Source organism: Phocoena sinus, chromosome 9 (assembly GCF_008692025.1).
Source record: "Phocoena sinus isolate mPhoSin1 chromosome 9, mPhoSin1.pri, whole genome shotgun sequence".
In the NCBI taxonomy this organism is placed as follows: domain Eukaryota; kingdom Metazoa; phylum Chordata; class Mammalia; order Artiodactyla; family Phocoenidae; genus Phocoena; species Phocoena sinus.
In genome coordinates, this window is record NC_045771.1 from 105,331,059 (window position 1) to 105,403,147 (window position 72,089).

A 72,089-nucleotide genomic window follows, 5' to 3' on the forward strand; every position below is an offset into this window, starting at 1 on the left:
TCCTAGGTCCCTTTGTCTGAGGCTTTGGGTAGAGGTCCCCTTCAGAGCCTCTGCTGAGGTGTCTACATGGGGATGACGAGCAGGGGGAACCCTGAAGACATTTTCTGACAGAGTATTCGCTACCCTTTCACTTCTAGACCTTCCCCCTTTCTCCCTCAGCCCCTGGGTCCATAGAACTGTAGGAGACTTTTGTTTGGGGTTTTCTCAGCAGTGAGATGACCTGTGTCTGTGCTGATCTACCTGACCCTCCTCGGGGGAAAGTGGAACAGGGGATGTCAGCCCTTTGTGGGTTTGGTCTCTTCTTACACCATGGCCGTGACTGCAGGCTCGTTTACCAGTTCTGTCAGGGCTTGCTGCCTTGTGTGGCTGCCCTGACATCGGGCAGCTCAGCTGTCTCTGCGGGAGACTGAGCTCCTGACCTTCATGGACCAAATGCAGAGGCACAGGGGCCGGTCACTGGCAGACTGTCCAGGAAGTTATGTGGAGGCCACGGATCGTGCTGCGTGTCTCGTATTTACGTGGTGATTTGTGGACTGTTGAGCTATAGCCACATTTGGACTTCCCACAATTACTCATACTTAATATACTGTGATCCTTAATATGCTTTGAATGTAGCTGAAATGAAAATTGTGTCACTGAAGGGACAAGTATTTTTTAAATTACAGTGAATGAATTTGTGTATGTCAAGACTATACAAGGCAAGGAGTGCCTTTCACCATAATTTGTTTTATGTTAACACTAAGCGCATGGAAGATAATCAGTGCAATCCTGCTCTCTCCCTTCCCCCGATCACAGGGCACGCCCTGCCCTTAGGCTGCCTGCCTGGGGGGCCATGTGACAGCCCTTGAGCAAGGCTGTCCCCAATTCAGGGCAGAGCCCTAAACAGGCCTTCACAGTCAGCTCTGTTTGCAATATCTCTCCACTCTCATGTCCAGGCATCAGTTTTAACTAGTTTGGCCCAGCTCCAAACTGCTGACTCTCAGATCCAGGTCCCTTGAGGTGCGACGCTGTCCTGCAATACCCAGCCAAACACCTGGGTGAGCTGAAACTTGGGTGAAGAGCTGTCCCCCCTCACCTGCCACTCTCGCCTTTCGTCATCCGTCTCTGCGCTGAGGTTCTGTGGATTGATTGAGTGAGCTGAGTAATTGATCCATTTACTCATGCTTTCATTTTGAAATATTTATTAAGTACCTAATGTGTGTCTGCCATGTGCTAAAGCAGACTTTGGGAAGCTTCTCTGTCTTCCCCAGACTGTTGTGAAGGGAAGCGCTGGGCACAGATCCTGGCACTGCAGACTCCCTGACCCACATCTGCCTATAGGGACCTCCATTCTTACATTCCTCTGTGAGGTCCATTTAAGATTCCTAGGGCTTGCTGTGTTTGAGGTGAGCAGAACTGACCACAAACCTTGAATATGAAGGAGATATTTAAAAATTGCAACTGAAATCATCGTTGATGTCTCACCCTGGAGAGCATGTGAAACATGTTCTTCCTGTGTTCTGAGCAGACAAGGACACCCTTCTCTTTCTCCTGATCCTCCTGGGCCCCCTGCCCTCCATGTGAATCAGTCTCCGAGGCCAGGGAGGCACAGATCATTTGCTCCAATTAAGGCAAACAGAGTGTGGGCTGTGCGGGAAACCTGAGAGCCTTGAAAGGGATCCTTCTGAGAGTTCCTCAGGGCAGCCTGCCCAGAATCTGGGGGACATCTTCGCAGGAGGCCTGGATGGATGCCACCCTCTAAGGGGGTGGCCACTCCAGCACTGCAGTTTGGGAGAAATGAGCCTGCACCTCCTCCGCTCATGACCACCTCACAAGTCCTTTCAGAAGCCAAAGCGAGTCTGCATGAGTCCCCTGGAGTTTCCTGAAGGTGGACTACAAGGGCTGTGTGTGAACCTGCCCAGAGCCCTGAATGGGAACATGTCTGACACACGGAGAGAACCCAGAGCCCCTTGTTTGGGAAAAAGACAGATTCCTTCCCTGGTGCCTTGGAATCTTCTCCCTAGACTTTCAAGTTGTTCAACAAGCAAGACAAACACTTTGTCCAGAAAAACCTTGGTGTCAGGAAAAGAGGGATGACGGGGGAGATGGTACAGGCTCTTCACAATGTCAGAACAGAAGGAAACAAAGAAAACATTTATCTTGGTGTCTCCATTTTAGAGATGAGCAAATTGTGGGCATAGAAATTCTGTGCATCCAAGAAACCAGCACAGGGCCTGGAACAGCATCACACGAGGTTAACCACAGACACTTTTTGTCACTGATGTTTGTTTGCTGACAGCCTCCTATAGAGGTGAATTATGTAGGAGGCAAAGTTAAAATCTGGTGCTTGAAACCAAGTGCGGGGACCCTGTGCTACAAACGCCTAGAGAGGTTTCTTTCCTGCAAACAGATGCACAGTTTAACTCTTGGAGAAAGGATCAGAAAGGATGGATTATGTGTCATTTCATAAACTTACTTACCAGGGAATTTTCCTCCAAAGCCTCCCATTCTGGAAAAACTCGAAGTGAAGTCTCAGGGCTCAGACATTGACCTGCACCCTGACTCAATGTGTACTGGTTGCCCATTGCTTTGCTTCTAAGACAAATGCCTTTACTCTTTAGCTCTTGTTTTTCCTTTTCTTTCTTTTATATCTTTTTGGTAAAATGAACATAAAATAACTAATTCTGAGTTGTTTTTGAAGAGAATTTATTTTTTTATGGAGCAGGTTCTTATTATTTATCCATTTTATACATATTAGTGTATACATGTCAATCCCAATCTCCCAGTTCATCACACCACTCCCCCCACCCCCCCACTGCTTTCCCCCCTTGGTGTCCATACGTTTGTTCTCTACATCTGTGTCTCTATTTCTGCCTTGCAAATCAGTTCATCTGTATCATTTTTCTAGGTTCCATATATATATGTTAATATACGATATTTGTTTTTCTATTTCTGACTTACTTCACTCTGTATGACAGTCTCTAGATACATCCACGCCTCTACAAATGACCTAATTTTGTTCTTTTTCATGGCTGAGCAATATTCCATTGTATATATGTACCATATCTTCTTTTTTTTTAACATCTTTATTGGAGTATAATTGCTTTACAATGGTGTGTTAATTTCTGCTTCACAACAAAGTGAATCAGCTATACACATACATACATCTCCATATCTCCTCCCTCCTGCATCTCCCTCTCTCCCACCCTCCCTATCCCACCCCCTAGGTGGTCCCAAAGCACCAAGCTGATCACCCTGTGTTATGTGGCTGTTTCCAACTAGCTATCTATTTTACGTTTGGTAGTGTATATATGTCCATGCCACTCTCTCACTTTGTCCCAGCTTACCCTTCCCTGTCCCCGTATCCTCAAGTCCATTCTCTAGTAGGTCTGCATCTTTATTCCCATCTTGCCAATAGGTTCCTCTGATCATTTATTTTTCTTTTTTCTTTTTCTTTAGATTCCAGATATATGTGTTAGTATACGGTATTTGTTTTTCTCTTTGTGACTTACTTCACTCTGTATGACAGTCTCTATGGCCATCCACTTAACTACAAATAACTCAGTTTTGTTTCTTTTTATGGCTGAGTAATATTCTATTGTACACATGTGTCACATCTTCTTTATCCATCCATCAGTTGATGGGCATTTAGGTTGCTTCCATGTCCTGGCTATTGTAAAAAGTGCTGCAATGAACATTGTGGTACATGACATTTTTTGAATTATGGTTTTCTCAGGGTATATGCCCAGTAGTGTCAATGCTGGGTTGTATGGTAGTTCAATTTGTAGTTTTTAAGGAACCTCCATACTACTCTCCATAGTGGCTTTATCAATTTACACTCCCACCAACACTGCAAGAGGTTTCCCTTTTCTCCATACCCTCTCCAGCATTTATTGTTAGTAGATGTTTTGATGATGGCCATTCTGACTGGTGTGAAATGATATCTCATTTTAGTTTTGATCTGCATTTCTCTAATGATTAATGATGTTGAGCAGTCTTTCATGTGTTTGTTGGCAAGCTGTATATCTTCTTTGGAGAAATGTCTATTTATGTCTTTGGCCCAATTTTGGATTAGGTTGTTTGTTTTGTTGATATTGAGTTGTGTGAGCTGCTTGTAAAATTTGGAGGTTAATCCTTTGTCAGTTGCTTCATTTGCAAATATTTTCTCCCATTCTGAGGGTTGTCTTTTGGTCTTGTTTATGGTTTCCTTTGCTTTGCAAAAGCTTTCAAGTTTCATTAGGTCCCATTTATTTATTTTTGTTTTTATTTCCATTTCTCTAGGAGGTGGGTCAAAAAGGATCTTGCTGTGATTTACGTCATAGAGGGTTCTACCTATGTTTTCCTCTAAGAGTTTTCTAGTGTCTGGCCTTACATTTAGGTCTTTAATCCATTTTGAGTTTATTTTTCTGTATGGTGTTAGGGAGTGTTCTAATTTCATTCTTTTACATGTAGCTGTCCAGTTTTCCCAGCACCACTTATTGAAGAGGTTGTCTTTTCTCCACTGTATATTCTTGCCTCCTTTATCAAAGATAAGGTGACCATATGTGCGTGGGTTTATCTCTGGGCTTTCTATCCTGTTCCATTGATCTATATTTTTGTTTTTGTGCCAGTACTATACTGTCTTGATTACAATAGCTTTGTAGTTTAGTCTGAAGTCAGGGAGCCTGATTCCTCCAGCTCCATTTTTCTTTCTCAAGATTGCTTTGACTATTCAAGGTGTTTTGAGTTTCCATACAAATTGTGAAATATTTTGCTCTAGTTCTGTGATAAATGTCATTGATAGTTTGACAGGGATTGCATTGAATCTGTAGATTGCTCTGGGTAGTATAATCATTTTCACAATGTTGATTCTTCCAATCCAAGAACATGGTATATCACTCTATTTGTTTGTATCATCGCTAATTTCTTTCATCAGTGTCTTATAGTTTTCTGCATACAGGTCCTTTGTCTCCTTAGGTAGGTTTATTCCTAGATTTTTTATTCTTTTGGTTGCAATGGTAAATGCAAGTGTTTTATTAATTTCACTTTCAGAATTTTCATCATTAGTGTATAGGAATGCAAGAGATTTCTGTGCATTAATTTTGTATCCTGCAACTTTACCAAGTTCATTGATTAGCTCTAGAAGTTTTCTGGTGGCATATTTAGGATTCTCTATGTATAGTATCATGTCATCTGCAAACAGTGACAGCTTTACTTCTTCTTTTCTGATTTGGATTCCTTTTGTTTCTCTTTCTTCTCTGATTGCTGTGGCTAAAACTTCCAAAACTATGTTGAATAATATTGGTGAGAGTGGGCAGTGTTGTCTTGTTCCTGATCTTAGTGGAAGTGGTTTCAGTTTTTCACCATTAAGGATGATGTTGGCTGTGGGTTTGTCATATATGGCCTCTATTATGTTTGGAAAGTTCCCTCTATGCCTACTTTCGGGAGGGTTTTTGTCATAAATGGGTGTTGAATTTTGTTGAAAGCTTTCTCTGCATCTATTGAGATGATCATATGGTTTTCTCCTTCAGTTTGTTAATATGGTGTATCACGTTGATTGATTTGCATCTACTGAAGAATCCTTGGATTCCTGGGATAAACCCCACTTGATCATAGTGTATGATCCTTTTAATGTGCTGTTGGATTTTGTTTGATAGTATTTTGTTGAAGATTTTTGCATCAATGTTCATCAATAATGTAGTTTTCTTTCTTTTTGTCATCTTTGTCTGGTTGTGGTATCAGAGTGACGGTTTTCTCATAGAATGAGTTTGGGAGTGTTCCTCTCTCTGCTATATTTTGGAAGAGTTTGAGAAGGATAGGTTTTAGCTCTTCTCTAAATGTTTGATAGAATTCACCTGTGAAGCCCCCTGGTCCTGGGCTTTTGTTTGTTGGAAGATTTTTTTTTTTTTTTGTAGTACTTGGGCCTCTCACTGTTGTGGCCTCTCCTGTTGTGGAGCACAGGCTCCAGTGCACAGGCTCAGTGGCCATGGCTCACAGGCCCAGCCACTCTGCAGCATGTGGGATCTTCCCAGACCAGGCAATGAACCTGAGTCCCCTGCATCGGCAGGCGGACTCTCAACCACTGTGCCACCAAGTTGAGATTGGAAGATTTTTAATCACAGTTTCAATTTCAGTGCTTGTGATTGGTCTGTTCATATTTTCTATTTCCTCTTGGTTTAGTCTCAGAAGGTTGTGCATTTCTAAGAATTTGTCCATTTCTCCAGGTTGTCCATTTTATTGGCATAGAGTTGCTTGTAGTAATCTCTCATGACCTTTTGTATTTCTTCCGTGTCAGTTGTTACTTCTCCTTTTTCGTTTCTAATTCTATTGATTTGAGTCTTCTCCCTTTTGTTCTTGATGATTCTGGCTAATGGTTTATCAATTTTATCTTCTCAAAGAACCAGCTTTTAGTTTTATTGATCATGCTATCATTTCCTTCATTTCTTTTTCATTTATTTCTGATCTGATCTTTATGATTTCTTTCCTTCTGCTAACTTTATGTTTTTTTTGTTCTTGTTTCTCTAATTATTTTAGGTGTAAGGTTAGGTTGTTTATTTGAGAAGTTTCTTGTTTCTTAAGGTAGGTTTTTATAGCTCTAAACTTCCCTCTTAGAACTGATTTTGTTGCATTTCATAGGTTTGGGTCATTGTGTTTTCGTTGTCATTTGTTTCTAGGCATTTTTTTATTTCCTCTTTGATTTCTTCAGTGATCTCTTGGTTATTATGTAGTGTGTTGTTTAGCCTCCATGTGTTTGTATTTCTTACATATATATATTCCTGTGATTGATATCTAGTCTCATATCATTGTGGTCAGAAAAGATACTTGATACGATTTCAATTTTCTTAAATTTACCAAGGCTTGATATGTGATCCAAGATATGATCTATCCCGGAGAATGATCAATGAACACTTGAGAAGAATGTGTATTTTATTTTCTCTGGATGGAATGTCCTATAACTATCAATTAAGTCCATCTTTTTTAATGTATCATTTAAAGCTTGTGTTTTCTTATTTATTTTCATTTTGGATGATCTGTTCATTGGTGAAAGTGGGGTGTTAAAGTCCCCTACTGTGATTGTGTTACTGTCGATTTTCCATCTTATGGCTGTAGTATTTGCTTTATGTATTGAGGTGCTCCTTGTTGGGTGCATAAGTATTTACAATTGTTATAACTTCTTGGATTGATCCCATCATCATTAGGTAGTGTCCTTCTTTGTCTCTTGTAATAGACTTTGTTTTTAAGTCTATCTTGTCTGATATGAGAATTGCTACTCCAGCTTTCTTTTGATTTCCATTTGCATGGAATATCTTTTTCCATCCCCTCACTTTCAGTCTGTATATGATCCTAGGTCTGAAGTGAGTCTCTTGCAGACAGCATACATAAGGGTCTTGCTTTTGGATCCATTCAGCCAGACTATATCTTTAGGTTGGAGCATTTAATCCATTTACATTTAAGGTAATTATCAATATGTACGATCCTATTACCATTTTCCTAATTGTTTTGTGTTTATTATTGTAGGTCATTTCCTTTTCTTGTGTTTCCTGCCTAGAGAAGTTCCTTTAGCATTTGTTGTAAAGCTGTTTTGGTGGTGCTGAATTCTCTTAGCCTTTGCTTGTCTGTAAAGCTTTTACTTTCTCTGTCAAATGTGAATGAGATCCTAGCTGAGTAGAATAATCTTGGTTCTAGGTTTTTCTCTTTCATCACTTTAAATATGTCCTGCCAGTCCCTTCTGGCTTGCAGAGTTTCTGCTGAGAGATCAACTGTTAACCTTATGGGGATCCTCCTATGTGTTACTTGTTGTTTTTCCCTTGCTGCTTTTAATATTTGTTCTTTGTATTTAATTTTTGATAGTTTGATTAATATGTGTCTTGGCATTTTTCTCCTTGGATTTATCCTGTATGGGACTCTCTGTGCTTCCTGGACTTGATTAACTATTTCTCTCCCATATTAGGGAAGTTTTCAACTATAATCTCTTCAAATATTTTCTCAGTCCCTTCCTTTTTCTCTTCCTCTTCTGGGATGCCTATAATTTGAATGTTGGTGTGTTTAATGTTGTCCCAGAAGTCTCTGAGACTGTCTTCAATTCTTTTAATTCTTTTTTCTTTATTCTGCTCTGCAATAATTATTTCCACTATTTTATCGTCCAGGTCACTTATCTGTTCTTCTGTCTCAGTTATTCTCCCACTGATCCCTTCTAGAGAATTTTTAATTTCATTTATTGTGTTGTTCATCTTTGTTTACTCTTTAGTTCTTCTAAGTCCTTGTTAAATGTTTCTTGTATTTTCTCCATTCTATTTCCAAGATTTTGGATCATCTTTACTATTATTATTCTGATTTCTTTTTCAGGTAGACTGCCTATTTCCTCTTCATTTATTAGGTCTGGTGGGTTTTTATCTTGCTCCTTCATCTGCTGTGTGTTTCTCTGTCTTCTCATTTTGCTTAACTTACTGTGTATGGGGTCTCCTTTTCGCAGGCTGCAGGTTTGTAGCTTCCATTGATTTTGGTGTCTGCCCCCAGTGGCCAAGGTTGGTTCAGGGGGTTGTGTCGGCTTCCTGGTGAGGGGACTAGTGCCTGTGTTCTGGTGGATGAGGCTGGATCTTGTCTTTCTGGTGGGCAGGTCCATGACTGGTAGTGTGTTTTGGGGTGTCTGTGGCCTTATGATTTTAGGCAGCATCTGTGCTAATGGATAGGGTTGTGTTCCTGTCTTGTTAGTTTTTTGGCATAGGATGTCCAGCACTGTAGCTTGCTGGTCATTGAGTGGGGCTGGGTCTTGGTGTTGAGAGGGAGATTTCTGGGAGATTTTCACCGTTTGATATTACATGGAGCTGGGAGGTCTCTTGTGTACCAGTGTCCTGAACTTGGCTCTCCCACATCAGTGGCCCAACTCTGATGCCTGGCTGGAGCACCAAGAGCCTGTCCTCCACATGGCTCAGAATAAGAGGGAGAAAAGAAAGAAAGAAAGAAGATGAAATAAAATAAAAAATTTAAAAAAATTTAAGAAAAAAATTTTTAAGTAATAAAAAATAAAGACAGAACCCTAGGACAAATGGTAAAAGCAAAGCTATACAGACAAAATCACATACAGAAGCATACACATACACACTCACAAAAAGAGGAAAATGGAAAAAAAAAAAATATCGTTGCTCCCAAAGTCCACCTCCTCAATTTGGGATGATTTGTTGTCTATTCAGGTATTCCACAGATGCAGGGTACATCACGTTGATTGTGGAGATTTAATCCACTGCTCCTGAGGCTGCTGGGAGAGATTTCCCTTTCTCTTCTTTGTTTCCACAGCGCCTTGGTCTCAGCTTTGGATTTGGACCCACCTCTGCATGTAGGTCGCCTGAGGGCATCTGTCCTTCACTCAGACAGGACGGAGTTAAAGGAGTGGCTCATTCGGTGGCTCTGGCTCATTCAGGCTGGCAGAGGGAGGGGTAAGGTGTGTGGGGCAAGACTGTGGGAGCAGAGGTCGGTGTGACATTGCACCAGCCTGTGCCGCACCATGCATTCTCCCGGGGAAGTTGTCCCTGGATCACTGGACACTGGCAGTGGTGGGCTGCACAGGCTCCCGGGAGGGGAGATGTGGAGAGTGACATGTGCTTGCATACAGTCTTCTTGGTGGCGGCAGCAGCAGCCTTAGTGTCTCATGCCCGTCTCTGGGGTCTGCACTGTTAGCTGCGGCTCACGCCCATCTCTGGAGTTCCTTTAAGCAGTGCTGTTAATCCCCTCTCCTCACGCACTAGGAAAAAAAGGGGCAAGAAAAAGTCTCTTGTCTCTTCAGCAGCTCCAGACATTTTCCCGGACTCCCTCCCAGCTTGCTGTGGTGCACTAGTCCCCTTCAGGCTGTGATCACGCAGCCAACACCAGTCCTCTCCCTGGGATCCGAGCTCTGAAGCCTCAGCCTCAGCTATCACCCCCCGCCCATCCCGGTGGGTGAGCAGACAAGCCTCTCGGGCTGGTGAGTGTTGGTCGGCACTGATCCTCTGTGTGGGAATCTCTCTGCTTTGCCCTCCGCACCCCTGTGGCTGCGCTTTCCTCCGCGGCTCCAAAGCTCCCTCCTCCGCCACCTGCAGTCTTCGCCCATGAAGGGGCTTCCTAGTGCGTGGAAAGCTTTCCTCCTTCACGGCTCCCTCCCACTGGTTCAGGTCTATCCCTATTCTTTTGTCTCTGTTTTTTCTTTTTTCTTTTGCCCTACCCAGGTATGTGGGGAGATTCTTGCATTTTGGGAGGTCTGAGGTCGTCTGCCAGCATTCAGTAGGTGTTCTGTAGCAGTTGTTCCACATGTAGATGTATTTCTGGTGTATCTGTGGGGAGGAAGGAGATCTCTGCATCTTACTCTTGCGCCATCTTGAAGCTCTTCCTGTACCGTATCTTCTTTAACCATTTGTCTGTTGATGGGCATTTAGGTTGCTTCCATGACCTGGTTATTGTAAATAGAGCTGCAATGAACACTGTGGTACATGATTCTTTTTGAATTATGGTTCTCTCTGGGTATATGCCCAGTAGTGGCATTGCTGGGTCATATGGTAATTCTATTATTAGTTTTTTAAGGAACCTCCATACTGTTCTCCATAGTGACTGCACCAATTTACATTCCCAAAAACAGTGCAAGAGGGTTCCCTTTTCTCCCCACCCTTTCCAGCATTTGTTGTTTGTAGATTTTCTGATGACACCCATTCTAAGTGGTGTGAGGTGATACCTCATTGTAGTTTTGATTTGCGTTTCTCTAATAATTAGTGATGTTGAGCAGCTTTTCATGTGTTTATTGGCCATCTGTATGTCTTCTTTGGAGAAATGTCTCTTTAGCTCTTCTGCCCATTTTTTAATTGGGTTGTTTGTTTTTTTAGTATTGAGTTGCATGAGCTGTTTATATATTTTGGAGATTAATCCTTTGTCCGTTGATTTGTTGAGTTGTTTGCAAATATATTCTCCCATTCTCTGGGTTATCTTTTCGTCTTGTTTATGGTTTTATTTGCTATTCAAAAGCTTTTAAGTTTCATTAGGTCCCATTTTTTCCCCCCATTATTCTAATAGGTGGGTCAAAAAAGATCTTACTGTGATTTATGTCAAAGAGTGTTCTTCCTATGTTTTCCTCTAAGAGTTTTATACTGTCCAGTTTTACATTTCAGTCTCTAATCCATTTTGAGATTATTTTTGTAGATGGTGTTAGGGTGTGTTCTAATTTCATTCTTTTACATGTAGCTGTCCAGTTTTCCCCAGCACCACTTATTGAAGAGACTGTCTTTTCTCCATTGTATATCTTTGACTAATTTGTCATAGATTAGTTGACCATAGGTGTGTGAGTTTATCTCTGGGCTTTCTATCTTGTTCCATTCATCTATATTTCTGGTTTTGTGCCAGTACCATACTGTCTTGATTACTGTAGCTTTGTAGTATATTCTGAAATCAGGGAGTCTGATTCCTCCAGCTCTGTTTTCTTTTCCCTCAAGACTGCTTTGGCTATTCATGGTCTTTTGTGTCGCTACACAAATTTTAAGGTTTTTTGTTCTAGTTCTGTAAAAAATGACATTGGTAACTTTATAGGGATTGCATTGAATCTGTAGATTGCTTTGGGTATTATAGTCATTTTCATAATATTCCTTCTTCCATTCCAGGAACATGGTATTTCTGTCCATCTGTTTGTATCATCTTTAATATATTTCATCAGTGTCTTATAGTTTTCTACATACAGGTCTTCTGTCTTCCTAGGTAGTTTTATTCTAGGTATTTTATTCTTTTTGTTGCAGTGGTAAATGGGAGTGTTTCCCTAATTTCTCTTTCAGATTTTTCATCATTAGTGTATAGGAATGCAAGATATTTCTGTGCCTTAATTTTGTATCCTCCAACTTTACCAAATTCATTGATTAGCTCTAGTAGTTTTCTGATGGCATCTTTAGGATTATCTATGTATAGTATCATGTCATCTGCAAACAGTGACAGTTTTACTTCTTCCTTTCCAATCTGTATTCCTTTTATTTTTTCTTTTCTGATTGCTGTGGCTAGGACGTCTAAAACTATGTTGCATAAGAGTGGTGAGAGTGGACATCCTTGTCTTGTTCCTGATCTTAGAGGAAATGCTTTCAGTTTTTCACTGTTGAGGATGATGTATGCTGTGCATTTGTTGTATAAGGCTTTTTATTATATTCAGGTAGGTTCCCTCTATGCCCACTTTTTGGAGAGTTTTTATCATAAATTGGTGTTGAATTTTGTCAGAAGCTTTTTCTGCATCTATTGAGATGATCATATGGTTTTTATTCTTCAGTTTGTTGATATGGTGTATCACATTAATTGATTTGCGTGTATTGAAGAATCCTTGCATCCCTGGGATAAATCCCATTTGATCATGATGTATGATCCTTTTAATGTGTTGTTGGGTTCTGTTTGCTAGTATTTTCTTGAGGATTTTTGCATCTATCTTCATCAGTGATATTGATCTGTAATTTTCTATTTTTTAGTATCTCTGTCTGGTTTTGGTATCAGGGTGACAGTGGCCTCATGGAATGAGTTTGGGAGTGTTCTTTCCCCTGCAGTTTTTTGGAAGAGTTTGAGAAGGATGGGCTCTTCTCTAAATGTTTGATAGAATTTACCTGTGAAGACATCTGGTCCTGGACTTTTGTTTTTTGGAAGATTTTTAATCACAGTTTCAATTTTATTACTTGTGATTGGTCTGTTTATATTTTCTATTTTTTCCTATTTTAGTGTTAGAAGGTTATAACTTTCCAAGAATTTGTCCATTTCTTCTAGGTTGCCCACTTTATTGGCATAGAGTTGCTTGTAGTAGTCTCTTAGGATGCTTTGTATTTCTGTGGTGTCTGTTGTAACTTCTTCTTTTTCATTTCTAATTTTATTGATTTGAGTCCTCTCTCTCTTTTTCTTGATGAGTCTGACTAATGTTTTATCAATTTTGTTTATCTTCTCAAATAACCAGCTTTTAGTTTTATTGATCTTTGTTATTGTTTTCTTTGTTTCTATTTCATTTATTTCTGCTCTGATTTTTATGATTTCTTTCCTTCTACTAACTTTGGGTTTTGTTTGTTCTTCTTTCTCTAGTTCCTTTGGGTGTAAGTTTAGATTGTTTATTTGATAGTTTTCTTTTTTTCTTGAGGTTGGCTTGTATTGCTCTAAACTTCCCTCTTAGAACTGCTTTTGCTGCATCCCATAGGTTTTTGATCATTGTATTTTCGTTGTCATTGTCTGTAGGTATATTTTGATTTCCTCTTTGATTTCTTCAGTGATCTCTTGGTTATTTAGTAACGTATTGTTGAGCCTCCATGTGTTTGTATTTTTTACGTTTTTTTCCCTGTAATTGATTTGTAGTCTCATAGCATTGTGGTCAGAAAAGTTGCTTGATATGATTTCACTTTTGTTAAATTTACTGAAGCTTGATTTTTGACCCAAGATTTGATCTATCCTGGAGAATGTTCCATGTGCACTTAAGAAGAAAGTATAATCTGCTGTTTTTGGATGGAATATCCTATAAATATCAATTACATCTATCTGATCTATTGTGTCATTTAAAGCTTGTGTTTCCTTATTAATTTTCATTTTGGATGAGCTGACCATTGGTGTAAGTGAGGTGTTAAAGTCCCCCACTCTTATTGTGTTACTGTCGATTTCCTCTTTTATATCTGTTAGCAGGTGCCTTATGTACTGTGGTGTTCCTATGTTTGGTGCATATATATTTATAATTGTTACATCTTTTTCATGGATTGGTACCTTGATTGTTATTTTAGTGTCCTTCCTTGTCTCTTGTAACATTCTTTATTTTAAAGTCTACTTTATCTGATAGGAATTTCCTATTCCAACCTTCTTTTGATTTGCATTTGCATGGAATATTTTTTCCATTCCCTCACTTTCAGTCTGTATGTGTTCCTAGGTCTGAAGTGGGTCTCTTGTAGACAGCATATATACACATCTTGTTTTTATATACGTTAAGTGACCCTGTGTCTTTTGGTTGGAGCATTTAATCCATTTATGTTTAAGGTAATTATCAATATGTATATTCCTATTACCAGTTTCTTAATTGTTTTGGGGTTGTTTTTGTAGGTCCTTTGCTTCTCTTGTGTTTCCCACTTAGAGAAGTTCCTTTAGCATTTGTTGTAAAGCTGGTGTGGTGGTGCTGAATTCTCTTAGCTTTTGCTTGTCTGTAAAGCTTTTGATTTCTCCCTCAAAGCTGAATGAGATCCTTGCTGGGTAGAGTAATTTTGGTCGTAGATACTTTCCTTTCATCACTTTAAACATGTCATGCCACTCTCTTCTGGCTTGTAGAGTTTCTGCTGAGAAATCAGCTGTTAACCTTATGGGAGTTCCCTTGTATGTTATTTGTCCCTTGCTGCTTTCAATAATTTTTCATTGTCTTTAATTTTTGCCAATTTGATTACTATGTGTCTCGGCATGTTTCTCCTTGGGTTTATTCTGTATGGGACTCTCTGCGCTTCCTGGACTTGGGGGGCTATTTCCTTTCCCATGTTAGGGATGTTTTCAACTATAATCTCTTCAAGTATTTTCTGGGGTCCTTCCTCTCTCTGTTCTCCTTCTGGGACCCCTATAATGTGAATGTCATTGAGTTTAATGTTTTCCCAGAGGTCTCTTATGCTGTCTTCATTTCTTTTCATTCTTTTTTCTTTATTCTGTTCCACAGCAGTGAATTCCACTATTCTGTCTTCCAGATCACTTATCCGTTCTTCTGCCTCAGTTATTCTGCTATTGATTCCTTCTAGTGTATTTTTCATTTCAGTTATTGTATTGTTCATTTCTGTTTGTTTGTTCTTTAATTCTTCTAGGTCTTTGTTAAACGTTTCTTGTATCTTCTCAGTCTTTGCCTCCATTCTTTTTCTGAGGTCCTGGATCATCTTCACTATCATTATTCTGAATTCTTTTTCTGGAAGGTTGCCTATCTCTACTTCATTTAGTTGTTTATCTGGGGTTTTATCTTTTTCCTTCATCTGGTACATAGCCCTCTGCCTTTTCATCTTGTCTATCTTTCTGTGAATGTGGTTTTTGTTCCACAGGCTGCAGGATTGTTGTTCTTCTTGCTTCTGCTGTCTGCCCTTTGCTGGATGAGGCTATCTTGAGAATTAATTTTTAAAAAGTTTTTTAAAAAGGGTCAAAAGCAATTCAACGGAGGAAGGTTAGTTCTTCCAACAAATCGTGCTGAAAGAAAAACAAAACAGTGAATCTAGACAAAGAGCTTATATTTCTCACAAAAACTAACTTAACATAGAGCATAGATCTAAATGTAAGATGAAAACTATAAAACTCCCAGAAGGCAACAGAGGAAAATTCCAGGAGATATTAGATTTGGAGATGACTTCTTACAAATAACACTAAAAGCATGATCAATGAAATAAGAATTGGTAAGTTTGACTTCATTAATATTAAAACATCTGTTCTGTGAAAGACACTGTTAAAAGAATGCAAATACAAGCCACAGGATGGGAGAAAATATTTTCAAAACACCTATCTGATGGAGGACTGGTATCCAAAATATATTTTAAAAGCCTTAAACCTCAACAGTAAAAAAATAACAACAACAACAAAAATTAATAAAAGGGAAAAGTTTGAAAAGACACCTCACAAAGAGGATACACAGATGGCAAATGCACATATGAAAAGATATTCCACATCATTTGTTATCAGGGAAATGCAAATTAGAACAACAGTGAGATTCCACTATACACCTGTCAGAATGGCCAAAATCCAGATCACTGACATCACCAAATGCTGCTGAGAATGTGGAGCAATGGGAACTCTCATTCACTGCTGGAGGTGATAAAAAATGGTGCAGCTACTTTGGAAGACAGTTTGCAGTTTCTCACAAAATTAAACTTACTATTTTCATAAGATCCAACAATCTCTGTCTATGGTATTTACCCAAAGGAACTGAAAACTATGCGCACAAAAGAAACTGCACACAGATGTTTGTAGCAGTTTTATTCATAACTGCCAAAACTTGGAAACAACCACAATGTCCTTCAGCAGAAGACAGATAGATAAACTATGGTCCATCCAGACAATGGAATATTATTTAGTGCTATAAAGAAATGAGCTATCAAGCCACAGAAATACACAATGAGGAGCATTAAATGCATATTATTAAGGGGAAGAAGCAATCTGAAAGGTTACATATTTTATGATTCTAATAACATGACATCTGCAAAAAGCAAAACTATGAAGATAATAAAAATATTAGTGGTTACCAGGAGTTGGGGGAGGGATAAACATGCAGATCACAGAGGAGTTTTTAGGGCAGTAAAACTATTCTGTAAGATACTGTAATTGTGGATACATGTTATTATCCATTTGTCAAAACTCATAGAAAGTGTGAGCTCTAATGTAAACTATGGACTCTAGTTAATGTTATTGACTCACCACTTGTAGCAAATGCACCACAGGAATGTAAGATGTCACTGGGAGAAACTGTGCATGAGGGGTGAGTGTGAGGTATAGGCAAACTCTCTGGACATTCTGTACTTTCCCCTAAATTTTTCTGCAAACTTAAACCTGCCTTAAAAAATAAATTTTATTCACTAAAACCCAAAAGAAAACAAAACAGTGTGTAATGCGTCTCGTATGTTGGCAGGTGTCCAATAACATGGCTCCTTTAGATGAATAAAGTGACGCCCTCGCCAACGTCTGATGCTCTCACCTGGCACAGGTGAGTTCTCTATGTGCTGTCCCCCACCTGCTTGGCTGGGTGCAGCTCTGCCTCAGGGACTCCTAGGAGAGCCTTACACCAAAAAGAGAGAGACAGAAAGGTGTCAGCCACTTGTAGGGACTCCTGAAGTGTGGAAGGTATCCGAGCTGCAGGCACCACACAGTTGCATGTGACTCATCTAGTGACAACTGGCCAGTTTGCCTTTTCTGATTTCTCAGGTGCACACGTTCTGTCTACACTGGGAACTTTACTATTCAGCTTTCCATTATGAAAAGGTGCTTTAAGCCCCGGCTCACAGGGCTATATCACTTTGACTCGTATCACTGGTTTCTGTCTAATAAAAATGGTGCTGATAAAGGTGACAGATTCTGCTTTCATCTGAAATGTAGTTTTGTCACCCAGCAGAGGGAAAGATAAGGACATCATTAAAGGCAGCAAGGAGGATCCAGCTTCAGTGTGGCACACTAAGCACACACTCCAACTGCTCCTCCCTCCAAGAGCCTGGAGAAAAGACCCAAGAAAAAATGTGATGTTAAAGCACCCTTGGCAGTGCTATGGAACAGAAAATGGTACCATCCCTGGGCTATACGTTTTGCGAATTTCTGTCGTTTTTGATTCTGTTGGGAGCTGGTATGAGATCTGGTTGCCAGATCAGGTTCCCACTAACCAGAGTTTCAGGGTGTCAAGATCTGGGGATAATTTGAGAGACGAAGACAATCTCGAGGCTCAGATAAAGCTAAGAGCAGTCTGGGACATGGAGACGGGCTCCCCATGCCCCCCTTCCTTTTTCAGACATGCAACCCTGCATGAGAACAGTGGATGGGGTCTCGAGGCCAGAGACACAGTGGGAGGGGGAGTCCTGAAGCACCTCCGGGCAGTCCCTAGAATGTTGTGTGTCTATAAGACATTCTCCAAGAGCTAGGCCTCGAGACTCTGGGCTTCTTCGCTTTGTGTCACACTTTAGCTGGGCGATAGGAGCATCCTGCTATGGACACAGTTGCCAAGGAGACTGGACTGGACAACCCGCTCCTTTCTCTTCCTTTCTCAGGGGTCTTCATGCCCAAAGGGTTGAATGGATCACAGGCCAGCTGCTTTAACATATCACTCCCTGGTGGGATGTGTGGATGGAAAAACTGTCCAGGGCTGAGATCTCAGAATAAGCCAACAAGGCTGCCTGCTAACCCACCCTGGAAACGTGAGGTTTGGACCAGCTTCTCTGATGGTGGCCAGAAAATCCCTCAAAATCAGGGCACCAGGAGTGGGCCTCACGTGGTCAGTTAAGAATACAGAGATGGATACTGTGATGGACTGAATTGAGTCCCCCCTAAATTCAATTAAATGTTGAATCCCTAACTCACAATGAGGTGGTATTTGGAGCTGAGGTCTTTGGGGGTTAATCAGGTTTAGATGAAGTCATGAGAGTGAGACCCTCATAATGGGCTTAGTGTCTTTATGTGAGGGGCACTAAAGACTCCAGAGAGTTTCCTCATTCTCTCTCTCTCTCTCTCTGTTTCACAAGGACACAGCAGGAAGGTGGCTCTCAGCATCCCAGGAAGAGAGCTCTCACCAGGGAACCAAACTGTGTGGCACCTTGATCTTGGACTCTGGCCTCCAGAACTACATGCAATGAATTCCTACTGCTTCCTCCACCCAGTCTGTGGTGTTTTGTAGCCCACAGACTAACACAGGGATGAGTTGGCAGCCCGGAGCAGCTCTCACACCCATATTTCACTTTCTTGCTAAATGCTGTGGGGTTAGAGGCATGAACCGGACAGCCATACATGGAGGATCCCCCTCCTGGCCAACTTCAGGTCAGTGGTTGGAAAATCAGCTCAAAGGCTGAATTATCTAAACAGCTCTACCTCCAAGGCAATGCAATGCCTTCCCTGCATCCCAGGAGGAACAGCCCCTTCTCCCTTTCCCTATATTCCCGAGAGTCACCAGCTGGGGCTGGACACCTGGGCTCAGAGATCAGTGACCAGGGAGCAGTGCTAGGTCTCTGAATGGCATTCACACCCTGCACACAGAGGTGGTGCTGGCCTTCTGGAGCCACTTAATGGGCAGAAGGTTGCATGCACCGATGGGGGGCTCTGAGGCCAGAGGATGTGCAGGGGGGACCCAATGGTGGCCACCAGCAGGGGACTCTGACCAAGCCATACCTCATCATGCATTCACCTAGAAAGGGAATCTGTCATCCCTGGAGGAGAATCAGCATCTCAACAGAAGCAGGTCAGGCTCACCAGATGGAAAGATTTCACCCAGGAAATAGAAAAGAATGTAGAAAATTGTTACCTTTGGTGAGATTCAGAGAAGATGGCATCTAAATAACAATAGGTAGTTATAAGGAAAGAATAAACTAGAAAATTGGTAAATGTCATGTTGGTGGAGATGATGTATTGTGAAAATTTCCAACAGGCATGTCCCCTATCTGGGCAATGCATCACCAAATGCTGGTCAGTTAAAACTAATTTATTATAAGAGTCAACCTGGCTCCCTATGTATAAATGGGGTGGTAAGATTGGGAATGGTTGCAGTCAACAAACATTTACCTGTGGAAGGCTTCGTCTGTGTCAGTAATTAGCTGTATACATTTACTTACATTGCCTTATTTATACTTTAAAACAACTCCATGATGTAAATATTACTACTTGAATTTTGTCAGTTAGAACATAAAGGCATGACAAATGAACTTATTTACAAAACAGAAACAGACTTGTAGACATAGAAAACAAACGTATGGTTACCAAAGGGAAAAGGGGATGGAGGGATAAATTAAGAGTTTGGGATTAACGGATATACACCACTACATATAAAAGAGATAAGCAACAAAGTCCTACTGTATAGAACAGGGAACTATATTCAATATTTTCTAATAACCTATAAAGGAAAAGAATCTGAAAAAGAACTGAATCACTTTGCTGTACACCTGAAACTAACACAACATTGTAAATCAACTATCCTTCAATTAAAAAAAAAAGAGCAAAAACAACAACAAAAGAACATAAAGGCACAAGACTTTTCCCTCTCTAACTTTCCCAAAGCCTCAAACCTTCAAACATTGAGGAAGAAAAGTTTTGGATACTGGCCTTGATTCTATTCCAACATGTGGATACAGCCTTGAGTGGAACATGGGATTTCTTTGCTCCAAATTCTTACCTGGGAACATAGTCTGAAACTCCCTGCCAGGTATTTCTTATCTCACAGGTAAGACTAAGCATCCACATTCACAGAGGATGGTTTAATATTCCCTATACCTGTTCCTCCAGCTGCTCCCAGATGACGTTTGGCTTCAGTCAGAGAAGCAGAGGACTCATGAGATGTATGACCCTCTGTCAAACTGCACCGTCCTACCTGCAGGTTTGCTTGCATCATACGATGGCCTTGCAGCTCATGTAAGTAAGGAACTGCCTGGAACTTGCTGCTGTTTTCACAGCTGCAGTATTGTTGAGGATGTTGTTTACTACCGCATATAGGTGCCGTGTAGGAGCTGCAAGCAGACAGGTGGAGGTCAGGGTCTAGAAGTCAGCGGTATGCAGAGAGATGGGGAAGCATGGAGACCTGGGGGAAGTGGCAGTGGGGGGAGGTGGGGCCATGACCCTAAAGAAAGGTGGTCATTGGAGAGAAATCCAGGGATGCAATCAGTCATGGAGGGAACTAGAAAGGCTTGGGCCCTGCAATTGGTGCAAGATTGAAGTGGTAAAAAATGCATGGGTTTTTAAATCTGAAAGCCTGAGTTCAACCCCAGTGCCTTGAATTTTCTGAGCTTCAGCTTTTGTCTATCACAAGGGGATAAAATTCCAACACACAGGATTGTCTTGAGGATTAAATAAGATGATGCAGGGGAGACACCTCGGATGATGATTGGTACATAGCTAGAGCTCAAAAACAAGGTGAAAACTACAAGCACCACCACCTAGAATTCTGTACTGGAGCAGAAACTCTCAAAGTACACCTGCTTTCACAGATTCTCCTGAAGTTATTTTCTCTTGGCATATGGGGATGTATAGAGCCTGACATGCATAGCAGGGTCAGAAGGCGGTTCCAGCTGGGGAGAAATGGGCTGTAGGACCAGCACTTACACACCTTCCCCTAGTGCTTCATTCTCCCTGCCATCCCCGTACATGGGTTCAATTTGGAACAACAGGTGTAGAGCCCCATCTTTTAGATAGCAAAGCAGGCAAGTCCCCTGAGAAACATCTGTGCCTAATAAAATACTGCCCTGGAAACAAACAAACAAAAAGAAAAAAGTATTTGGAGATATGAGGTATCTCCTGATGACAGTAACATTTCATTGGGGTTCTTTTATTTAGTAAATTTCTTCCTCTGCTTGGATTCTTGCTACCATTTTTGCTTTACCTAAATCTTCTCCTTTCACAAGCCAGGATCTGGAAAGAGACATTCTTTTAAATAATTGAACTCCTCTGCTGTGGCATTGTTTCCATTTATTGCTTTGGAAATGTGACTCTACTAATTCTCCTCCAAAATAAAAATAATTAGTTGGTACGATTTTCTTTAATTATGAGAGCTCTGGTTTTAGAAAGAGATCATACACTAAAGAACATTGTGTTTGAGGAGTGAGAGTGAATTTTAATAGTCTTATTCCTTTGTGTCCCCAAGGAAGGAAGGAAGGAGATTTTAGTTTAATATTTGCCTGCTCTGTAGTAAGAAGTGTGTAGGTAATTTCACACATATGATCTCAATTTTGGGTCACAGTCCCTCTGAAGCAGTTATTATTGTTTCCATTCTCTAGATGAGGAAACAGGTTCACAAAAGCCAAAATATTAGGATGTGGAGGAACTAGGGTTTGAAGACCAATCTGTCTGATTTACAAACATGTTCGTTTCTACTTAGAGCTGTCAAAACCAAATGAAAACAAGGTCTTGTGATGTTATGAAAATTCTAATTCAAACACATCTCTGTGAAGCATGTGTTAATTGTGGGGCTCTATGGGGTTTGCAAAAAGTGAAAACTTGACTCTCTGCCTTCCGGATACTGTTTTTATTGATTGCATTCATTTTCATGTGTTCAGCAGAATACTGGGCCCAATGATAGGTTTTATGAAACTCCATAATCACTTTGGAGATCTGAGATGCTGGGGTTTGAGTTTCCTATCTTCTTAGATGTTGGGATGAGAGGGATGAGGGCCAGGGGCCGAGCAGAGTGGAGGAGGGACAGTCTCCCATGGGAGAGCTTGCCCACCCCGACTACATTGTATGTAAGAAAGGAGGTCTGCATATATGTATATACATATATGTACGTATATATGGAAGGTCCACTCTGTTTGTGAGATGCCCAGAGGCTTTCAAAAGCAAAGTAGGGGCCCCATCAAAATTTTGTGTGGGGAGGATCAAAATTCAACTTTGGGGAAAACTGGCTGAATATAGACCATAATAATTATTCCTTCTCATTGCATATCAAGAGACAAATCCCCCAGATCCTTTGTTGCTAACTTGCTCCTTTTTGCATAGAGGGTCAGAGAGGTTCTTTACCTTCAAACTCAAGGGTTTTAACTCAGAACTCTTGCTGGTGCCTTCCACTGTGCCAAGTGCTTTGTCCTTGGAGACCTGTCTGGTCTGAAGCGCTTTGTCCTTGGAGACCTGTCTGGTCTCAGACACAGAGCTGAGGGTGTTAAGACAGAAACCCAAGCCCAGCCCTCCTGAAGACTCCTGGAGTGGTTGTTCATGGCAGCGTGATTGATGTTCTGGGTAACTTCTCTGTCCAGGGAGGGATGAGCAAGGGAGGAGGACAGCGGGTGTTTGAGTCACGCTTGCTGCCCGGGACCATGATGTGAGGTCCTTCTCCCACACGTCAAGTTGCTGACTGCTGGGAGTGCAAAGAAGAGACACTGAATGGGTGCAAAGAAAACACACAAAGATCCAGCACGCTGGGAGCTGAAGGTGTGCCCGTGGAGGGCAGCCGGGCCTTGGGCCTGCCCCAGGGACCCAGAGCCCTTGTCATTGGAAGCAGGATTAACTCAAGAGCCATTTCTGACTCAGGCCCTGGGCAAGGGGACTTGCCAGTGATGGGTACATCAGGCCCTTCACTGAGATGGCCTGAGACTACTGGTAAGTTTTGGAAAAATTTCATTAAGCCCAAGGAAGGGTTTGATGTTGGAATACCTGGAGGAGGTGAACTCTGGTGTCTCTTCCGTCCCTCCTGGAGAAGGCTGGAGTTCTCTGGGATGGATTTCTCTGCCACCAGCCCTCCATCTGTCTCACTGGTCCTCGGTCATCTTCCCAACTCCTATTCTCTCTCCCTGACTCTTTCCTCTGACTCTGGGTTTTCTGCATTTTTCCGGCTGTCCCATCTGTCTCCCTCCTGCTGCCAGCCGCTTCCTTGCCTCTGGACCGATTCCCATTTCCCCTCTCTCGTGACCTCAGACAGGCCTGCAATTCGGATTAGAAGAGTTTGAGTTTTTAGGGTTTTTTTCTTTTAAATTCTGGTGAGGAAACAAGCATGCACATATGCAGAACTGAGTTATTTCCTGCAAACTTGTGCGATTAGAAAACAGCTGCAAGGCTGATACCAGGATTTGTAATAACCACACGCATTTGGAGGGACATAGAGATGTCATTCTGATGTGAGTCCTGAGCGCCAGGCTGGATGTCCAAGTGCTGATTATAGTCCTACCACCTCCTGGGGACAGCTGAGGGCATTTAACCACTCTCTCTTCTGGCGGCTCTTCTTGGGAGTGAGGGGAGGCCGTGGTTCCCCTCCAGTGGTGTGTTGGGCGAGGCGTGATTTCACTCTTCTTTTTAGGGGGCCTGTATTTATTTCAGCCACTGTGTCTGATGTATCGCTTTCCCCGAACCCTCTTAACTCTGCCCTCAGGTCATTGGACAAAGAGAGGGTCAAAACACTGGTTCCTGCTGTGTTTATCTGTGCCTTTGTTGGAGATGCTGATTAAATGCCTCTGAGTCTTTCCTCCTCTAACCCTACCAGGCATCAAAAATGGATGAACTCCAAGGTCACCATGTGACTTGGGAATATCACTTTGTGGGTCACTGGTCTTCATCTTTTCAGTTAAAGAGACTGAGACCTCAATCTGCAGGCCTCTAACAAGTTCTCAACCACAAAGCACAAAGGGTTTTCCCACAATTAAGCTTGGATTCTGAGTCTCTTATCTTGACTCCTAATCTGGAAGCACGTGGCTGCTTCTTCCTGTCTCTGTTGCCCGCAGCTCCAGGACACCTGGGCACCACTGGGGCTGCCGGGCTCCCTGCCCCTTTGTTTTAGCTTCAGTGTGTGTGATCTGAGGCCATTCCATCCACACACACTCCCAGTCTTATACTCAGTACCAATGACACTCTTTCTTCCCCTAAAACTAATTTCATTCCTATTCCCCTACTCAAGGAAGCTGCAAGCTCTCCCAACAACTAAAATCTCACTTAATTCAGGATGCAGGTGTTAAGGTGTAGAGTTCCTACTCGCTGATGTTAAAAGCAGTGGGGTCCATGGAGGTCAAGGAGCTCTATAACATAACAAGTTGAATCTTACCCAGTTTGTGTCAGGGGAGAAAAAAAAAAAACAGAATGAAAAGAGAAACCCATTATTATGGACTGAATTTCATCTCTTCATAATTCTTATGTTGAAGCCCTAACTTCTAAAGGGGGTGTATTTGGAGATTGGGGTTTTAAATAGATAATTAAGGTTAAATTAGGTCATAAGGGTAGGATTCTGATCCAATAGGACTGGTGTCCTCATAGGAAGAGGAGGTGACCAGAGTGTCCACACTGAGAAAAGGCCAGGTGAGGACACAGTGAGAAGGTGACTGTCCGAGGGATTTCGGAGGGTAACTGGTACAGAGACAACACTGAGGATGGAGAGGACAGTGGCTGGATGAGCCCTCACTCCTCGTCCAAAGTCTCCTCCTTCATCCTCAAGTTCTCAGCTGCAACCGCAGGACTCACCCCATCGCTATGGGGCAAATGTAACTTCTGTCCCAGCACATCCTCTCACATCTGGGTGGGGGATGAACGGTGATACTTACTATCTCAAAGTAGGGAAAGAAGTCTTTCCTCTGGGTAAATGAGACAAGGCAGGGAACCACTCAGCACCTTGAACAGTGGAGCAAAGGGCGACCCTTGTGCTTTAGTCAACACTGCTGCATTTGACACTTGGTCCCTGTTTTTCCTGGACTGCTCTTTATCTCACCTCTTACGTAAAGAAAATGAAATTAAATTGAAAGAGAAGGAGAAAAGAGAAGATAATTAAAGAAAAGGGAGCACAGGACCCCTTGGTGTTTTCCAGAACAGCCGGCACAGTTGGGGGCAGCAGGTCTGAACAGGGCTTTGCTCTGCGGTCAGCCTCTGCTCAGGAGCCTCTGGGAAGATGCAGTTACTTCACAGGTAGTTTGTGGGTGGTGATGGGTGACGGTGCGGGGGAAAGGCAGCCACAGGAGACCTGCTTCTACCAACCTCCCCAAGTCTCTTCTCTGAATTCCATTAAACAAGTCTCAAAAGTATCTCTGAAAGTCAGCAAATTCTTTGCCTGTTTCACTTGAGTCCTAGATCCAATAACGTCTGAAACTGATTAAAACACCCCAAAGACGTGAAGGGGCTCTGCTCTCCTCTGGGGAAATGGGAAACGGCACAGGTGACTTCTCCAGAGTCCACTGCAAGCACTGGGACCCTGCACTTTCTTTGAAAGCACCCAGAGCAGGGTCATTTTCTGCAGGTGTAGGAGATCTTGCCCAAATCAAAGGCAGGAGGCCTGACATTTTACAAATGCATCGAATCACTCTATAACATTCTGTGAACTTCTTTTTTGCATTTTCTGATTGGCTAGTTACAGTTCCTAAATTAACCACCCAAGAGCTAGGCTCCCCATTCCTGAGTTGCTGAAGGCATTCAATCTCATTATGTCTAATTATAACAACATAAAGTCCGTCTGTGAATGAGATTAATCATATAGAATGTATCAAAGTCATGTCCAAGGACTGCAGAGCATATTAATTTGCTTCCATGAGTTTTAACTTGGCAGTTCCTGTTAACATTAATGGGATTATTAAGTTAAATTCAGTGCCATGAAGAAAGAACAGTCATCAAACAGACACAAACAATTCATATGAGAAAAAAGTTTCCATAATAATACCCATTAAATGTATATATTAGACTAGAATTGCCATGAAGAGAAATCTTGTTATTCAAGAACTTGCTCATAAGTCTAAATCTATGCAGGGCCATTGCTGGTCACATAAGCCATGTGATTGTGACAAAGTGAGCCTATAGCCTTTGTTGGTGATTATTACTGTGAGGAAGACACTTTCTGTTCCCAGGACAGATCACTAACAATAACAGCTGTTATTCCTATATTATCAAAATGAAACCTTTGTTTTCAGAAGATGAAACTCCAAGCAGGATGCTACTACAATAGGTGCAATTTGTGTGCAAGCTATATTATTTCTAGACAAATCAGCCACTGACAAAAATTGTCTTGGCAATCCATCAGTAAGAATTATTTGTGCAGTTAGGAGCAAAATATAAAAATAACTTCTAATAATATACTCTTCCCTGAGTGCCTACCTTATAATATTTTTCAAAACATAATTGGAACTGCAGAATGAGGGTCCAGAGGATTTGAAATGTCTCTCTCATTTGCATGAGCTCTTTCTCTGTTAGGTTGCTAAGGTTGCCATCACCCAACACCACAGATTGGTTGGCTTAAATAACAGAAATTTATTTTCTCATGATTCTGAAAGCCAGAAGCCCAAGATCAAGGTGAGGGCAGATTTTATCTCTCCCGAGGCTTTTCTCCTCGTCTTGCAGACAGTAGCCTTTTTGCTGTGTCCTTACCTGGTCTTTCCTCTACGCCTGCCCATCCTTGGCCCCTTTGTGTGTCCAGTCTCTTCTTATAAGGGCACCGATCAGATTGGATTAGGACCTCATTTCAACTTAATCACCTCTTTAAAGGGCCTGTCTTCAAATACAGACAATATTCTGAGGTAGTGGGAGTTAGGACTTCAACTTGTTAATTTGGGGAGCACACAATTCAGCCCAGAACTCTATCATTCATCTGTATATCTATCCATGTATTTATTAATCAATCATCTATCTCTCTATCTATTCAGTTTTTAAACCTAACATTTAAAAAGTTGGGCTGCTATAAAATTGAGAAGATTTGAAAATATAAAATGAACATATATATGTATTTGTATTGAGGTTCTGAGTTTTCACTGTGACCCTTCCTCCTTCTAGGAGTGGTCCCTTCCCATCTGTCATAGGGAGTCATCAGTTTCTGCTTCAGGAGATTATTGTATTCACTAATTTAATGCATGTGAAAACACCTAGTTCTAATTAGGCATTCATCAATACTTTCTACATCTTTTACTTTTGTATCTGCTATTCCTCTAGATTAAAACAAATGGGAAAAAAATCCCTCAGTTTTCAAATACAAGTTTAAATGTACATTGTGTGGGCAAATTTTCCAGATGAACGCTAACATGAGACAAACAATTTGAACTCTGCTAGGTCCTACTTGGCCTATTTCTCTTAAGTAAAACTTTAAATCATCTTGAACTAACAATTTTTTCCTTCTAAAACAAAAATAGATTTATAATATATAATATTAAAATGATATATATTCATTTCAAAATTTAAAAATTTTACCAAAATATAAGAAATAGAGGGGCTTCCCTGGTGGTGCAGTGGTTGAGAGTCCGCCTGCCGATGCAGGGGACACGGGTTCGTGCCCCGGTCCGGGAAGATCCCACATGCCGCGGAGCGGCTGGGCCCGTGAGCCATGGCCGCTGAGCCTACGCGTCCAGAGCCTGTGCTCCGCAACGGGAGAGGCCACAACAGTGAGAGGCCCGCATACCGAAAAAAAAAAAAAAGAAATAGAGAAATCTACCATAAATTCTATAACACAAAATTAACAACTGTTAGCATTCTTGAGAATCTCTCTCATTTTATTTATTTGTGCACATGTAAAAACCACACATTTCCAATAAATGGAATCATTCAGTCATATTAGATTATCTAATGATTTTAAATGTTTTAGGTTATTTTACTAGTAGAGTTGTTATAATGGATGCTCTTCATGAGTTCCGGGATAGATATCCTGCACTGGTGTTACTTTTAAAGAGAAACACACACAAGTTTACTCAAATAATAAAACATTCAGTAATAAACATTTTTTAAGCATTAGTATACTTTAGGAGCCGAAGATAAAAGAAGCATGAACCGGACTTGGTGCCATGGGGTCAGAGGAGGTGATAGCTCTGAACTGGGAGCTGGCTTTCATAAACTGGATGGGATCCCTGGCAAAGAGCGTGAACCCCAGTGTTGCTGGAGTGAAAATGCCATGGCTGGGGTTAAGCCTGCAGACATGGCCAGGATCTGGCCAGGATGGTAAAGGATGCCCACACCGCACAGTTAGGAGGTTGGTGTCATGTGAGGGGGCAGCTCAGACAGGTCAGAGAGATTGAATCAAGGCACATTTCCTTTGAGATGAAAGAAAGGAGAAATTCAGGGATGGCTCACAGGTTTCCAGTAGTGGGGCCTGAGAATATCAGCAGGGCCATCACTGAGATGAAAACGCAGAGAACTTTTGGAACGTGCAGACACTTCTGCTGTCACCCAGAACGGAAGCTGAGAGAGAGATGCATGTTATCATCACAAAGACACCGGCCCACTGGAGAAAGAGGCTGGGGAAAAGATGTATCATTTATTGTTGGAAACTGGACATCTTAGATAAAATATCACAGCAATCTGAGTACTGCTTGCTATTATGTGTTTGATGTTTACCGGCTGAGTTACTCTTGTGAAATTAATTTCCCCCGTGGTGGGAACCCTCTATTGCTGTTTCCCAGGAGGCTTGCCTTTGGGCTTATACACAGTCACTTGGGATGGCAGTGGATTTAGCAGGTTCACTCTGTCTTTTTCCATGACTCCCTGTCTTCTAGGGTGGCATTTCCACCTTATGCGTGAGCCAGAGTGAGGGTGACTGGAATCCCAGGAGTCTCAGTGCTACCTGCCCAGGGTAGATCGTCAGCCCACAAGTGGGAGTCAGGTGGGAGAATGCATTTCTGATTTCTCAGCTGCAGTTACCCAGAACGTGGCCTTTGCAACAAGTAGCTGGGAGACAGGAATGTGGATGTCCTGCTCCTCCTGGAAAGATGTCTTAGCCCTTGACTTGTAGCTGGAAACAGGAGCCAGCATTTCCCATCTGCACTCTTCTACAGGGGCCCCTCTTTTGCTCTGAGCCCAGAGGGCAAGGGAGGTCATGGTTTAAATGCAAGACTCACTGTTCTTATCGAGTTCTAGGAGATTTTCTCAAATACTTGTTTCATCAATCATTGTGTGGCCTCAGGGCCACTTCTAGAAACATTAAATGATTATACACTTTAAAATACTTTTCACAAGTTTTACTGGAGATTTGGTCTGCCAAAATCCTAATGTTATCATTCTGGAAGTGTAACTCACCTTCCCTCCTTTGAAAAAAAATTTGTCCCTATTTTCCCTAACTTTGCCAAAGATTGCCTTAACTGTTTTTGTCTTCACTTCACCTGCATTTGATGTGGTTGAGTCTTCCCTGGACATGAGGGTCTTTGGATTGAGATGGCCATCAGACCTTTCTATCACCAGGTGGATTTGGTTCATTTAGCTGCTGGGTTTGTTATCTATTGCTAGATACCAAAGTATCACAGACTTGGTGGCTGAAATCAACATATATATTTTTTTGTTTTTGTTGCTGTAAATATATATTTTTTTATATCTTTCTTGGAATATAATTGCTTTACAATGTTGTGTTAGTTTCGGCTGTATAACAAAGTGAATCAGCTATACATATACATATATCGCCATATCCCCTCCCTCTTGCATGTCCCTCCCACCCTCCCTATCCCACCCCTCTAGGTGGTCACAAAGCACCAAGCTGATCTCCCTGTGCTATGCAGCTGCTTCCCACTAGCTGTCTGTTTTACATTTGGTAGTGTATATATGTCCATGTCACTCTCTCACTTTGTCCCAGCTTACCCTGCCCCCTCTCTGTTTCCTCAAGTCCATTTTCTACGTTTGTGTCTTTATTCCTGTCCTGTCCCTAGGTACTTCAGAACCATTTTTTTTTTTTTTTTTAGATTCCATATATATATGTTAGCATACGGTATTTATTTTTCTCTTTCTGACTTACTTCACTCTGTATAACAGACTACAGGTCCATCCAGCTCACCACAAATAACTCAATTTCATTTCTTTTTATGTCTGGGTAATGTTCCATTGTATATATGTGCCACATATTCTTTATCCATTCATCTGTCGATGGACATTTAGGTTGCTTCCATGCCCTGGCTATTGGAAATAGTGCTGCAGTGAACATTGTGGTATATGACTCTTTGAATTATGGTTTTCTCAGGGTATATGCCCAGTAGTGGGATTATTGGATGGTATGGTAGTTCTATTTTTGCTCTTTAAGGAACCTCCATAGTGTCTGTATCAATTTACATTCCCACCAACAGTGCAAGAGGGTTCACTTTTCTCCACACCTTCTCCAACATTTATTGTTTGTAGAATTTTTGATGATGCCTATTCAGACTGGTGTGAGGTTATACCTCATTGTAGTTTTGATTTGCATTTCTCTAATGATTAGTGTTATTGAGCATCCTTTCATGTGTTTGTTGGCAATCTGTATATCTTCTTTGGAGAAATGTCTAGGTTTTGTGAGGTTTTCCATCCATTATTGGATTGTGTTGTTTGTTTTTTTGATATTGAGCTGCATGAACTGCTTGTATATTTTGGAGATTAATCCTTTGTCAGTTGCTTTGCTTGCAAATCTTTCTCCCATTGGGAGGACTGTCTTTTCATCTTGTTTATGGTTTCCTTAGCTGTGCAAAAGCATTTAAGTTTAATTAGTTGCCATTTGTTTATTTTTGTTTTTATTTCCATTCCTCTAGGAGGTGGGTCAAAAAGGATCTTGCTGTGATTTATGTCATAGAGTGTTCTGCCTATGTTTTCCTTTAAGAGTTTTACAGTATCTGACCTTACATTTAGGTCTTTAATCCATTTTGAGTTTATTTTTTTCTATGGTGTTAGGAAGTGTTCTAATTTCATTCTTTTATGTGTAGCTATCTAGTTTTCCCAGCACCACTTACTGAAGAGGCTGTCTTTTCTCCATTGTTATTCTTGCCTCATTTATCAAAAATAAGGTGACCATAGGTTCAAGGGTTTATCTCTGGGTTTTCTATCCTGTTCCATTGATCTATATCTCTGTTTTTGTGCCAGTACCATACTGTCTTGATTACTGTAGCTTTGTAGTATAGTCTGAAGTCAGGGAGCCTGATTCCTCCAACTCTGTTTTTCTTTCTCAAGATTGCTTTGGCTATTCAGGACATTTTGTGTTTCCATACAAATCATAAAATTTTTTGTTAGTTCCATGAAAAATGCCATTGGTAGTTTGATAGGGATTGCATTGAATCTGTAGACTGCTTTGGGTAGTATAGTCATTTTCACAATGTTGATTCTTCCAATCCAAGAACATGGTATATCTCTCCATCTGTTTGTATCGTCTTTCATTTCTTTCATCAGTGTCTTATATTTTTCTGCATACAGGTATTTGTCTTTTGTCTCCTTAGGTAGGTTTATTCCTGGGTATTTTATTCTTTTTGTTGCAGTGGTAAATGGGAATGTTTCCTTAATTTCTCTTTCACATTTTTTGTCATTAGTGTATAGGAATGCAAGAGATTTCTGTGCATTAATTTTGTATCCTGCTATTTTACCAAATTCATTGATTGGCTCTAGTAGGTTTCTGGTAGCATCTTTACAATTCTCTATATATAGTATCATGTCATCTGCAAACAGTGACAATTTTACTTCTTCTTTTCCAATTTATAGTCCCATTATTTGTTTCCTTCTCTGATTTCTGTGGCTAAAACTTCCAAAATTATGTTGAATAATAGTGGTGAGAGTGGGCACCCTTGTCTTATTCCTGATCTTAGAGGAAATGGTTTAAGTTTTTCACCTTTGAGAATGATGTTGGCTGTGTGTTTGTCATATATGGCCTTTATTATGTTGAGGTAGGTTCCCTCTATGCCCACTTTCTGGAGAGTTTTTATCATAATTGGGTGTTGAATTTTGTTGAAAGCTTTTTCTGCATCTATTAAGATTATCATATGTTTTATTTCCTTTAATTTGTTAATATGGTGTATCACATTGATTGATTTGCATATACTGAAGAATCCTTGGATTCCTGGGATAAACCCTGCTTGATCATGGCATGTGATTCTTTTAATGTGCTGTTGGATTCTGTTTGCAAGTATTTTATGAATTTTTTTGCATCTATGTTCATCAGTGATATTGGTGTGTAGTTTTCTTTCTTTGTGACATCTTTGTCTGGTTTTGGTATCAGGGTGATCGTGGCCTTGTACAATGAGTTTGGGAGTGTTCCTTCCTCTGCTATGTTTTGGAAGAGTTTGAGAAGGATGGGTGTTAGCTCTTCTCTAAATGTTTGATAGCATTCACCTTTGAAGCCATCTGGTCCTGGGCTTAAAAATTTTCTTGTTGGAAGATATTTAACCACAGTTTCAATTTCAGTGCTTGTGACAGGCCTGTTCATATTTTCTATTTCTCCTGGTTCAGTCTTGGGAGGTTGTACTTTTCTTAGGGTTTGTCCATTTCTTCCAGATTGTCCATTTTATTGGCGTATAGTGTCTTGTAGTAGTCTCTCATGAACCTTTTTTTTTTTTTTTTGCAGTGTCAGTTGTTTCTTCTCCCTTTTCATTTCTAATTCTGTTGATTTGAGTCTTCTCCTTTTTTTTCCTGATGAGTGGCTAATGGTTTATCAATTTTGTTTATCATCTTGAAGAACCAGCCTTTAGGTTTATTGATCCTTGTAATTGTTTCCTTCATTTCTTTTTTATTTATTTCTGATCTGATCTTTATGATTTCTTTCCTTCTGCTAACTTTGGGGTTATTTTGTTCTTGTTTCTCTAATCACTTTAGGTGTAAGGTTAGGTTGTTTATTTGAGATTGCTGGATTGTATGCTGTAAACTTCCCTCTTAAAACTGTTTTTGCTGTCCCATAGGTTTTGGTTTGTCATGTTTTCATTGTCATTTGTTTCTAGGTATTTTTTTAATTTTCTCTTTGATTTCTTCAGTGATCTCTTGGTTATTTAGTAGAATATTGTTTAGCCCCCATGTGTTTTCATTTTTTTACAGCTTTTTTTCGATAATTGATATCTAATCTCATAGCATTGTGATCAGAAAAGATACTTGATACAATTTCAATTTTCTTAAATTTACTGAGGTTTGATTTGTGTCCCAAGGCATGATCTATCCTGGAGAATGTCCCATGTGCACTTGAGAAGAAAGTGTATTCTGTTGTTTTTGGATGGAATGTCCTATAATTATCAATTAAGTCCATCCTATTTAAAGTATCATTTAAAGTTTGTGCTTCCTTATTTATTTTCATTTTGGATGATCTGTCTATTGGTGTAAGTGGGGTGTTAAAGTCCCTTATTATTACTGTGTTACTGTTGATTTCCCCTTTTATGGCTATTAGCATTTGCCTTATGTATTGAGGTGCTCCTATGTTGGGTGCATAAATATTTACAATTGTTATATCTTCTTCTTGGTTTGATCCCTTGATCATTATGTAGTGTCCTTCTTTGTCTGTTGTAATAGTCTTTATTTTAAAGTCTATTTTACCTGATATGAGTATTGCTACTCCAGCTTTCTTTTGATTTCCATTTGCATGGAAAATCTTGTAGACAGCATATATATAGGTCTTGTTTTTGTATCCATTCAGCCAGTCTGTGTCTTTTAGTTGGAGCATTTAATCCATTTACATTTAAGGTAATTATCAATATGTAACTTCCTGTTACCATTTTCTTATTGTTTTGGGTTTGTTTTTTGTAGGTCTTTCCCTTCTCTTGTGTTTCCTTCCTAGAGATGTTCCCTTAGCATTTGTTGTAAAGTTGGTTTGGTGATGCTGAATTCTCTCAGCTTTTGCTTGTCTGTAAAGGTTTTATTTTCTCCATCGAATCTGAATGAGACCTTGCTGGGTAGAGTAATCTTGGTTGTAGGATTTTCCCTTTCATCATTTTAAATATGTCCCACCACTCCCTTCTGGCTTACAGAGTTTCTGCTGAAAGATCAGCTGTTAACATTATGGGGATTCCCTTGTATGTTATTTGTTGCTTTTCCCTTGTTGCTTTTAATATTTTTTATTTGTATTTAATTTTTGATAGTTTGATGAATATGTGTCTTGACGTGTTTCTCCTTGCATTTATCCAGCATGGGACTCTCTGCACTTCCTGGACTTGATTAACTATTTCCTTTCCCATATTAGGGAAGTTTTCAATTAAAATCTCTTCAAACATTTTCTCAGTCCCTTTCTTTTTCTCTTCTTCTTCTGAGACCCCTAAAATTCAAATCTTTGTGCGTTTAATGTTGTCCCAGAGGTCTCTGAGTCTGTCCTCAATTCTTTTCATTCTTTTTCTTTATTTTGCTCCATGGTAGTTATTTCCACTATTTTATCTTCCAGGTCACTTATCCGTTCTTCTGCCTCAGTTATTCTGCTATTGATTCCTTCTAGGGAATTTTTAATTTCATTTATTGTGTTGTTCATCATTTGTTCGTTCTTTTTTCTTTTAGGTCCTTGTTAAACATTTCTTGCATTTTCTCCATTCTATTTCTGAGATTTTGGGTCATATTCACTATCATTATTCTGAATTCTTTTTCAGGGATACTGCCTATTTCCTCTTCATTTGTTTGGTCTAGTGGGTTTTTACCTTGCTCCTTCATCTGCTGCACATTTATCCATCTTCTCATTTTGCTTAACTTACTGTGTTTGGGTTTTGATTTTTGCAGGGATTTGTGCCTGTGTTCTTCTGGTGGATGATGCTGGATCTTGTCTTTCTTGTGGGCAAGACTGCGTCTTGTGGTGTGTTTTGGGGTGTCTGTGAACTTAGTTTGATTTTAGGCAGCCTATCTTTTAATGGTGGGGTTGTGTTCCTGTCTTCCTAGTTGTTTGGCATTGGGTGTCCAGCACTGGAGCCTGCTGGTCCTTGGGTGGAGCTGGGTCTTAGTTTTGAGGCAGAAATCTCTGAGAGAGCTTTCACTGATTAATATTCTATGAGACCAGGAGGTCTCTGGTGGTCCAATGTCCTGGACTCGGCTTTCCCACCTTGAAGGCTCAGGCCCGACACCTGGCTGGTGCACCAAGACCTTGCCAGCCACACAACATGGAAGAAGAGGAAGAAAAAAAAAAGAAAACCAAACAAAAATAACTTTTAAAAAGAACATATAGAACCCCAAAACAAATGGTGATAGCAAAACTAAACAGACAAAATTACATAAAGAAACACACACACTCACAAAAAGAGAAAAGAAAGAAAAAGAAAAGGAAGAGAGCAACCAAATCAATAAACAAACCCATTAATGAAAACAAACACTAAAAACTGAACTAAGATAAAGAAAACCTAAAACAAATTAAAAGCCAAAAGCAAACCCCAAATCCACAGTTTTCCCCAAAGTCCACTGCCTCAACTTTGGGAACATTCATTGTCTATTCAGGTATTCCACAGAGGCAGGGTTTACCTAGCCAGTTATGGGTATTTAATCCACTGCTTCTAAGGCTGCTGGGAGAGATTTCCCTTTCTCTTTGTTTGCACAGCTCCTGGGCCTACCTTTGGTTTTGGCCCCACCTCTGTGTGTAGGTCACCTGAGGGTGTCAGTTCCCCACCCAGACAGGAGGGGGTTAAAGCAGTGGCTGATTAGAGGACTCTTGCTCACTCAGGCTAGGGAGAGGGAGGGGTACAGTAGTCATAATTGGGATGCCAGGAGTGCCTGCAGTGACAGAGGCTGGCATGTAGATGCAACAGCCTGAGGTGTGCTGTGTGTTCTCTCAGGGAATTTGGCCCTGGATCACGGGACCCTGGCAGTGGTGAGCTGCACAGGCTCCTGGGAGGGTGTGAGTTGTGACCTGCCTTTGCATGCAGGAACCTTGGTGGCAGCAGCAGCAGTGGTAGTGGTCCATGTCCACCTCTGGGGTCCGAGATGATAGCCGTGGCTTGCGCCTGTCTCTAGAGCTTGCTTAGGTGGTGCTCTGCCATCTGTGGGCACATGGAGCAGGAAGCCCCTTTCCTCACGCACTCTGAAGCAATGGTCTCTTGCCTTTTCAGAAGGTCCAGACTTTTTCCCAGACTCCCCCCAGCTAGCTGTGGTGCACTAGCCCCCTTCAGGCTGTGTTCACCCAACCAGCTCCAGTCCACTCCCTGGGATTTGATCTCCAAAGCTGAAGCCTCAGCTCTCAGCCCTCACCCACCCTGGTGGGTGAGCAGAAAAGACTCTCAGGCTGGTGAGTGCTGGTCACCACTGATCCTCTGTGTGGGAATCTCTCTGCTTTGCCCTCTGCACCCCTGTTGCTGTGCTCTCTTCCGTGGCTCTAAAGCTTCCCTCCCACCATCCCCCGTCTCAGCCAGCGAAGGGGCTTCCTAGTGTGTGGAAATTTTTCCTCTGTCACAGCTCCCTTTCAGAGGTGCAGGTCCTAACCTTATTCTTTTGTCTGTGTTTTTCTTTTGCCCTACCCAGGTATGTGGGGAGTTTCTTGCCTTTTGGGAAGTCTGAGATCTTCTGCCAGCATTCAGTAGGTGTTCTGTAAGAGTTGTTCCACATGTAGCTGTAGTGTTGATGTATTTGTGGGGAGGAAGGTGATCTCCACATCTGCCTCCTCTGCCATATTGAAGGTCTCCTGATTTTTTGACTTCTTTATGATGGTGTGAAAGTGAGACAGGCTGGTACCTGGGATCCTTTGCTGAACTTCTCACGCTTGGACAAATGTCTCCTCCAGCAACAGAATATAAAGAAACTATAAAGGACTAAAAATAAGTGCATGCATAGGCAGTTAGGACAAATTCTAAGCACCAAGACAGAGAAGACCAAAAACCCTGCTGCCACTTCTGAGGTGCCAGGGGAAAAAGCAGGGTACATACTGCGTATGATCCCTGCACATGGCACCACCCAACATACATTTATTATTGCATGGTTCCTGAGTGTCAGGTCCATGAATGATGTAGCTGGATCCTTTGCTTAATTAATTATCCCTCACAAAACTGAAAGCAACATGTTGGTCAGGGCTATGGTTTCATCTCAGAGTTCAGCTGTGAAGGATCCACTTCTGAGCTCATGTAGAGTTGACCCTTAACAGTTCCTTGTCAGTTGTAAGCCTAAGGCTTGAGTTTCTGGTTGGCCATTGGCTGGTCCATCCTCTGTTCCTTCTTATGTGGGCCCCTCCATTGGGAATCTTTACAAAATGCTTTTTTCAATTTATTGAGATGACCAAAAAAAAAAAAAAAAATCGAGACTTACATGGTTAGTGTTGATAATATTAGCTGATTTTTTAAAATGTCAAATCCATATACAGTTCTGGAACACATCTGATTTGATCATGATACATCTTCGTTTTTATACATTGTTCTGTTCGGTTTAATATCAGGTAGAGAATTTTGCATCCATCAGTGATATTGACCTTTCTCGAGCTGTACTTTGATTATCCTATTTACCTGCCCTGATTTCCAACTTAGACTTCTAAAAGTAAGTCCAGTGCAGATAAATGTAAATTACTAAAAAGTACTCATGACTTTTATTAATTTGAGTGATGTATAGACATGAGAGGAGTATTTTAGTATTTTAATGCACTGCTTGCATTAAACAAGCAGTGAGGATGCTGGCATAAGTGCAAGCATATTTCTTGAACTAGTGAATATAATTTGAATTCTGACTTTCTTGGTCTGGGAAAGGCCTGAACAAAATTGCTACCCTTTTATTAAAATCATCATTGATCTCTGCTGCTATAGGAGAAGCTTGGATGGCCTTTCTTACTAATAGTCATGCTAAAGGAGTTAGCTAATTCACCCATCTATATTTTAAGTGCACTGCAGAGAGATACACAAGACAGTTAAGCTACCAGCAGGATAAAATAGCCTCCTACTAGTAAGGAGGAAATTGGGTATTATCTTTCATCCCACATTTGTTATACTGTTAATGTTTTCCCCCAATTAACAGTCAATCTTTCAGATCAATTTTTTCTTTCTAGGAAAAATTGTACAGTCTCAAAGCCACAAAGCTATAAGTATTCAGAAGTCAACTGGTTAAATCTTTCATTTATTCACTCATTCACTTGTTTCTTCCTATGTCCACTGAGCACCTAAGACATCATGGGATGTGGACAACAGTTGAGTATGTACATGTGCATTCAACCTCCCTCTTTTCACTGTGGTACTTCATTCTTGCCTTCAGCTCTGATCAGTGCCTGCTTCCTAAGTAGCTCTTGTTTAGTCTCTTCAGGGAGTCAAGCTTATGCTGTATTTTTTTTTTACCTTTTTATTTTATGTTGGAGTATAGCTGATTAACAATGCTGTAATAGCTTCAGGTGCACAGCAAAGCGACTCAGCCATACATATACAGGTATCTATTCTCCCCCAAACTCCCCTCCCATCCAGGCTGCCACACAACATCGAGGAGAGTTCCATGTGCTATACAGTAGGTCCTTGTTTGTTATCTATTTTAAATAGAGCAGTGTGTTTTTATTCTCTAGGTCAGGGTTGCTGTGTTCATGCTTATAGTGTAGAGTGTATCTGAGTATCTAACTGTTCCTTAGATAGACTTTCCAGCCATCCTCCTGTGTTCATCCACATCATTGTCCATCAGAGGACTTGGGCCTCCCACTTCCCATGTCATCCCAGCATCCTGGGGAGTCATCAGTGCCCTTGTACTTGTTCACCCAGTACCACCACATCTCAAGGACCAGCCATCCCCAAACTCATCTTTCAACATCCTCTGCTTCTCTCACACCTTGTCCTGCATCCGTCTGTTTTTTATCTTCTCTTTTATAACATCTCTAATTGTGGCCCTCTCTCAAAATCTCTTTGTTCTTTCCACAGGATCTTATATTTCTTAGTGATTATTTCATCATCTTTTGTATGCGTAAAATCTAAAAAGTTTACAAAGCAGAGCCTTCCCTTCAATTTCCATTACCACCATTGATGATCTTTAAGCAGGAGAGAGAACTGATTTAATCTGCATTTTAAAATACTTCTCCAGGTGGTATGTAGAATGTATGGGAGCTGGAGTGAAAGTATAGCAGTGTGGAATCAGTTAGGGGACAATTATAATATTCCAGGCAAGACAAGGAGCTGGCTTCTCCTTTTTTGGAAATATTTGAGGTTTGAAAGGAAGTTTAGAAAATTTTTGGTTTCGGCTCCAACATGTAAAGATCTTGGAAATAGTCATTCTTGTCCTTATAAGAAGGAAAAGCTAATCAAATTGAAAGTCAAAGATTTTTCTAGGACCCATAGAGGAACATAAGTTGCAGGGCAAACTCCCATCCCCAAATCTCAGGAGACAGGTAAATCCAGAGACTCACAGTTGAAATGTGCTTACTGGGAGTCATAAACTCATAGAAATGCTAAATCATTATTTTTGACAAGATGATGGAGGCTGAGTGTGGACTAACATAAGGGTGAGGAACTCCTGTGACCCTGATATCATGGGTTTAACCTCTAGGAACCCCACTGCATTCTCACAGCTAAGACCCAGAAAGATCCACTGTGGCTCTGGCAGAGGGAGGCCAAGAATACATTGTGAAATATCCCCAGAGCATGCTTCTCAACAGAGACTCAGGCTTTAGGGAAAAAGACTGGAAGGAGGGCATTTCTCCTGCTTCAGCCCCTGACCCCTTCCTTCGCAATTAATAGGGCAAACAAAAAAACTAGGAAATCCTTGTGATGGTCAGAGCCCAGAGCCACAGACACACCGTGGTACTGAGATGTCACCCTAAGATGATAGAGCTTTTCCATCCCCCACCCCTTACTTCCATACTCTTTACTTCCAAACCTCCAACATCAGGACATGGGCTACATGGGAAAGGGCTGAAACAAGCACATTCTACCCAAGCAGGAATTCTTAGGGAAAGCCAAAGCCAGCAGAGGAGACACAGGCATGGATGCTAAATGAATTGGAAGTTTCTGACATCTACAGTGACAGCAAACATTAAACACAGCCTGAGTCCTCACCAGATTAACATACATCTAAATGCTACAGGCATCCCAATTCCTCTTATGGGATGCAACATGTTCCACTTTTAACAAAAACTACAAGGCATGACAAAGGCAAAAACACAATCTGAAGAGACAAAGCAAGCATCAGAAACAGACTCAGATATGACACAGATGTTGGAATAATTAGACAGGGAATTGGAAATAATTATTGTTAGTATGTAGAGGACTCTAGTGAAGAAAGCAGACAATGTGTAAGAACAGAAGGGGGATGGAAGCTGAGAGGAAAATTCTAAGAAAGAACTAAAAGGAAATGCTGAAAATCCAAAAATCTGTAACAGTAGTGAAGAATGCCTTTGACGAGTTTATCAGTAGATTATCCACTGAACTACAAATAGAAAAAAGAGTGAAAAAAAGAACAGAACTTCTGAAAATTATAGTATGATTCCTAAAGATGTCCCATACATTTAATTGGGATATGAGAGAAGTAAGAGAAAACAGAGAGGAAGAGATTTGGCCAAGAATTTTCCAGAACTAATGATAGACACTAAAACAAGGATCCAGGAAGCTCAGGGAACACCAAACTGGATGGATAACAAAATATCTACACCAACGCATGTCATATTTAAAGTTTAAAAAAAAAAACCTAAAAATAAACAACAAACTAATGAAAATCTTGAAAGAAAGCAGAATGTGTGTGTGTGGCGGGGGGGGGGGGGCACATTGCTTACGGAGGAACAAAGGTAAGAATTATCATTAATTCTCATCAGAAACCATGCAAGCAAGAGACAAATGGGGTAAATATTAAATTGTTGAAAGAAGAAAAGTACTACCAGCCCAGAATTGTATACCTAGTGAAAGTGAAGGGAAAATAAAGACTTTCTCGGATAATCAAACGGACAGAATACATCACCAGCAGACCTGTTTCATAACGTATGTTAAAAACTTCTTCAGTGAGAAGGAAAATTATATAGATCAGAAACTCAAACTACAGAAAGAAAGGAAGATCATAGGAGAAGGAATAAAGATAAAATAAAATATTTATTATTCATTTACTTAATTAATCTAAAAGATAACTTTAAAGTAATAATAGTAACAATATATTGGGAGTTCGTAGCACGTGGATAATTGGGAATACTTTGTTATAAGTTAACAACACTATATGTGGTGTGATATAGTATTATTTAATGGATTTAGATTAGTTAAAAACGTATATTGCAAGCTCTAGGGCAACCACTAAAAAAGTCAGAATAAACCTACATGATAGGCTAACCAAGGAGATAAAATGGAGTCATATTAAAAACTGAATTACAACCACAGAAAGCTGAAAAAAAGGGTAGGGAAAAGAAATAATAATTGCAATGAATAGAAAAGACCTGGAAACATGGTAGATATTAATACAACTGTATCAATAACCACTTTATATGTAGATGTTTTAAACACACAATTAAAAACAGTACAAATTAAAAGAGAACAAATAAGATGGAACTACATGTTAATACAAAAAATGTTAAATATTGACTCAGATAGGTTAAAAGTAAAGTGATGGTGGAAAATATACCTTTATAATAGAAATGAAAAAAAAAAAACTGGAGTAGCTATATTAATTTCAAACCAAGCACCTTTCAAAAGAATGAAAATTAACAGGGATAAACATGGCATTTTATAATGATTAAGGAAACCAATTGTCTAAGAAATACCAATTCTAAATGTGTATGCACCTGACAATAGAGTATGAAGTAATATCTGATAGAACTAGAAGGAAAAATAGACAAATCCAGAATTATCATCACAGATAACAATGCCCTTTCTTTAGTAATTGATGGATCAAATGGAGAGAAAATCAATAAAGTTAGAGTTGACCTGATCAGTACATCAATTGACTAGATATAATTGATATTTAAAGAGTACTCCATCCAAACACAGCAGATACATGCTTTTTCAAGCTTGCATGAATTAGTGACAAAAACAGTCCAAACTCTGGGCCATAAAACACACCCTAACAACTTTAAAAGAATGGAAATCATAGAAACTATGTTCTCAGACCACAATGGAATGAAATTTGAAATCAATAACATAACAATAACTGAAATATCTTCAATTAATTGGAAATTGAACAACACTTCTATATAACACATGGGTCAAAAAAGAAGTCTCGGGCTTCCCTGGTGGCGCAGTGGTTGAGAGTCTGCCTGCTAATGCAGGGGACACGGGTTCGTGCCCCGGTCCGGGAAGATCCCACATGCCGCGGAGCAGCTAGGCCCGTGAGCTATAGCCACTGAGCCTGCGCATCTGGAGCCTGTGCTCCGCAACTGGAGAGGCCACAAGAGTGAGAGGCCCGCGTACCACAAAAAAAAAAAAAAAAAAAAAAAAAAAAAAAGAAGTCTCAAGAGAAATTAAAAAATGCTATGAATTAAATGAAATTGAATATACCACTTATCAGAATTTATGGCACAATGAAAGCAGTGATTTGATTAGAGAGAAATTTATAGCATTAAGTGCATGTATCAGAAAAGAAGAAATACATAAAATCAATAATTTAAGTTTCCATTTTAGGAAAGTAGGGAACAAGAAGAGCAATTTAAAGTAAAAAATGATAAAGAAAATATAAATTAAAACAGAAATCAAAGACATTAAAAACAGGAAAACGTTTGAGAAAATCAGTGAAACCAAAAGCTGTTTCTTTGAAAAGATCAATAAAATTGATAAACTTCTAGCCAATCTAACCCAGAAAAAGAGAGAGACTGCACAAATTTTTAATATCAGAACTGAAAGAGATATCATCACTACTGATCCCATGGACATTAAAAGGATAATAAAGGAATACTATAAATAACACCATGCCAACAAATTTTATTGCTAAGATGAAATGGGACTGCTCCTTGCAATATACAAATTTCCAAAACTCACAGACAGAGAAATAATCAGAATAGGGCTAAATCTATTAAAGTGTTTAGATCAGTAATTACTCACCTTCCAAAAGAGAAATGACCAGACCCAGATGGTTTCACTGGTGAATTCCACAAAACTTTTAAAAATTATGTGACATCAATTTTCCACAATTTATTTCAGAAAATAGAAGCATGGGGTCACTTAACTCATTATACAAGGCCAGCATTACACTAATACTAAAACCAAAGAAAGACATTATGAAAAACCTATAGATGAATATACCTCATGAAAATCAATCCAAAATTCCTTAGTCAATCAAATCTATTAATGTGTAAAAAGAATCATACATTAATTACACCAAGTAGGATTTACTCCAGTTATGTAAGTCTGGTCCAATATTTGAAATGCAGTCAATTTCACCAACCATGTCAAAAGGTGAAACAGAAAATATGATTATATCAACAGATGAAGAAAAAACATTTGACAAAATCCAGTATCTAATTATCATAAAAACTCTCAGCCAAACAGGAATTGAGGAGAAACTTTATCACTTGATAAAGAATATCTACAAAAATATACAGCTAACATCATAATGAATGGAGGGAAACGAGATTCTTTGTCATTAAGATAAAGAACAAGGCAAGGATGGTCCCTCATCACTCCAATTTAAGATGGTACTGGAAGCCCTAGAATAGTGTAAAAAGGCAAGAAAAAGAACTAAACTGCACACAAATTGGGGAGGAAGAAATAAAACTGCCTTTGTTTAGATGACATACTTGTCTACGCAGAAAATTCCAAACATTAGAGAGAAAACTTCCTGGAACTAATAATCAAGGATTAAAAAAAGTCATGGGATACAAGGTTATTATACAAATGTCAGTTGCTTGCCTATATATCAACAAGGGACAATTAGAATTTGAAATTTAAAAATAACTTCATTTAAAATAACACCAAAACATGAAATAGTTATAAGTATCACAAATTTTGTATGGGATCTATATGGGGAAAATGACAAAATTCTGACAAATTAAAGAAGATCTGCAGATCCAATGCAAGCCTTATCAAACTACCAATGGCATTTTTCACAGAATGAGAACAAAAAAATTCACAATTTGTATGGAAACACAAAAGACCCCAAACAGCCAAAGCAATCTTGAGAGAGAAAAACGGAGCTGGAGGAGTCATACTCCCAGACTTCAGACTATACTAAAAAGCTACAGTAACCAAGGCAGTATGGTACTGGCACAAAAACAGAAATATAGATCAATGGAACAGGATAGAAAGCCCAGAGATAAACCCATGCACATATGGTCATCTTATCTTTGACAAGGGAGGCAAGAATATACAATGGAGAAAAGACAGCCTCTTCAGTAAGTGGTGCTGGGTAAACTGGACAGCTACAGGTAAAAGAATGAAATTACAACACTCCCTAACACCATACACAAAAATAAACTCAAAATGGATTAAAGACCTAAATGTAAGGCCAGACACTATAAAAACTCTTAGAGGAAAACATAGGTGGAACACTCCATGACATAAATCACAGCAAGATCCTTTTGGACCCACCTCCTAGAGAAATGGAAATAAAAACAAAAATAAACAAATGGCACCTAATTAAACTTAAAAGCTTTTGCAGAGCAAAGGAAACCATAAACAAGATGAAAAGACAGTCCTCCCAATGGGAGAAAGATTTGCAAGCAAAGCAACTGACAAAGGATTAATCTCTAAAATATACAAGCAGCTCATGCAGCTCAATAGAAAAAAAACAAACAACCCAATCTAAAAATGGGTGGAAGGCCTAAATAGACGTTTCTCCAAAGAAGATATACAGATTACCAACAAACACGTGAAAGGATACTCAACATCACTAATCATTAGAAAAATACAAATCAAAACTACAATGAGGTATCACCTCACACCACTCAGAATGACCATCATCAAAAAATCTACAGACAATAAATGCTGGAGAGAGCATGGAGAAAAGGGAACCCTCCTGCACTGTTGCTGGGAATGTAAATTGATACAGCCACTATGGAGAACAATATGGAGGTTCCTTAAAAATCTAAAAATAGAACTACAGTATGACCCAGCAATCCCAATACTGGGAATATACCCTGAGAAAACCATAATTCAAAAAGAGTCATGTACCACAATGTTAATTGCAACACTATTTACAATAGCCAGGGCATGGAAGCAACCTAAATGTCCATCGACAGATGAATGGATAAAGAAGATGTGGCACATATATACAATGGAATATTAGCCATAAAGGCAACGAAATTGAGTTATTTGTAGTGAGGCTGGTGGACCTAGAGTCTGTCATACAGAGTGAAGTAAGTCAGAAAGAGAAAAACAAATACTGTGTGCTAACACATATATATGGAATCTAAGAAAAAAAATAGTTCTGAAGAACCTAGGGGCAGGGCAGAAATAAAGATGCAGATGTAGAGAATGGACTTGAGGACACAGGGAGGGGGAATAGTAAGCTGGGATGAAGTGAGAGAGTGGCATGGACATATATACACTACCAAATGTAAAATAGATAGCTAGTGGGAAGCAGCCACATAGCACAGGGAGATCAGCTCAGTGCTTTGTGACCACCTAGAGGAGTGGGATAGGGAGGGTGAGAGGGAGACTCAAGCGGGAGTGGATATGTGGATATAGGTATATGTATAGCTGATTCACTTTGTTATACAGCAGAAACTAACACAACAATGTAAAGCAATTATACTCCAATAAAGATGTTAAAAAATCTACATAAATGGAAGATATCCTGTGTTCATAGATTAGAATAGTTAATATTAGTAATTTGTTAATTTTTCCTAATTTAAACTACAGATTCAATGCAATCAATCCCAAATAAAATCTTCAAAACCTATTTTGAAGCTACTGACATACTGATTCTAAAGTTTATATGGAAAGACAAATGACCTGGAAGAGCCAGCATAATACTGAAGAAGAACAAATTTGAAGGATTTACCCATTTTGTAAACTTCCTTTAAAGCTACAGTAATTAACCAGCATGATAATGGAGGAAGAATAGACTCGTAGATAAATGCAACAAGACTGAGAGCCCTGAAGTAGACCCACACGCATATTAACAATGGAAGAAGGACAGTTGAATGGAGAAAGGATCTTCTTTTCATCAAGTGGTGCTGACAAAATTGGGCATCTATATGCCAAAAAAAAAAAAGAACCTATACACAGACCTTACCATGTTCACAAAAATTAACTAAAAAGCAGTCATAGACCTAAATGTAAAATGCAAAACTCTGAAAGTTCTGGTAGAAAAAGTTATAGAGAATCTAAGTGATCTTGGGTTTGGCAATACAATTTTAGCTACAACACCAAAAGCACAATCCAATGAAGAAAAGTGATTGTTGTATTTTATTAAAATTACAAACTTCTGCTCTCTGAACGACCCTGTTAAGAGAATAAAAAGACAAGAAACAGGGAGAAAGTATTTCGTAAAGACGTATCTAATAAATGACTTGTGTCCAAAATATATAAAACATCCTGAAAATTCAACAGTAAGAAAGTGAACCAATTGAAAAGTGAATAAAAACAAATGGTGGGGCAGGAGCTCCCAGCCTCTGTCCCCCACCCCGGCTCTCTGCAGAAACAGCAACTGACTCTCCAGCAACAAAAAATAGCTCTGCAAGAGGGCTAGAGTCCACTTAAGAGGCTGTAGCAAAACTGCGGAGCACAAAGCCTGAAAATACCCCCATAAAAAGGTAGGAAGAAGGCTTCCCTGGTGGCGCAGTGGTTGAGAGTCTGCCTGCCGATGCAGGGGACGCGGGTTCGTGCCCCGGTCCGGGAAGATCCCACATGCCATGGAGCGGCTGGGCCCGTGAGCCATGGCCGCTGAGCCTGCACGTCCGGAGCCTGTGCTCCGCAACGGGGGAGGCCACAACAGTGAGAGGCCCGCGTACCGCGAAAAAAAAAGAAGGTAGGAAGAATAGTTCCACTTTGCCTGCATCATCCCAGGCCCCAGAGCAGCACTGACAAGAGCCTAGAGCGAGCTCCCTAGTCCAGGAGACCCCTGAGGGAAAAAGAGAGCAGAGTGAGTGACCAGCCTCCCCAGACTTTCAGGCCACTCGGCTTTACCCACCTGGATGGCTGGGGAGGTCAGCATAGCTGAGATGTCTGGATATAGCTAAGAACGAAGAGGGGCAGGGGCTACCAGCAACAGTCACACAGCAGGGGTGCCTGTGGTCCCCAGGGGCCTGCCCTGCAGAGGAGCCCAGAAATCTTCAACGCTGAGAACCTCATAGCCTTGGGGATGCCAGCAGATTTCACCGTTGAGGACCCTGCAGTGCTCACCACCTTGGACCCCAGTGGCTGCTACACAGAGGACTATCACAACTAAAACCAATAGCCAGCAAACCATCGTGGCCCCCGTGAGGTCCTGCAGGATTCTGCATTTGCAGACTCCAGCTGCCCGGCTCCATCCCCCGCTGCAGCCACAGCTGTGCACACCACCAACTCCTGCCCCTGCAGCTGCCTGTGTGTTCCCAGTTGACCCCAGCCCCTGCCGCTGATCCCGGCACTCACCACCTGCACATGTCTGCAGCCAAGCATGTGCCCACCACGGGCACTGGTTGCCATGGCTGCCTTCCCTGGTCCCCTGCTACTGGACCCAGAGGCGTCCCTGTGTCCCCCAATGGTTCTCGCTGCCACTGTGGACCCCACAGCTCTCACCGCCAAGGAGCACACAGCTGCCATGGTTTTGGACCCCCGTTTCCTGAGCCCACGAGACACTGTGCCCCCAACCCCACTCCTGGAGCCACTACACGCATGCACATCCAGGGTCCTGAGCCACTAGACCCAGGGTCGCAGCTCGCTCCCGGGTGCCCAAGCAAGGGGGCAGGGGCAGGTCTAGTAATAAGGGGCAGGTCTTATTGATGCCAAATCCATAAAGTCCAGGAGAGGTGACTTCTTCTTCAAATGGAAACAATCAACAAAATGAAAAGGCAACTTGTGGAATGAGAGAAAATATTTACAAACCACATATCTGATAATACCCAAAAATACACAGGGAACTCATACAACTCAATAGCAAAGAAACAAACTACACATTTAAAAAAATGGGCAAAAGACAGGAATAGACAATCTTCCAAAAAAGGTACACAAATGGCCTACAGGTACATGAAAAGGTGCTCAGCATCACTAATCATCAGGAAAATAGAAATCAAAAGCATAATAAGATACGACCTCACACCCGTTGGAATGACTATTATCAAAAAGGCAGGAGTTGACAAGTGCTGGCAAGGATGTGGAGAAAAGGGAACCTCTGTACGCTGTTGGCAGGAATGTAAAATGGTGCAACCAGCATGGAGAACAGTATGGAGGTTCATCAAAAAATGAAAAATGAAGCTGTTATATCATCCGGTAATCCCACTTCTGGGTATGTATCCGGAGTCACATCTGGACATTCAGCAGTTCACGTCCTGATTTACACAGAGAACTTGGCTTCAGGAACCTGGGTGTCAGAGCACATCTTCAGAAAGCGGTACAGAGGGTTTCTGGAACATGTGTTTTGGGTCCATTATTGATCATGAAGGAAACGTTGAAACCTTCTGGAAAAATGGAAATTACCACCTTTGTCACTATGCTCTGAAAAGAGCAAAATGAGACTCTTGGTGACATGTTATTAAACACAGACTTCACCAGACTTAAGGTGCCAGGTGACTGACACTTTTCAAGACGGGATCCAAAATTCATTTTGCCTTCAATTAAGATAAACCCAGTCTTGATGTCTACTTGTAATTATGTCTTGAAGGATTCTCTAAACTTGAACTTTTCAGTTTGAGATCTAACTGATAATTTCTGAAACTGTACTATAAATGAAGAACTACTTTTTTTTTTTGATATATGGTCAACTTTTATTTATAAAGAGAAAATACGCTTAACATCATATACCCTAAGCACCGAGGTCTCTTGATCTGCAGGCCCTGGATAGGAGGCTCTGTTTTCTTATCTGGGCTAGTCACTGCTCCATGCATCGCTTGAAATTATTCTTCCTGTCTCCCATCTTGACCTCTTCTGGTTCATTGTTCACCCTTCAGCCAGAGAGAACGTTTTAAAATGAACTTAATTACGTCACTTCCATTTGTAAAACCTTCCATGCCTTTCCAGTGCCCGCAGGCTAAAGTCCAAACGTGTTATTGTGACCTGTGACTGTGACATAGACTTGCTCTCCTTACCAGTTTCATCTCTGGCTGCTCTGTATGATGTGTATGTGTGTAAATGTACATGCCTATGTATAGGTTTATGTATACAGAATCACATATACAGTGTATTATGTATGCCATCAAACCCTAAGAAACGTGTGTAAGATCCTGACGTGCACTCTCTTAACACCCATACATGCTTCTACTTCCTCACATAAGAGTTCTGACCCATCCTTGGATGTTTCTTCCTCCAAGAAGCCTTCCTTGATAGCAAAGTCAATACTAGATATACCTGCAGTATTTTAGCATTTTATTTTTCTTGCTCAATATCTCATGTCCCTGGTATGAGCGTTGTCTTTTGTTTGTTTTTTTAAGGGCCGGTTACCTCCAATACGAACCATTGTGATTAGTACATTCATTCATTCATTTATATTCAAATATTTAGAAAGTACCTACCAGGCCCTATTCTTCAAGTGTTCAGAGACCAGCAACCAGGCACTTGGGACAGAAAACAATTCCTGCTCTCCTGAAGTTTTTTCCCTTTTCGGAGTAGGCAAGAAAAACTGAGCAAATGTAAGAAATAAATGAATTAAATAGCATTTCAGAAGGTGATGTGTGCTTGGAGAATAGGGATATAGCCGGATAAGCGAGATTGACAGAGAAGGAGTAGATAACACTTGAGATTTCCAAGCCAAGACTTGAAGGCAAATAAAAAGAGAGTTAGCCATCAGGATTGTGGGGAAAGCACCTCCCCAGCCAAGGTCTTACAGTGGGAAAGTGTCTGGGATATCATAGGAAAAGCAGGAAGGCCCGTGTGGCTGGTGCAGAGTGGGGGATGGGTAGGAGGTCACAGAGGATAGAGGACACGGTGTAAGGATCTGCCTTGCCCATTGTGGGGTCCTGCCTTCACTCCCATGAGCTGGGGGGTTGTGACCTCATCTGACCAATGCTTTTCTCTCCTTCTTCCCTTGGATACAATGCCCAGGGTGGGACCAATCAGAGCCTGTGGCGAGTTTAATATAAACACTGTCCAGTATGTAAGGGATATAGAAGGGTTACTTTCTTTCTTTCTTTCTTTCTTTTAAGGATAATGTTATGGTACACGAGTCATATCTTAGTAGATTTTTAAAATTTATTTTTATTTATTTATTTTGGCCATACGGCATGGCTTGTGGGATCTTAGTTCCCCAACCAGGGATTGAACCCTGGCCCTCTGCAGTGAGAGCTCAGAGTTCTAACCGTTGGACTGCCAGGGAATCCACAAAGGGTTACTTTCTTTACTGTGAGATTCTTGCTTGTGAAAGAATTGTAAGGCCAGAGTAGCTATGGCTGTATTCTCTTCCACATGTCAAGAATTTGTGTAAGAATCAAGTCAGTGTAGAGGAAAACAGTTCCATGAGAGAGTCAAGGAAAAATCCCCATTGCATCGTTTGAGATCTTACATCAAGCAATGGCTGAAGCCAGCTCAGACCTTGACGATTAAGGTAAAATTCACTTGTTAGAGTTAAATTTTCATCACGTGCAAACTAGCTTTCTCACTAGTGCACCTTTCAGTAGTAGTGCACTACTCCTAACTCAGGCCCTGACACTGTCCGTAACTAAGGCCCTGATACTACGCCCAACTCAGCCGCCGATACAATACCTAATGAAGACACCAATGCTACTGCTATCTCAGGCCCTGACACTGTCCCTATCTAAGGCCCTCACACAACTCCTAACTCAGGCCCTAACACTACTCCTAACTCGGACACTGACACTGTCCGTAACTAAGGCCCTGACACTGCTCCCAACTCAGGCCCTGACACTGTCCCTAACTCAGGCCCTGACACTGTCCCTAACTAAGGGACAGAGGTCACCTTCTAATTTATTTTCAGGAAAATTCATTCTGGGGGCAGACAGCATTGACAGACACGGTACCGGCTTCAGCAGTTACCGACTAGTGACCCACCTTATTAAATCCGTAGCCTTGCTCACGTTACATTCTTTCCAACCATGGGAAGTAAATCACAGACATCATAGGATTTCATCTGTAAGGGTATCAGTGTGTCTCCAAACAATTAGAACTCTTTTTTAAAAACATAATCACAAAGTAGAATTCCTACGTCCAGAGTTTAGCTGAGCTACTCCATGGCATCGATGCCTCAGCATCGAGTTTGTTTGGCCACGTGGCCTTCAGGGGCCTTGAATTGACCTGAGCCCCTCTCTTCAGCACATGCCCTGGATAACAGCCCTTAGAGTCACAAGCAAATGTCAGTTCCTGAGGCGACTTCTCCAATGGTTCTTATGATCAACTGTCTAACCTCCACCCAAGACCTATCCCTGTGAGCCCCTTAGATAAGACCCCCACAGAGCTTACCCCAAACCCAAAGGAACCCCAAAGCACTGGACTCACAGGCCCTAACAAAAGCGCATGCCCCAGGTTCTGCCAGGCTTTCCTTGCCTGGGCCCTTGACCTCTACCTTGACCTCCCTGCAGGGCCCCAGGAGGACGGACACTGCCTCCAGGACTTGTGAGTAATGAACTTCTATCTGTCAGTTTCTCTTGTGGTCTTTTGCTGAGCCATGGCTCCTCAGCCAGCACCCTGTGTTCCACTTAAATGTTAATTTAACCAAGTCATAACAACATAAAATAACAATACAAATTTTGATAGGATGCAGACATTGAACAGACAGACTGTTTTAGGCAAGAAGGCTGGCTGCAACACGACGTCTCTCCGGCTTGAGCTCCTAAATCATGGATATTTCCCCTTTGTTCAGATTTCTTTCTGTGCTGAGATTATCTGGTGTTATTGATTTCTAGCTTCATTAAAAGTATAAAGTAAAGAAAAGAAACTTCGTGATATTGATTTAAAGAAAGGAGAGGACTACAAGGTAATTCTAACTAGGTGATTTAACACCCTCTGTATTGAATGTTAGCTACTCCCTTAGAGATGTTGTAGTGTTTGCACAAATCCCAGCCAAAGAGGTTGACCAGAACAATCATTTAGAAAGTATTCTTTGTAACATTTTCCTGTTACTTCCTGTGGTTCCTCCTGCTTGAAGCCTCAGAGTATTTGTAATCAGCAATGCTTTACAAATTGCTCTGGGGAATTATTACCTTGAGATGAACAAAAACCAGAAAGGCAGTCATTAAAATCCACCAAAAGTTTCCCACTGACTACAGGGAATAACTCGATACATACGTAGGATGTGATAACAAGGCCAGTCCCCTGCCACGTTCTTCCGCTGAAGCCTCTGGTTCATCGATCTTTATATCCCTAGACAGCAAAGTGCATAGTAAATGCGCAATAACTTTTGAAGGAAGAGGAATGTTAGTTAGAAGCCTATCAGTTTCAAGTTCTCTCCTGAATTGCAATCATAAGGTCCAGGAACAGTGTTTACTAAGACACGTTTCCCAAGACAATTGTTATAAGCAGTTGGGCAATAACCTTTTTCTGCAACCTTCAGGGGTATTTCAGCGCAACAGCTGACATAGCTGGGACTTGATAAACAGGCCTGACAACACGTAAACCCCCTTGATGGCCTGTTTTTCCCTCCAGAGAGTGGGGCCAGCATCGCATTGTTCTCAGAGATGCTCTGTCTGGTGAGAGCTGGTGGGGCACCTCCACCCAGCGTACCACGATGAACTCCTGCTGAGACATTTAAGGACTCTATGCTGAGGATATTTATTGACAAATTTCTTCAGAAAATTCTTATCTTTATTCTTCTTCAGGTAATGGTCTCAATCAACCTGCTTTTCATTCTCATCACTCCATTCTTTAAGGAGGAAAATTAATTAAATTTAAATTTGTTCCAGAGAAAGAAGTTAAATACCAAGAAATAACATTTTTCTTTTCACCGAAGGGTATGCTTAAGAGGACCACAGACCAGGATAATATATACGATTTTTTTGCTCCCCAAGAACCAAGTTTCACCTCAACCTCATTCCTGTTCTAAAAGCATGCTTTCTAAGTAATGTGTCTTTCTCTGCTTTCTTCAATATTTTCTTTGCCTTTGGCTTTTTAAAAGAATATTTTTAATTTAAAAATTTTAATAGTGATAAAAAAACATGTAACATAAAATTTACCATCTTAACCATATTTTACTGTACAATTCGGTAGTGTTGAATTTCATGTTATCCTCGGGCAGATGGATGCCAATCTTCTGTGTCTTCCCAATTTTAGTATATATGCTGCTGAACTGTGCATGTCACATTTGCTGTCTGAATCTTTTGCCTGAGTATGTGTGGGTGTGTGTGTGTTTGATATCCTAAAAATTCTTGGACTCAGAGTTTATGGCAGTCCATAATTTTGGAAAATTCTTGGCCATAATTTTTGAATTAGTTCTTCTGTCTTTTATCTCTCTTTCGTCACCTACTGATTTCAATTATACAAATGTTATTTCATTTGCTAAATTCCCTCAACTCTTAAATGTTCTGATCTTGGTGGGGGGAGAGGAAGGAGAGGTTTCTACTTTTTATTTCTTTTTGCATTTCAGATTGTCCTGTTTCCAGTGTGACTGATTCTTTGCTTGGGTCTACTGATGAGCCCATGAAATGTATCCTTCTTTTCTATTCCTGTGTTTTTGGTTTCTAGCAATTTTTTAAAAATTTTATTTTACAAGTGCACTATAATCTCAACTTGAGAGAGAAATTCAAGTTAACTGAAATTCAGTTTACTCTCGTGGGAACAGTTAGGCTGAACTATGAGGAGGGACCAAATTCAAGCTCTTAATAGTGACCTAGATGGATTCTAAAATAAACCAAAACAGCTAATATTAGAATTTGGAGAAAAAATATTTGTTCTATTTCTTTTTTTTTTTTGGTAACATCTTTATCGGAATATGATTGTTTTACAATGGTGTGTTAGTTTCTGCTTTATAACAAAGTGAATCAGTTATACATATACATATGTTCCCATATCTCTTCCCTCTTGCGTCTCCCTCCCTCCCACCTCCCTATCCCACCCCTCCAGGTGGTCACAAAGCATGGAGCTGATCTCCCTGTGCTATGCGGCTGCTTCCCACTAGCTATTTTACATTTGCTAGTGTATATATGTCCATGCCACTCTCTCACTTTGTCACAACTTCCCCTTCCCCCTCCCCATATCCTCAAGTCCATTCTCTAATAGGTATGTGTCTTTATTCCCGTCTTACCCCTAGCTTCTTCATAACTATTTTTGTTGTTTTTGTTCTTAGATTCCATATATATGTGTTATCATATGGTTTTTGTTTTTCTCTTTCTGACTTACTTCACTCTGTATGACAGACTCTAGATCCATCCATCTCACTACAAATAACTCAGTCTCGTTTCTTTCTATGGCTGAGTAATATTCCATTGTATATATGTGCCACATCTTCTTTATCCATTCATCAGATGATGGACACTTAGGTTGCTTCTATCTCCTGGCTATTGTAAATAGAGCTGCAATGAACGTTTTGGTACATGACTCCTTTTTTTTTTGTGGTACGCGGGCCTCTCACCGTTGTGGCCTCCCCCACTGTGGAACATAGTCTCTGGACGTGCAGGCTCAGCGGCCATGGCTCACAGGCCCAGCTGCTCCATGGCATGTGGGATCCTCCCGGACCAGGGCATGAACCCGCATCCCCTGCATTGGCAGGCGGACTCTCAACCACTGTGCCACCAGGGAAGCCCAACATGACTCTTTTTGAATTATGGTTTTCTCAGGGTATATGCCCAGTAGTGGGATTGCTGGGTCATATGGTAGTTCGATTTGTAGTTTTTTAAGGAACCTCCATTCTGTTCTCCATAGTGGCTGTACCAATTCACATTCCCACCAGCAGTGCAAGAGTGTCCCCTTTTCTCCACACCCTCTCCAGCATTTATTGTTTCTAGATTTTTTGATGATGGCCATTCTGACTGTTGTGAGATGATACCTCATCGTAGTTTTGATTTGCATTTCTCTAATGATTAGTGATGTTGAACATTCTTTCATGTGTTTGTTGGCAATCTGTATATCTTCCTTGGAGAAATGTCTATTTAGGTCTTCTGCCCATTTTTGGATTGGGTTGCTTGTTTTTATTGAGCTGCATGAGCTGCTTGTAAATTTTGGAGATTAATGGACAGGTACATGTAAAAGTATGAGATTAGAACACTCCCTAACACCATACAGAAAAATAATCTCAAAAGGGATTAAAGACCTAAATGTAAGGCCAGAAACTATCAAACTCTTAGAGGAAAACATAGGCAGAACACTCTATGACATAAATCACAGCAAGATCCTTTTTGACCCACCTCCTACAGAAATGGAAATAAAAACAAAAATAAACAAATGGGACCTAATGAAACTTCAAAGCTTTTGCACAGCAAAGGAAACCATAAACTAGACCAAAAGACAACCCTCAGAATGGGAGAAAATATTTGCAAATGAAGCAACTGACAAAGGATTCATCTCCAAAATTTACTAGCATTTTCAATTGATCCTTTCTTGCAGTTTTTATCTCTCTGGTGAAGTTTCCAATCTGATCTTACATATTGTTTATTGTTTCCACTAGAGCTATATTTATCAACCTTGGCACTGATGATATTTTGGACTGGGTAACTTTTTATTGTCAGGGACTGTCCCGTGGGTTATAGGATATTTAGCAGCATCTCTGACCTCTACGCTCTAGATGCCAGTAGCACTCTTCAGACAAGACAATCAAAACGTCTGCAGACATTGTCAGATGTCCCCTGGGGGCAGTACCTCCCCTCCCCAGCTGAGAATTTTTGCATTGGAAGCTTTACCATATCAATCATAGTTATTTTAAATCCCCTGCCCCTTAGTTTCTTCAGACTGTGGGTTTTTCTTGCCTTTTTGTATGCATCATAATTTTTCATTGAAAACCAGAACGGTAAAAGCAGGAGATATCGAGATAAATGTTTTTATGCTTGAAGATGGGTACATTTCTCCTTCTGTTAGGCCTGAGTATAGGTATGTATTAATGTTAATCTCATCAGGTACTGAGTAGATTTTTAGGTTTGCTGTTGCACCATCTCATGACGGCTTCCTTGCTTACCTTCATTTGTTCCCCTTTTGCTGCTTCCTAGGGAGTCTGTCCCTGGCAGGACCCCATCTTTGTTCCACTGCTGCTTTTATTCAGGGCTGTTCAGCATTTGGGGGTGGGGTGGGGCACACTGAAGCTCTCTCTGTTGTTCTAGTTGAACATCAGTCTTCAGCCTTGTGAAGCGTGTGTTCCTGCCCTTCCTCTAGGTGTGATGCTGGGTCTGACGTGCATGCCTTTCTGCACTGCCCTCGGGATCAGAGCTTGTTTTCTGTCCCTGTTTGTCTCCAGCTGTAGTTGTTTCCACCAGTGTGCTCAGATACTGTTTTGATGCCCTACCCCCTGAAGATTAATACTTGTCCCTGAGACGGGGTACAGGAGATGGTCTGGGGAGCTGACAGTGGTGACCCCATTCCTCTCCAATGACTGCAACAGGGTTCCATCACCCCACTGATCTGGATGATCTTCTCCCTGCAGATTCAGTCTTTTCTCCCACAGAGGACACAAGTTAAGGAAAAGTTCTGGCCATGGCTATGGGTCCCTCCCATGGCCTGCACAGTGGGAGAGCTTTCTGACGAATCTCCCCATCTTCCCTGTGAGTTTTGGTGGAAGTCCTGGAGGAAGAACCTCCAGGAGGTTGCAAATCCCATACATCTGAGACACCCCTACCCTGGATCACGTTCACTGAAAAATGGGGTTCCCATTGACGTATCAAGGGTTTGGTGGCACTTACTCCAGTAAACAAATGCTTGGTGCTTGTTTTTCTCTGCAAATACATGTGCTTCCCTAGATTTCAGGTTAGTTGTTTTCCCTAAGACCTCAGTTATCTGATTGGTTCAAGGAAAGTCACTGATATAAGGTTTTCTAGGATTTTTCTTGTTATGAGCATGGGATTAACACCTTTTCTAATTGTCTACATCTCCAAGGTGAAACTAGAGATCTAATCATTACTTTTGAAGAATATTTTCAGTAGCAATTGGACTCTGGGTTAACATTTTTTTCCTCCTTTAACAGTGTAAATGTTATTTTTTCTTTTTCTATTGTCTTCTGGCTTGCACTGTTTTAGATGAAAAAAATCTGATCATGATTCATACCTTTGTTCCTCTTGTGTATAATGTGTCTGTTTTCTTTCTGGCTTCTTTTATAGTTTTCTCTTTATCACTGGATCCCAGGAATTTGTTCATGATGTCCTCGTGGTTTTATTTTATGGTGCCTGAAGTTCACTGGGTTTCTTGGATCATCCAGTTTGGAAAATCTGTGGCCATTATTACTTCAAATAATTTTTCTGCCCCACTCTTCTATTCCCCCCTCATATTCTATTTATATGTATTACAGTTAATATTATCTCACAGTTCATTCATTGTCCTTCTTTTCCATTTCTCCATGTTTCTATTTGGAGAGTGTGTCTTCAAGTATACAAATCTGTGAAGCATTCATTTTAGGTAGTGGATCGTTTAGCTCTAGAATTAACCTTTGACTCTTTTAAGATATCTTCCAACTGTCCTATTTATGTTCATGGTTCTCTTCCAATCTTTAAATGTAGTTTTAATAGCTGTTAAGCTCCCTTGTCTATTAATTCCATCATGTCTGCCATTTTTGTGCCCATTTCTGTTGAGTTGTATTTCTCCTACTTATGGTTATGTTCTCCTGCTTCTTTGCAGAGCTAATAGTATTCCACTGTTGGTTGGTCATCTTACATCCTAACATTCTAATTCTTCAGTGTTTGGATCTTTTTCATTCAAGTGCTAATTTATTGTAAATCAGCTTTAGAGTTCCAAGGCTTTAAAAAAATTAATTGGTTCTCAGTAGCATTTAGTCCAGGGCTAAATTAAACTTATTCTGAGGGTACAGACTTTCTGGGATCTTTTCTGAAGATTTCTGAAGATTTACCAAGGTGTTCAACAAGGTGTCTCCATTCTGGCTCCTTGGAACTTGAACATCGTCTTGTGCAAACTTTGATAGCTTCTCAGTTCCCAAGTCCTCCGTAGTTGTTCCTTCTCTGGTACTTTTTTCTTTCCTGACCTGTTCATACACAGCTGAATACTAAAGGAGACATGTGCAGAATTCTAAAGTCTGTGGCAAATCCCAGCTACCTCAGGAGCTCCAAACTCTGATCTGGTGGCTCAGCTCAGAAAACTCACTGAGTCCTCTCTGGGCTCTCCTTCTTGTGCTGCCATCTGGAAAGTTTCTGCAGACAGAGCTGAGGCAATCATGATACCACACCCTCTATTCCCTTTCAGGGGTTGCAGTCCTGCACTGTGTCTAGGTTAATATCTGAAAACAGTTATTTCATATATTTTGTCTAGTTTTCTAGGGTCATATGGTGAAAATACTTGCCTGTTAAAATGTATTCAACAGTGTCCATATAGAAAGTGCTTGTTTGCCTAAGGCAATACATCTGTTTGCCTGATGCTCTGCTTCCTACTGACTTGCAAGCTTATTCAGATGGAAACTAATCTATTAGTTACAAAGGGTCAATTTAGTCTTCAGATCACAACTTCCATAAATTCAACATCAGCTACACTTTATCAGTTTTATGTCTACTGTTAGCGTCCTTTCTTAATTGCTTTGGCTTTATCTAGCTTTCTATCAGCAAGAATTTTAGGTAGCATTGCAGTTTTCTGTTATGAAAATAGAGGAGGAAATTATACTTGTGATAACTCTCTATCTTCCCCTATAGGTCTGTGTTGACCTTCCTGGGAGGACCTTTATAGCCCCCTATTAAAGCACACAATTTCTCAGAACTTCTTGTTTTGTTTCTCTGATTCTTTTCCATGTTCGAAGCCAGACAAGATATCAGGTCACCTGATGAATTTTGCAGAACAGAGGGCAGAGAAGTGGCTCTTCTGAACCAAATTCAGAATGCTTGGAGTTGAGGAGTAAATATAAAAATTATGCTGATCGTTGAGAAAAATAAAGCATGAACAAAATAGTTTGATGAGCAAGGAAAAGCCACTGCACAGTGAGTATGGCACATAGATAATAATCAAGAATTATTTGTTAAGTGATGTAAGGAAGGAAGGAACTAATGAATCTGGCACAGGGAGGTAAATGTGGATGAGAAGCTATCAAATTTACCAGAAGCTATCAAATTTATCAAGAAGCTATCAAAATTACCAGATGAGAAGCTCAGAAAAGACAATCTTAGGAAGTAGACGTTTAGGTGGGTAAAGAGATGATGGTCTAATTCCAGAGATGTGGAGCCAATTTACTCATAGTTGTGGAACTGCAAACACTAGTTCACATGTAGTGCTTAAGCCATAAGTGGTATATAGTTCAGTGCTATAACATTTTTCAAACACTGGATGCTAATTGCTTTACTAAGTGTAGTACATATTGTGTATTTAAGTCTTAGGAATTTTAATCATTATTATTTTCATTATTATTGTTATTCTCTTCATTCTTTTTTTGCCGTTTCATAATACCCCATTGTGTGGATTCATCTGTTATTCACCTAGTCCCCCATTAATGGATATTGGGCATGTTTCCAGTCTTTTGCCCCTACATATAGTGTTTCATAGAAGAAAACTTATGCAAACAGTATCTTATATATTTACCAGTTTGCCTTTGAAGTACATATCCAGAAGGGGGAGACTCTCTCAATAAAAAATGTGATTCACATTTAGCTTTGCTAGATAGTGCCACATTCTTTTCTGTAAGGTTAATATTTTCTATGAGGATACATGTATAATATAATACATGGTTTAAGAACATGACTACCATCTCAGAAGTCCTGTTCAGGAAACTCCTCCACCCCAAAATGACTATTATGTTGATGTCTGTAACTCTGATTTTGATTTATCTGTTCTTATACCACTACATGTATAAATAAATCAGAAAATACTCTTTACTTACAGTTTTTGTTGTTGTTAGTATTTGTTTTGTGGAGATTTATCTTTGAATTCAAATGTAATAACAGTTTGTTAATTATCATTTCCATATAGCAGTCAATTGTGCAAAAGAATAATAATTTATTTATCCTATAATAGGTAATGTATCAAGTTTTTATATCATTTTTGCCTGTTACAAAGATTGTTGCTATGATAATCTCGTGTCTTTTCCTGAACATATGTACACATCTGCACAAGTTTTCATGAACATCTGGCATTAACTTAAAAATTACCAGATATTCTAAGATAGAGGACTATATGATCAAAATGTAGAAAAAACAAGAACTGTGTAAAAACAAATACACAGGTTATTCAGGTATTATAGTTATGAGAAAATGATCTAAAAAGGCTATGATTACAAAATAAGTAGAGTAAAAAAATTAATAAAATATCTGAAAAAATGGAGAATTTTATCTTTTATCATATACCTGGAAAAAAATATATATATATATAATCATTGAACTGAAAAAACTATTCTACCAATAATTAAGAACTCAAGATGGGTTTATCAGCAAACTAAATGCAGTAAAAAAGAGGATTACTAAAGTGGAAAACAGATCAATCAAAACTATCCAGGCAAAACACAGAGACAAAAAAAGTGAAAAGAATGCTGTATACTGAAATCAATAACAAAAAGTATGACTCCCATTAGCGCTTGAATTCAGCACTGTATGGGAAGTTCTAACATAAGTGATAAGAAAAGAGAAGAAGTAGGATGTTAAAGGATTCGGAAAGAAAGAAAAACAAGCCCTGTCATATATGAGATGACATAATTCATTACAGAGAAAACCTAAAATAATCAAATAAACAATCAGGTTTATAAAAAAATTTAGCAAAGTTGCTGGATATAATATCAACATAAAATTTTTACAATTTTCGTGTACTAACAGCAAATAAAAATGAACTAAGAAAATCACAATAGTTTGGGGGAATAACAAAGCTAGGAATAAATGTAATAAAAGTTATATGAAACTCATACCCCCAAAACTTAAATGTAACTGAGAGAAATTTAATATCATAAATAAATGAATGTGCATCACATTTCAATAGCTAAAACCTTGAAAATGTAGATAACGAAAATTTTCCTAAAACTGATTTATAGAATGCAACTAATCCCAGACAAAATCCCAGGAAATTTTTTCCTGCAGAATCGTACAAGCTAATTTAAGAATGCATGGGAATTCACAGGGCTCAAAATAGCCAAGACAACCTTGAAGACACAGAAACTTACTGTATTACATATTTTTAAAATTTAAATGTGGTAAAAAAAAAACCAACATATAATTTATCATCTTAATCATTTTAAGCATACAGTTCATTAGCAACTGTGTTACTGTTTCATACATCATTATGAAACAGATCTCCAGAACATTTTCATCTTGAAAATCTGAAGCTCTATATCCATCAGACAACTTTCCTTTTCCCCCTCCCCCAGGCCCTGGTAACCACCATACTACTATCTGTCTCCACGAATTTGACTACTTTAAATACCTCATATAAGTGGAATCACAGGATTTGTCTTGTTATGACTGGCTTATTTCACTTAACAAATGACCTCAAGTTGTAGCATGAGATAGGAGGATTTCCTTCTTTTCTAAGAATGCAATATTCTATTGTAGATTGTATATATTAATATATCTCATTTGTTGTTGTTATGTGCTGAATGAGGATGTTACATAAGATGTGACTTCCCAGTGTAACACTGAATGAAAGTCTTGTCTATTAAAAATTTTCTTTGGGCTTCCCTGGTGGTGCAGTGGTTGAGAGTCCGCCTGCCGATGCAGGGGACGCGGGTTCGTGCCCCGGTCTGGGAGGATCCCACGTGCCATGGAGCGGCTGGGTCCGTGAGCCATGGCTGCTGAGCCTGCGCGTCTGGAGCCTGTGTTCCGCAACGGGAGAGGCCACAACAGTGAGAGGCCCACGTACCGCAAAAAAAGAAAAAAATATCTTCGACATAGAGATCCTAATCATATAAACCAAACCCAGTGGACCACTGACCCCACGTCCTTTCACTTCTGTATCCTTGACAAGCCTGGTGCCAGCACAGCCTTCTGGCAGGGCATGCATAGAAGCATCACTGGCTGACTTGAGGATATACTTCTGGTTTGTCACAGACTTCTTTCCTTTGCAATGTTCCACCAACGACCAACAATAAATGATAGTCAAGGTCACCTCAGCAAATGAGGAAAAGGGGAAGCTCCCCCTTTTGTGCTTATAAATGAAAGAGAAATGTTGTTTCTTTAACTGCCGTCTAAATGGTGCTGGGCACTGCCATATCCAGCTTCATGGTTCCTGATGCTTCTATCATTTGAAGCTGTTTAAAGTCAATCAATGCAAGATTATGAGTAATGTTTAGAAAAGGAAATAGATTTTCTCAAATGCCTTGTTTTTGTCGACATGAGAGAAATCTGGCCCATGTATACTTAGGAATCTAGTCTGTATCTAAAGTATGATTATGATTCTTACTGATTTCCTCCTCTCCTTACTTCCTTCCTATGTCTTCCTTAGTATGATTAATTAATTAATTGCTTTATTAATCAAATACTCCTGACATTCACTTGGGGCTAGGTACCGCACTGCATATACTCCCAGAGAAAACATGGATTAAGGACTTACTCTGTGTTTGTAGGTGGCATTTCTTGAAACCCTCAGCATTGTCCTGAAGGCTATTTTGTTATCTCCACTTTGCAAGAGGGGAAACTGAGACAGGGGGTGGAAATATTTGGCCAGGGTTACATGCACAGTGACTAGCAAAGCTGCGTGTAGAGCGCTAACAGTCTTAGTCCAGAGCCCGAGTCTTGGTTCCAGGGCCCCTCTCTGGCCGGCTGGCATGGACGCTGACAGGCGGCACTGTCCCTTCCCCTCTCGGTGCTGCCAAGTCACTGAGGCCTTATGGGAGGAGCTGGGCGTCCACCTGAATAATAAGAGATTCCCCCACTGGAAGTGAAGCCCCAGTTTTTCTGTGAACCAAGCCCCAAACGTCCTTTATTTCCTGCCCATGTTGGTGTGTCCAGAGCATCTTCACTTCCCAGAACAGGGAGGAGGGAGCAGCGCCCTGCAGACCCGCAGCTGTGTCTCTCCTGGGACAAGAGACCCCCTCTGCCTGGATGCGTGATGCCTCCGGGCCCCAGGTGAGCGCTTATCACTGAGAACAATATCTCACATGTCGGATTTGTACTTTGAACAGGAACTTTGATTAGAAGACACACCGGGCAGATTCATTAGCTATGATGGAAGCAAAATTCCAAATTAAACATCTTTGAGTCTGCTAAAAAAAAATCTGTTTGCTATGAATACCTTTCCCAAAGGGTCTTCTTGTCTCAGGCTGGCCAGTGCATTAAAAGGACCAAAAAAGCCAGGACATAGGCCCCGAAAGCCCCTTCAACTCCAGATAGGACATCGGGGACTCAGCCATCTGCTCAGTCCTCAGTCCCCAATCCCCTGTGAGCTGGGCTCTTTGCTGTGGTGCTTAGTCCCTAGGAGGTGGCTTCTCTGAGTTGACACGTCTGGGAGGGGTTGGCAGCAGTGGGGTGAAGGGCAGGCTGCCATCAGTCTCCTATTCTCCCCTTCCCAAGCTTCCCTGAGCCCTAGAAAGTTTCCGGGGTGCAGAACCCCGCCCTCTCCAGCTCCCACAGAAACCCACCCCTGATGCTGTTTCTAACGTCTGGCTGCCCCCTAGAATCTGGGCCCAGCGGCTAAGCTGGGGAGCACTCGGGTTCAGAGTTACAGAAGCCTGCCGGGGAAGGCTGGTGCCTGGCTGCCCCTGAGCTGTTTGCTCAACTGTGAAGCAGGCAGGTAACCTCAACTGTGTTGTGAGACCCTCGTGGAAGCACAGACACAAAGCCCAGTTACGGGGGAGGGGGGGGGCAAACGGAGCCTGGTGGGGCTCAGGAGTCTTGTCTCTTTTGGGACCAGTATCTTAGGAGGATGTTCACACTCACCCTGCACCTGCCTGTGCCCATGGCTTGGAGCAGGGGGCGCAGCACATCTCATGGTAACTAAGCTCCACGGCATTTCTCCGGGTCCCTGCACTCACTCACCTCTCCCAGGTCAGGCTGCTCTGTCCCTGGAACGTGTCAGAGGGACAGGTCTGTGTTGACTGCATTTTCCGCTGGTCTCCACCCATGCAATGGTGGAGATGCACATTTTATTCGTGACTGGAAATGGCTGTTTCATTCATACAGCCACGTCTCCTAAGAGCTCCTCACAGAAGTAATTCATTCTGGGGGGGGGCATCAGTTTTAGACCCACATCTTGAAGAGGAGAATTTGTCTCCCAGACCCAAAATACTAGATGTACTTAGTGAACAGAAAAAAGAATCGTCTGATTGCTGTGCATTATGGTTTACCAGAGGATGGTAAACGCCCAGGAGCTGTGGAGTGTCTTTGAAAGGAGATGATTAAATCACAATATTCAATGCCATTATCATTACTATCATTTAACTAAATAATTCATGAGTAAACATGAGTAAATTCAGTAATTTAAGTTGACTTAATAGATTTCTGTGCTTTCTGGGGGAATATGAAAGCATGGCATTGGGAAGAACCTATATAATAGGCTCAAAGTACAAGCAAATTACATGAGATGAACACTTAATAACATAGAGGATGAAAAATTTATAAAATTGGGAGAGATTTTTTGCTACTCGTATATTGGATGTTTAAAATATATTTGTTGAGGGGCTTCCCTGGTGGCGCAGTGGTTGAGAGTCCGCCTGCCGATGCAGGGGACACAGGTTCGTGCCCCGGTCCGGGAGGATCCCACATGCCGCGGAGTGGCTGGGCCCGTGAGCCATGGCCGCTGGGCTTGTGCGTCCGGAGCACAAAAAAAAAAAAAAAAAAAGTAAAATATATTTGTTGAGAAGATGCATAATGAACGCAGATACAGTTTCAAAATAAGAAATTCAGTTGCATATCTACAACACACCACCAACTGGCTTGACTCATTTTTGCTTTATGTTGTTTATTTTGTTTCATCCACTGCCCCTCCCCACCAATAGTTATTTGACCCTCAAAGTATGGATTTAAGAGACAAATTCTTTTTTTCTGAGACATCATATTTTTCTTTGCTACTTACTTGATGAGTAATTATTTTCCAGCTGTATGCCCTTCCCAGCCTTCAGTCACTCCCATGTAAAGCCACAATGCCACTGTTTACCGTCTAAAACTACACATGGTACTGTTGTCTGTTGCTGCTGTTGATACCGTATTACAACTCCTACCCACATCACTGCTGTAACAATCGCTGTATCGGTAAGCATAAAAAGCTCCTGGTACATACGCAGTGCTCACGTGAGCTGTATGGTTTCCATAGAGATGCTACCATAAAATTCTTTAAACTCAGAATTTGGGAAGCGTATGTGTCCACATCAAATTTTATGAATATTATGTGAATTGAGGAAAATGTATCAGCAGGCTACAACTATTATATTTCTAACACATTTAGGCATCACATGTTCCAAAATAATGACATACGTGAAAATATTAGTGCATGAGTCAGTGGACATGTTTCATCTTAAGTCAGATATTTATAGATACGTTCGATTTTTCTGACTTAAATAAATATATTGGATAAAAATCAACTCTGGGTTGATGATACTGTGAACGTAGGACATTTTTTCATCCTTTATACCACACAGCACTGTGATTAACACATAGAATATATGTAATTAGTTGCCAAAAGTTGATGCTATTGTTTCATTAAATTCATAGGTATTCTAATAAAAAAGCATTATAAGCCATAATTTATATAGAAACTAAAGCACAGAGCTGTCTTTGGTATGTCCAAGTTCACACATCCATCAGAAGAAAACAATGCCCTCCCCCCCAGAGCTGGGGCAGGATTGTGACTATGTTTTAGGGACATTGGCCATCTTGACCCAGCTCACGTATGTCATCCTGACTGGCTCACATAATGAGCCTAATTAACGGAAGTAACAAACATCTGAGAACTGTTCTTTTTCTAAATTAATTTATTTTTATTGAAGTAGTTTCAGGTGTACAGCAAAGTGATTCAGTTATACATACATATATATTTTTTCAGGTTCTTCTCCCTTATAGGTTATTACAAAATATTGAGTAGAGTTCTCCATACAGGTCTTAATCAGGAGCATGGGATTGGCTGAGTGTCCCAGGCAAGAGGCCAGGACCCTCACCTCCCAAACTTGACTGATACAGGACTTGCAAAGGCAATGGTCAAAAAGAGTTTCACAGCCCATAACCCAACGCCATCCTGCAGAATCCAAATGTTGAAGAGCTGAAGCGATCAGAAGAGACAATCTTTAAAGAAAGTTGCCAGTGAGCTGGGAACCCCTTGCTCCCATCACCTCCAACTGGAGAGCAGGAAACACATTGCCTGTGTTTTAGGGGACACTGGGGACAGCTGTCAGACTTATGCCTGAAAAATGTACACAGACAAAAGGCTGTTTGAATGGGCCTGCAGGAGCTACATTCTTACTATCAGAGAGTCACCAGAACAATCAGAGGATCTAATGCTAATTTCACCCACGTGGCAAGGCCGGCCTAGTCTAAGATTTGGTCTGAATAGTCAGTGGACAGAAAGAGGACGATTAACCCATGATTGCATCTATATGTTACTGCTACACTGCCCTGGAGACCAGATAGTTTTGTATCTCTCTGGCCCCTCATTTTATCTTCCCCGGGTAAGGATACTAAATTAAAGATTTAGGATTAAATCCCTTAAATGAAAGGATATTCAGAGAGTCATATCTTATCAGTGATGTAAATTCAGAGGCAGATCACAAATAAGCCTACGTTGGGGCCATTACCCAGCTAGGTTCATTTTGCCGAAGCCCAAACGTTCAGATGCGGAGCCTCAAAGAGTGTTTATGCACAAAGCAGCCAAGTGAGGAGAGGGTAAAAACCAATCTCAAAACCACCTCCCCAAAGGGCTCAGGGATTTTATGGGATGATGGATAAAGAAGCAGGGCAGTCTGAGGCATGGGGAGCATGGGGAAAGGTGATTTAAAAAGATATGGCTCCTGAAGGAAATAAAAATATAAATAAGATATGGGAAAAGAATCTGAAAAAGAATATATATATATATATATTTATTTATAACTGAATTACTTTGCTGTACACCTGAAACTAACACAACATTGTAAATCAACTATACTTTAATGAAAAATAAATTTTTTAAAAATGTGGGGTCTTTCTTTCTCTCTCTCATCCTGAAGGAGGCAGAAGAGCGACAGGGTTAAAATTTGGGGGCTTTGGGTTTTCTACCTATGTACCTAGGTATTTAGGTTCCAGAGAATCTATTAACCGTCTATCCATTTATGATCTAATTACATTTTTACAGTCTTTTACAATGACTTGCATGTGGCAACCTTGGAAGAAGGAGATTTTGGAAAATTTAGTGCATTTTTATAATTCTGAAAAACTTTATTTTGATAATACCATCACTTGGTACATATTATATAATCTTGCATTGTAAATTGAGTCAAATTCATGATGGAAAATAAAAGTGAGATTACTTCTTACCCTGATATTAGTGTCGTCTTCAGTTCAATATTTTAGAAATAATGTAATACGTTGATGTATTTGGGGAGTTTAGGGAACAGACTAAGTAAGACATAAAGGATGCACAGGTGAAGATGGGGTCGCTCCTCTAATTGGTACTTAAGTGGGCAGTTGAAGCAGCATCAATGATTGAGGAAGAGGCGTCAAGAAGGGGTGACAGTTATACCGGGTGTTTAAAGAAGAGCAAAGAGGCCAATGTGTCTGTGAAGCGGCTGGGAGGGAAGAAGGAGACATGACAGAGAGGTCTCTGTAGACCTCTGTATGACATGGCCAGAGAGCTGGTGCTAGAGGTTAAGCAGAGAAATGACTTGATCCAGCTCCTGCTCTGGAGGAATCACCCTCACTGTGCTGAGGATTGATGGATGAGGCTTGGAGGGACTTTGAACTGTTAAGGTCACCTGGGCAAGAGTTAGGATGTTCTGGACCAGAGTGCAAGAGCTGGAGGAGGGCGGAAGTGGTGGGAATTGGGATATATTTTGAAAATGGAGCCAACACTATTCCCCAAGCCAATGGGGTCAGGAGCAAGTGAAAAAGAGAAGGACCAGTGGTGACCCCCTGGTTTTTGTCAAGATCGATGGAAGGATGGGGTTGCCACCAACTGAAATGGGGGAGGGTATGGGGGGAATGTGTTTGGGAAGAAAAATCAAGATTTCACCTATGAACAGACTGTTTTTGATATGTCTATTTTGTATCCATTGAAAATATTGAGTAATCAGATAGATCTATGAATCCAGGGTAAGGAAAAACACATAGGAGCTGCAGTGAATTATCAACATAAACAGTATTAATTTAATTATGGAAATAAAATATCAATAAAATTTATAGAAAGGTGTTTAATCATCCATATATATCTGAATGAGTTTTTGAAATTGAAAAGATGTGCAACTCTCAGAACATTATCAGAACCCAGATGTTCACCTCATGAGCCTTTGGAGTCCTACCACCCTCCCCACAAAGGTAACCACTATCCCAGCTTTTAACACCAGATATGAGATCTGCCTTTGTTTGCGTACTTTCCGTACAGAATAGACTTGTACCTGTCTGGCTGCTTTTGCCCAAAATCATATTTGCTGTAATCTGCATGTTGGAGTTGTAGCTCTTTCATTCTGAATAGTATTCTATTCTAAGACTATAACACAATTTATTTTTCCATTCTATGTTTGATGGACATTTTGGTGATTTCTAACTTTGGATTATTATGACTAATGCTTCTATAAAAATTTAGTTCATGCTTTTTGGTGAACAGATACCCACATATGCGTCTTTCATTGGAAATATGGCTAAGAGTAGAATAACTAGAGGTCACAGAATAAGGACATTGTTAACTTGAGGACATACTGCCTGTTTTCCAAAGTGGTTTTACCAATTTACAGTTGTCTGCCTTTTGAAACTCAGCTCTTCTAGTCAGAGTGCAGTGATGCCTCATAATGGTTTTGTTTGCATTCCCTTTATAACATATGACATTGAGAATTTTGTCACCTATCATGGCCATATGGATATCCTCTTTTTTTGAAGTAAATATGTGATATTGTCCCCATTTTTATTGTATTATCTGCCATCTTCAGATTGATTTGTAAGTATTCTTTATATATTTTTTATGTAAATACATTGTCAGAAGTATTACAATTCTTTTTCTACAACACAATGGCTTACATTTTTCTTAATGGTTTTAATGAACAGAAATTCTGGATTTGAATGTATTCCTGTATATTGTTTTCTTTTATGTAATGACTGGTGCTATATATTTCCTGTATAAGACATTTTTCCCACCTTAATTTCATAGAGACTGTCTTCTATTTCTTCCAAAATTGTTATCGTTTTACCTTTTACTTTTAGACTTATAAGCCACCTGGTATGCTATACTGTAAGAAGCGAGGTAAAATGTCAAAGAGTAATTTATTTTGCTAAAAATATTCACTTAACTCGGCACCATTTAGATATATTTTCTTTCCTAAGCAGCAGAGTGTCACTTTTGTCATGAATCAGATGGGTGTATGTGTGCGGATATCTTTCTCTTCTGGCTCATGGTCCATTTTCCAGCTTTGCACCAAGAAAAGTGTCTCAATCCCAGCTTTATAACACGCCTTTGTGTTTGTATCTCAATCCTCCAGTTTGGTTTCGATTCCATAGCAGCATTTCTGCTATTCTTGGCTCTTTGCCTTTTCATATGGATGTAGGATTACTTTGTGAATATTGATATTAAAAACTTCTCTCATCTTGTTCAATTTTACAGCTCAAGTTGAACTTGGTGGCATATTTATAATATTCCTTTTTCCAATTCTTAAAAGTCTTACATTTTAAAATCTACTTAGCTCCTTAATTTTTGCGTGGAGGCCTTAGAGATCTTTTTATTAAATCTATTCATAAGTGTATGCAGTTTTCTAATGCTGTTAATACTCTTTAATCAACTACAGATTATAGATCAAGTATAGATAAGTAACAGAATTCAGTTACTTTACTAAATTCACTTAATCTAATAATTTTGTGGTGAATTTTTTGGGGGGAGTTTTTTTTTTATCCATGATAATGTCACCTGCAAATAATTACAGCTTTATTCTGAAACTTTATTCTTTCACTACTATTTCCTACCTTAATATTGCACCAGCTGACATCCAGTAAAAGGCTGAAAGGAAGTGTTCATAGTAGAACTTTTTCTTTTTCTCCAGTCCAAAAATAAAACTTTCAAAATTTCACCTTGAACAAGATGTTAGTGCCGACGTTTTTTATTTCTTTGTAAATACTTCTTAACAGATTAAGAAAGTGTTCATCTATTTCTAATTTTCTGAATTTCATTTCTAGCTTTTTCTTTTTATCAAATGCTTTATTTTGCATCTATTAAGTGGTCATAGTTTTGCCTTATTTTTTAATGTGGTGAACTACCTTGAATTTTTTTTAATATTAAACCAACCTTGGAATATACACCAATTATTCGTGATCTATTTATAGTTTTATACATGGCTGAACCATGGAGAGATCATCTTGGTGCTTTGCAACAACTTAGAGGGGTGGGATAGGGAGGCTGGGAGGGAGGCTCAAGAGGGAGGTGATAGGGAGATATATGTATGCATACGGCTGATTCACTTTGTTGTACAACAGAAACTAACACAGTATTGTGAAGCAATTATACTCCAGTAAAGATCTATTAAAAAATATCATATCTATGATAATGAGAGGCATTTTCCTGATTTTTTCCTTTCTTATAATGTCCTTATCCAGATTTGGTATCAAGGTTACACTAGGTTCTTGAAACAAATCAGGCTTTCTCTACTTTTACATCCTCTTGGAAGAATTTGTAGGTATTCATAAACAAAACTGCCTGAGCATGAAATTTTCTTTGTGGGAAGGTTTTAAATTAGAGACACCAAATCTTTACTAGATACTAACTATTGAAAATTTCCATCTATCCTGCATCCGATGATGATGCGATTTAAGATGTATTATTCTGGTAATGTGGTGAGATTTGAGGTTTATTTGTGGCTCTGCCACAGCCTGGTCAAGCCTGACCTTAACCATGCAGAAAATCATTTGGCGACATTCAACGTTCATTTATAATTAAAAAAAAAAAACAAAACTGTAGGAACATGGGAATAAGAGACATTTCTTATCCTGACTTAACAATATAAATCTAGAAGAAAATGCCTACAGTAAATAGCATCATTAATGCTGAATTTTTGAAACATTCCCTTAACTTAAGGCCAAATACAAGGCGCCTGCTCTCATTGTTTGCTCAATATTCTGCTGAAAACCTTAGTGCAATTAGGTATGAAGAAGAAACACATTTATAAGTTTTGAAAAGGTAGAAAAAATGTCACTTTTGTCTGTGATATTTAAATTTTGCTTATGATAACAAATATCCCCCAAAGTTTAAAGATCATTATTAAGAATAAGAAGTGAACTTAGGGAAGTTAGTCGACAAATAGTTCTTAGATAAAACAAATCATTTTTACTAGTAGAGTATAATCTTAAAACACATGTAAAATTTATATGTTTATAACATAAAGTTTACAAAAGAGGAAAAAATTATTTATCAACAAATCTACCAAAACCACACAACTGTTTGTAGAAATTGTAAAATATTATTGAAAGTCATCAGACACACTACTTAATAAAAGCAGAGGTAAACCATGCTCATTCATAGGGAAACTTGGTATTGTAAATATATCTTGCTTAAAATGAATTTATATGGACAGTTTTTAATCTTTTTGGTCTATGTAGTCCTTTAACTTCCTAAAAATTATTGAAGACTACAGAGAGCTTTTCCTTGAGTGGATTTGCATCTGTCAACATTGGTCTTCTTAGAAATGGAAGTTTAGACAATTTTAAAGTAGGCATTTTTAGTTCATTTAAAATGACAATAAGAAAATCATTAGACATTGACATAAATAGTGCATATTTTATAAAAGATAACTGTTTCCAAAACAAATAATATAGTGAAGAGGGTGACCTCATTTTTCTATTTTAAATATATATATATATATATATATATATATATATATATATATATATAATATTTGGCTTAACAAAAAACAGTTGGATTCTGGTGTCTATCTGTGTAGTCGGTCTGTTGTAACATGGGTATGAGTAGGAAAGGGGAGAAACTTGAGGATCCTCTGAAAAGGTCTTGTGATGTCTAGTGTTCTTGGACTGTACCTTGAGAACTGCTGGGCTCTGTAATCAATGCCATTCTAAAATCCCAAGAAGTTTGCATATCTACGTGTGTGTGTGTGTGTGTGTGTGTGTGTGTGTGTGTGTGTGTGTGTCAGGGGCAATGGTGGTTATTTATAAGCTGAGATTGTTTTGCTGTGTTAGGAGATCAAGGAAGGCCAAGACATTTGTGAGAAAGAATAATGAATGGGGAGCTGACTTCTCCAACAATAATATTTACTGTAAAGCAGTCATACTAAGGGAGAGAGTACTGAATGGTATTTTAGTTCCTTCTTGCTGCTATAACAAATTACCTTGAACTCAGTGCCTTACAACAATGCAGATTTATGATCTCATAGCTCTGGAG